The sequence below is a fragment of the Gastrolobium bilobum genome, unplaced genomic scaffold (assembly GCF_033153095.1).
Source record: "Gastrolobium bilobum isolate Gb01-03AN ecotype WA unplaced genomic scaffold, APGP_CSIRO_Gbil_v1 utg32472, whole genome shotgun sequence".
In the NCBI taxonomy this organism is placed as follows: Eukaryota; Viridiplantae; Streptophyta; class Magnoliopsida; order Fabales; family Fabaceae; genus Gastrolobium; species Gastrolobium bilobum.
The window spans coordinates 357,445-418,392 of record NW_026898916.1 but is presented as its reverse complement, the minus strand read 5'-3'; the positions used below and the strand labels follow the sequence as shown (position 1 = coordinate 418,392).

At 31.9% G+C, this 60,948-nt stretch overlaps 4 protein-coding genes and 1 pseudogene across 5 annotated transcripts; 2 read left to right on the top strand and 3 right to left on the bottom strand.

Moving 5' to 3' along the window:
* The first annotated feature begins 8,323 nt into the window (after positions 1-8,323).
* Positions 8,324-12,692, top strand: LOC133285490 (squamosa promoter-binding-like protein 12; annotated as a pseudogene).
* A 1,332-nt stretch (positions 12,693-14,024) lies between these two features.
* Positions 14,025-20,078, bottom strand: LOC133285487 (ranBP2-type zinc finger protein At1g67325). 2 transcript variants are annotated; one of them, XM_061482725.1, is made up of 10 exons: positions 19,858-20,078; positions 19,464-19,509; positions 19,060-19,175; positions 16,622-16,895; positions 16,300-16,370; positions 16,145-16,199; positions 15,947-16,056; positions 15,794-15,818; positions 15,542-15,693; positions 14,025-15,276 (listed from the first exon to the last, which is right to left on the bottom strand). In XM_061482725.1, the coding sequence occupies exons 1-10, from the start codon at positions 19,864-19,866 to the stop codon at positions 15,274-15,276; spliced, it is 861 nt and encodes a 286-aa protein (XP_061338709.1). In that variant the 5' UTR covers positions 19,867-20,078; the 3' UTR covers positions 14,025-15,273. The 2 variants fall into 2 exon arrangements, with proteins under 2 accessions (XP_061338709.1, XP_061338710.1); XM_061482726.1 differs by having other exon boundaries at positions 14,027-15,276; positions 16,145-16,196; positions 19,858-20,075.
* Positions 20,079-21,860: 1,782 nt separating this feature from the next.
* Positions 21,861-25,786, bottom strand: LOC133285485 (non-specific lipid transfer protein GPI-anchored 1-like). The gene is made up of 2 exons (XM_061482723.1): positions 25,305-25,786; positions 21,861-22,301 (listed from the first exon to the last, which is right to left on the bottom strand). Exons 1-2 carry the CDS (start codon positions 25,663-25,665, stop codon positions 22,081-22,083), a joined length of 582 nt encoding a protein of 193 aa, XP_061338707.1. The 5' UTR covers positions 25,666-25,786; the 3' UTR covers positions 21,861-22,080.
* A 20,008-nt stretch (positions 25,787-45,794) lies between these two features.
* Positions 45,795-47,001, top strand: LOC133285513 (arabinogalactan O-methyltransferase 1-like). The gene has a single exon (XM_061482756.1). It carries the CDS (start codon positions 45,898-45,900, stop codon positions 46,756-46,758), a length of 861 nt encoding a protein of 286 aa, XP_061338740.1. The 5' UTR covers positions 45,795-45,897; the 3' UTR covers positions 46,759-47,001.
* A 4,042-nt stretch (positions 47,002-51,043) lies between these two features.
* LOC133285504 (uncharacterized) lies at positions 51,044-54,260 on the bottom strand. The gene is made up of 5 exons (XM_061482745.1): positions 53,984-54,260; positions 53,769-53,872; positions 53,463-53,576; positions 51,498-51,581; positions 51,044-51,315 (listed from the first exon to the last, which is right to left on the bottom strand). Exons 1-5 carry the CDS (start codon positions 54,213-54,215, stop codon positions 51,259-51,261), a joined length of 591 nt encoding a protein of 196 aa, XP_061338729.1. The 5' UTR covers positions 54,216-54,260; the 3' UTR covers positions 51,044-51,258.
* Positions 54,261-60,948: the final 6,688 nt, after the last annotated feature.

The following is a 60,948-nucleotide window of genomic DNA, read 5'->3' as shown; positions in this document are numbered from 1 at the left end:
TAACAAATATTAATCTCTTAATTTAAGTGGCCCCATTTCACCATGAACCTAAAGACGAAACCAAGCAAAATTAGTCTCAAAGCTAATAAGCAATGGCTGATTGCTTTATCTTCTTGAGCGATTATCTAAGGCCTATACAGGGACATATATACTTGGATGATTAAGTCTCTTGGGGAACATCCAATAAATCTGTATGATTAAGCTTGATCAATAATTATTTGACACGTGAAGTATGTTACTAGGTTATTAATTATATGATATATAAACTTAATGAAAGTTGATCCCTCGGCTGCAGAGGGGGCAATTGAGACTTGAGACATCGCCAAACGTGCTCACGTGAAGCTCTTGCTTTAAACGTGCACATGAGAGATTTTACAATTTGTATATATTTGTATATATTTCTATAATAACTTGAGTAGATGAGCTGACTAGACCACTCAATGCCAACCTCTGTTTGCACACTCCCATTAAAAGTTGGTTTCAAGCTTCCAATAATTGTTATATATATCCCACCATTAAAGTCATATATCTACTATATATATATATATATATATATATATATATATATATATATAAATGTTAATAAAATCAGACCATCCAGTCGAGTTGATTCGAAAATCGATAAATCGATCATATAATCAGTTCGGTTGACGCAACAGACCGGTCATGCATTAGAACCAGTGTGACCCGACCCAGTCCAAAAAAAAAAAAATTCCAAAATTGTTTTTTTTATCATAATGGAGATATTTAAATATTTCTTTGCTTATTGACTTACATAAGTTATGTACCTACAACACTAATATTATCTCAATTATACACTATGCAGAAAATTTTGATTTGATTTATAGTTAGAGATTTCATTTTTTGAACCTAAAGTCTCGTATCACGATCATTATATTTTTATTTGATCATTTATTGAATAATAATATGTGATTTATTATTTTTTATATTAAAATATTTGAAATTTTTATATTTTTTTTAGATATTTGAGTATGTTTATAATTTTTTAATATAAATTATAAAATTACATATAATTACTGAGTTATGCGATTGAACCAGTGATCCAGTACCTCGACCGAATCAATCACCGAGCCGGTTTTGATAATATCCATATGAAATAACCCACCACTCATTAATAGGATTTGAGATCATATAAACAAGCTTGTTCTTTATAAAGCCCCACCCCTCCCATCAATTCAGTGAGTAATAATTCATATAATCCAAAGCACATAACTAACCTAAGACCTCCTTTCAATTTTCGTCATTATCATATCAATAATTAGTGTCAAGCGTTCTAAATCACCTGAAATGAGCAAATTTCTACATTATAAGAAATTTCTTATTTTAATATTTCTAGATTCATTATCTCTTTCCACCAAGTTGAGTTTTATTCGTGTGATACTATTATTCTATACATTAATATATAGTCAAAGTGAATGGGTGGTGGCGCCGAATCTTAACACCAATATCAATTCAGACTAGACTAGAATACTTCTCTTCAACCTAAGCGCATAGGGCTCACAACTTCATCCCACACGCGTGTAACTCTTTCAATTTGTCATATTATATCTTCGATTTCGTTTTACTTTTAGGTAATATTGTTTAAAGAAAGCCGAAACATCTTGACACATATTGTTATCATTATTGGTCTCTCTCTTTTTTGGTTTCATATATATTCAAGCATGTTAATTTGACAACTTTTTTTTAATATAAAAGTTACTTTTAAGCTAAAGTTAAAAAAAAAAACATAAAAAATTAATTTAAAAATTATTTTATGATTATATAAAATTATTATGATAGTTTTGAAGGAAAGAAAATAAAATATTTTAGGATAAATTATTAGGAAAAATGACAAAATTTATAAATATAAATTTAAGATAAAGGTAAAACTGTAAAATAAATAAGAGGATTCTAAAAAGCTGACATACATAAGAACCTTGAGATACACCACCTCAAAAACTAGCTCAAAGGGTGAGAGTGCCCAAAGTCTTATAAACTCCACTTTAGTTGCTCATACAATCAATGTGAGACTACATATCTCAACACGCCCCCTCACACGAGAGCCCATTGCGCTTGAAGAGTGGAAGATGCAACAGGCCCAGTCTACCTGTGCTAAGAAAGTCCACAAGAGAAAGTGGGGGGCGACGAGGCTCTTATACCATGTAAAGAATCTTGAGATACACATGTAAAGAACTTTGGGATACACCACCCCAAAAGCTAGCTCAAAAGGTGCGAGTGTCAAAGGCCTTATAAACTCCACATTAGTTGCACATACAACCAATGTAGGACTATATATCTCAACACGCCCTCTCACACGAGAGCACTTTGGGCTTGAAGCGTGGACAAAGCAACAGGCCCAGCCTACCTGTGCTAAGAAACGCCACAAGAGAAAGTGGGGGGCGGCGAGACTCTGATATCATGTTAAAAACCTTGGGATACACCACCCCAAAAGCTAGCTCAAAGGGTGGGAGTGCCTAAGGTCTTATACAGGCCACATTAGTTGCACATACAACCAATGTGAGACTATATATCTCAACACGCCCCCTCACACGAGAGCCCTTTGGGCTTGAAGCGTGGACAATGCAACAGGCCCAGCCTACCTGTGCTAAAAAACTCCACAAGAGAAAGTGAGAGACGGCGAGGCTCTGATACCATGTAAAGAACCTTGGGATACACCACTCCAAAAGCTAGCTCAAAGGGTGGGAGTGCCCAAGATCTTATAAACTCCACATTAGTTGCACATACAACCAATGTGAGACTATATATCTCAACACGCCCCCTCACACGAGAGCTCTTTGGGCTTGAAGCGTGGACAATGCAACAGGCCCAGCCTACCTGTGCTAAAAAACTCCACAAGAGAAAGTGAGAGACGGCGAGACTCTGATACCATGTAAAGAACCTTGGGATACACCATCCCAAAAGCTAGCTCAAAGGGTGGGAGTGCCCAAGATCTTATAAACTCCACATTAGTTGCACATATAACTAATGTGGAACTATATATCTCAACAATTATTATGATGGTTTTGAAGGAAAGAAAAGAAAATAATTTATTTTAGGATATATTATTAGGACAAATGATAAAATTTATAAATATAAATTTAGGATAAAGGTAAAACAATAAAATAAATATGAGGATTCTAAAAAGCTGACGTACATCTTAAAAAAAGCTCATCTCGAAAGTTTTTAGCTTTAAACTTCTTCTTTTTCATTATATAAAAAATTATTTTTGATAATAAATTTTTTTATAAAAATATACTTGACTAAACTTCTATTTTTAAGTAAAAAATAAGCTAAAAACAAATCATGTGGCAGTTAGTTGTTTCGCTTATTATCCAACAAGGAAAAAATAAAATAAAATTCAGAGTGCCACTTACTGCGAGACAGACACAAATCCTTCCTTTGCTTTACACAGAAAAAAAGAGAAGTAATTGTTAGAAATCGACAATTAGACAAGAATCGATAAAACAGAAAAAAGAGATAAGAGTAAAGAGATTAGACACATCGATTTACCTTGGTTCACCCAATATAGGCTACGTCGAGCTTGTCTATACTATATTCACCTCACCGCCACTCGTTGCAAGTCTCTCGGTTTACAAAGCAAATATAAATAGGATTACAAAACCCTAACAGCAGCTATTTATGGGCCCAAGCCCAAACTGCTAAGAAAATTACAATAAAACAAAGGCCCAAAACAGTACATAGCCTCTACGGGCCTTGGGGTGCTGCCCCCGGACCCCCGCCCGCTCACCTGGGAGCGGAACCCCAGTTGTCTTTCTGCTGACCCCGATAATTAAGGCCCTCATCAATATGCGAAGTATGAACCATACCCAACAGTAATTTCTAGAGAAAATAAAAATAATAATAAATGAAAAGACTAATACACATAAATCAAATTAGCCAGTTGAATTTAGTTAGTTATAGTCAATTAGTTTTCAGATAATTTAAATTCTATTATATCAGTTGTAATAAATCTGTGTATATATATATATATATATATATACTCCTCACAGCTAATCAATGAATCAAGCAGTTATATACATTGTCTCTAATACCACTTATTATGAGTGGACAAAACATTTGAAAATTCTTGTTAGAGCAACAGTGAATGCTGCAGTTCTCAATCTTGTTTCGTTATCTGTCGTCTAAGATGGATATTTATAACATTTTCCTCCCAGGGAGAGTATTACACATAATTAATTAGTTATGGCCAGTTAATTTAGTTAATTTTCAGATAGTTAAAATTATGTTATATCAGTTCGATTGAATGTGTGTATATATACTCCTCACAAAGAATCAATGAATCATGTTAGTAATACAAGTACAGAAAATAGAAATCAAGGGAAATCTCTGATTCAAAAGTTAATGCAATAGTTATAGAGCAATTAATAATGAAATTGATGAATAAAAAATAAAATAATGAAATTCAATTCCAGAGTTAGGTTATGTATCTTTAAGACAATTTAGTCGTGCCCAAGAGTTAATGATAATTGTTTCCCATGATATAATAAATTATTTTTATTTATTGACGCCACTCTTGAACAAACAAAGACACAACTTTTGTAACTACCAAAAAAAAAAAAAAAATACAACTTTTGCCTAAACTATATATAATAAATGCCAAATGAATAAAGAGTTTTAAGAAAATATTTTTGTAGCGTTTCGATGAAAGAGAGAAATTATAAAAGTGGCCGGTTTATTTTTGTTTCCTTTTATATTTATAAATCATAGTTGACTATAATAAATATTATCTATTCGACGGCGAAAATTTATATCCATTCAATGATGAATAATTATGTCTATCGAGCGATGACTAGTTATGTTTATTTGACTTTTAATAAAATATATTTAAGTCCCTGGTGAGAAATTTATATAAATTATATTATGTTATGTATTTAATTTTTATTTATATTAAAAAAATTTTTCTTCAGCTTAACTTTTTCTCTAGGGGACGTTTGGTACGCGGAATTTTGAGAGATTCTCGAGAAACTGAATTTTTTTAAATTTTAAATTTTCAGATATTATCGTAAACTGAATGTAAAAATCATATTTTTGAAAATTGAGATTTCCGGACAAATAAAAATTTCTCCTGTACCAAATGTTCCCTTATAGTATCCAATTTTTTTATTCATAACGGTTACATCTTATATAAAATTATAACGAATCATTTATTTCACTCTCTCATTATTAGATTCATTAAAGACCAAGGAGAGAATTGGGTGCGATTTTTGTAATTTATATTATGCATTAAGGATAATACATAATATAAATTATGTTATCATTTTTTTTTCTTTCTCCGGTACAAAGATAGCTAACATGGCACGCTTATATTGGTCGGTTACACTTACACCTTTTGTATTCTAAATTTTTCAAATAGCAAGAGGAAAAAAGTAAATAAATTCAACTAATTATGTTTGACCTGATCTGGCGACTATAGTAAGAAATAAATGGACCAAATTGATTTGATCCATCCAATTATAATATTGACAACGTGGCTATTTAATTCAAAAGTTTATTAATTTCCTTGATACAATAACGTCTCACACTCAAACTTAGTAGTAGAAGTGAATTAAACTTTTGTTTAATAGATTTTATTAATCTCATGTTAAAGGAGATAAATTATCTCATGTCATAAAGATAAATTTGTGGGTTCCACCACCTGAAAAAGAAAAAAAAAATAATAATACAATTATCGAAGAGTGTGTAGGAGAGAAATTTATCACATATAACATAAGAGTAATTTTTTCCTGATTTAATCCAACTGATTGTTATGAATCTGAAGAAACATCCAGCTTATTTGATTGGATTTGTTTTATATTATTTTATTTTATATTATTTTATTATTATTTTCTGTCAACTCTTATGGTGTGGCTGAGCTGTCCCCTGCTGTAGAGTATAAAGAGTTTTTTTACTTTGTTTTTCACAGATAAAAGGAAACCACAAAAGGTGTGTGAGTGTGAGAGACAGGAAGAGAGGTTCATGGGTGGTACTAGGTGTACGTTCAGGTTCAGCATTCTGTGTTACTGTTAGTGGAAAATCTGACCCTTTTAATGAATGAAAATGAAATGCTCAAAATTATAGTTCGAATCCACCTTTTGCTTCATGCTCTCTCTGTTGTAAGTATTTTCCAATTTCTCTAACCATATCACTTTTTTTTTTCCTTTTGTCTTTAGTCTCTTAAATTTGATTTATTAAACCAAAACATCCTATGAATCAGAAAAGGAAAACAAAAATTACTGGCTTTCGGTCTGTTACTTCCTGCTTTTCCTGATTTAGCTTAGAAAAACCTCGAGCTCTGTGTTGATCGGTAAGACAATTTTTTATTTTTATTTTTAAATTATTCCCACCCCATTTATGGTTCATCTGCTTCTGTTTCTGAGATGGATGAGAGAAGAATCACTACACAAATGGGTACACCACTATTCACTACAGCTTTTCCATTTCCCATTTTTGTAGTATAAAGATGAGAACTTGAAACAAAAATGACAAGGATATGGTGGTTTTGATTTTTGGGTTTTTTTTTTTTTTTTTTAAAGTGATGGATATTAATTACTGCTATTAATATTATGATGATGATGATGATTACGAGTACTACTATTCCTGTTATGGTGTTATTGCTTTTAACTGTTATTTCCTTTTGGGATAGAGTCAGATTGTAACATCCTCTTTCTGAAAGCCTTCATAATGTGAGGCTGGACTTTTGGCTTAGCCGATATAGAAAAGATGCTTTTTTTTTTTTTTATAAATAATAATAATAATAAAAAAAAAGTATCGGTGGCTTCGTTGTCTTCTTCTTTTCTTCCTCTCTCATCATTTTTTTTTTTTTTTTTTGGGAGAGTGGAAGTTTGGGAAAAATGCCTCTTGTTTTCTCTTATGCAAAAGCTTGTGCTTTTTGAGAGTAAAGGGGACCAAAGCTTTTCAATGTACTAGCAAAGTCCCAAGAAGAAGACCCTCCTCGTATATAGCCCAATGGTTTGACATTGGCTTCCATGAGGGCTTAAACTTCTCTGAAATGTTGAAAATTGGATCAGAGATTCAGAATAGATTCCATCTTCTCCTTCCTTCCTTCCGTAGATTTAGAACATAAAAAATTATGCTTTGTGGGGTATAGGATATAGATTGATTGGTCTCTGGCATTTATGATTTCAAGGGTAGGTTGTTGGCCTTTATTTTTGTTAACAAAAACTAAGTCCGAAACTGTGGTGGAGTGTTGGAAGTTCTGATATGTCAAGAAGTAATCATTTGTTGGGTTGTTGTTGTTGTGGGGTCTCATTGAATGACCGACTCTTGTCATTGCTGTGATCAATGTGAATTACTGGAATCTGAAGGTTTCCTATATTAAAAGGGAAGTTTTGGTGGTAAGTACACGCTTGTTGGAAGAGTTAAAAGAGTTAAACATATCACATCCATAGGGGAAATCCCTTACATGCATAGATGATATAATTGGTAAACATATCACATCAATAGGGATTGGTACCAATTTTTTTATTATTGCTATGAATGAATAAATTATGAAGTGCCTTTGCAAATGTTTATGGAGTTTAGATTGGGAGGATAATAGTAGAGCTAACCCTGGGCAGGAACTTAACTATAGTGACACAGATTGATTGGGTGGGAAGTTAGTGCACACTTAAAATTTACCAGGGTAATAGATAAATGAGTCACTGCATGATTAATGGTGGGGACAGCCTGAGAAATCTTACAAAACTAAATGCAGCCACCAATCTGACTGTGAAGTCATGGATGAGATTTGCAGAACACTGAGGGAGTACATGGATTTGTTGGATTCGTGTAATTAGCTTCTTTGTTTGGGTAACTGTAAACGAGATAAGAATTCTACTAGGAGCATCTTAGGTTGGGAATCTGCCTGTGGTAAATAATATGGTAAAACTAATTTGTACTTGCAATGTACTAACTAGTTGCTATTTGCTAAGTTTTTGTTCTGCTGTCAGGGTATTTTCCTTGGCTGTTTCAGTTTTCGGTTCGCTTTTGCATTGGCGTTAGCAGGACATACAACCAATCTAAGGCCAGAAACAATTGATTTAATGTTGTCTTTGAAAGATTAATCAATATTTGCCCTTAGAAATTAGCAGTTCATAGATTCTTTATAATTTGAGGCTGTTTCTCAATTTTTAGATTCTCAATATGCAATTTTTTTATGATTGCTGTACTGCATTTATACAGGTATTCCAGTTTCTGTTATTTCTTTGACTTGTTTAATCTTTCTAAAAGGATTTTGTATGATTTTTCTTTACTTTTCGAGAAACTAAAGCAGTAGCAATTTCATTTGAATTTGTAGTTTGCAGATCACAGTGACCATTTGTATATGAATTTCTGAGGTCTTGTCATGGAGTGGAATGCAAAATCTCCCGGGCAATGGGACTGGGATCACTTACACTTCTTCAATACAAAAGCAACAGAAAATTCCAGGATAAGTCCAACTGATTGGATTGGTGAAGCTGATCGAGAAATCAATGTTGGGCTGTTCTATCCATCAGCTGGTAGTGGTTGTTCTGGGTCTGAACTAATACATGCTTCTTCATCAAGGAGCTCAAAATCAGCTTCCAACAATTCATCATCAAATGGAGATAGCAAGACATCTATGTTAACTCTGGAAGGTTCTCAAGATGATTCTACTGGTAAGAAAGAATTGTCCAAAGGGGAGCCAGTTGAAACTTCTCCAGCACCAGAGCCCTCTTCTGTCTCTGGTGAGCCATTGCTCACTCTAAAGCTTGGTAAACGATTGTACTTTGAGGATGCTACTGCAGGAAATGATTCCAAGAAACCATCTTCTGGAAAGAAATGTAAATCCAGTAGTCAGAACTTATGCCAGGTGGAAGGCTGTGGCATTGACCTCTCATCTGCTAAAGATTATCATCGGAAACACAGAGTTTGTGAAAGTCATTCCAAATTCCCTAAAGTGGTTATAGCTGGTTTGGAACGTCGATTTTGCCAGCAATGTAGCAGGTAAATCTTAAGAAACATCTGATTGTTCGGATGGAATTCAGTAACAATGATATTTTTCAGGCACATTAGTTCTCAAGCACATTATTATGAATAAAGATTAGTCAATCAGATTGAGGTTGCTGTCTTTCTGGCTCATGTTGAATAAATTGATTAAAATTTTTCACTTGAATTATGAAATTGAAGGTTCCATGCTCTGTCAGAGTTTGATGATAAAAAAAGAAGCTGCAGACGACGTCTTTCAGATCACAATGCAAGGCGCCGCAAACCTCAGCCTGAAGCAGTCCAGTTAAATCCATCAATCTTGTCTTCGTCACCCTATGGTATAACTCTTAAAAAATCCATTAGCTTTATCCTGCTTATTGACATAATTTTGCAGTTTTCTTCAATTTTGTGTTGCATAGTAGATATTTTGAAAGAATTATAAGAATGAAACTCCTGATAAAAATATAGACAAATTGAAGAACAAAAAGTGGTGATTCTGAGTAAAATAATGTGTTGATTTTGTGCAATAATCTGGCCCAATTTTCCTTCATGGTAATTATTTTATAAGAAATTCCTTTTAAATAGTTTTCCCATTTTTTCAGAATCATAAATGGTCCTAACTGGCAACAGTTACTTGTTTTGCTGTTCACATGTGCCGAGGGTTTGCAGTTTATTTCAATTTCTGCTTGAAAACTTGTGACATATGAATAAAGGAAATTTTGGTGTCCTCTTGGATGCAAAAAATAGCCTTTTAATTACTGTATTAATGACTTGCTTGATCGATTTAATATTGATGATCTATGCGGAGATATATATTTCTTATAACCTGTTTCTTGGTAAAAGGCATAGACACAATAAAGTGCCTTAGTCTTAGGAAGCTGGATAGCACACACTTAGTTGAAGCAAGGCATGTGCTATGTTAATATGTCGACATGAAATACAGTTAATAAAACACAACTTTGAATAAAACAATAACAAAGTTTGAATATTTTAGAGTTGAGTGTTGTGGTCTCTTCAGACTAAGTATTGTGGTCTTTTTAGAGTTGAGTGTTGACAGTTCAAGAGCATGACTTACTACATGTATGAGTAAGAGATTCCTAAATAAACCAGGTTTAATAAAACACAACTTTGAATATTTTTTCCCATGTCAAAATTCAAACGAAACAATAACAAAGTTTAGTTGTTCACTAATTTACTATGTAGGTCGTAGTTTATTGAAATTCATTTTTAAATTTTTTTTAGACAGATCATTCTTCTACTCTAGAAATACATTATTACTTACAAAACCAAGCAGGAACATCCAACCAGTCAATCAAGCGACATTATTTGTATGCTTTTTTTATGAACTGACACTGAAGTATTGAATGTTCTGATATGTGATACCATGATGGAACTAAAAACTCATGCCATGATGATAGAGTATTACTATAATCATCTATCTAATTTGTGTTTATTCTGCAGATGGGAGACAAATAATGAGCCCATTCTCATTTTCAAGGACTGCTACAAATTTAACCTGGCAAGACACACACCGCAGCGAGCTCCCCCAGACAAAAGATTTCCTCATGAAGCCTGCAAAAGCCTTCAATAAGATACCAAGTACTATCACTATGCTTTCTGATGATTCCAGTGGTCTTCTTACATCCAAAAGCTTTCCAACCAAGAGTATTTTTCCAGGTTGTTCACCACTTTCTTAATAATTGAGCCTTATGATATCTCATTAAATTTAGATAGTTCATTGATCACTTGAACATTTGTTTTGACCATATTAATTCCTAACACCCAGCGTTTTACATATATATTGTACGAGATGTAAGTAAAATTGTCTCTGAGAACTGGAAATTCATAGCAGTTACACATTGGCTACTGTTTTGTTTTTTGTGTGTTTTTTTTTGAAATTATCTTAACTACAATCAATATTATCGAACTTTTTCTTTCTGAACATTCTCTCTAATTTTCATTTTCTGTCTCTCTCTGTACCTTGTCTTGAAAACTCGATTAGTCTCTAAGAACCGGAACTTCATCTAACGTGCATAAAAATTTAGAATATAATATAAAATAAAACTAGTAAAGAAAGTGTAAATTATATATACATATATGAAATTTTCATGTGATTTTTATGCACATTTTCATATGATCTTTGATAACACTATTTCATGTAATGTTAATGAAAGCTTATTTCATGTGATGTTAATGAAAGAGTCATGTGATGTTAATGAAAATTGATTTCATGTGGTCTTTGTGAATAAATTTTTTTATTTTTTATTTTTTAATTTGATGTGGGCCTACAAACATTAGTTTGCAACTTGGTAGGCCTTACAAGTCCGTATTCGGTTTTTTTAGTTTTTTATAATATGGTAGGCCATTAATCAAGTATTTAATAAGCTAATGGGCCAGTATAGATTCCAAATATTTTACATAGGCTTAGGCTATCAAAGCCAAAGTTTGACTTAAATTGGCTCATTTATATCCCTAGTCGTGACCTATGAATAACATTAACATAGAGGGACGATAGGGGTGTTCGCGGTCTGGATTGGATCAGTTTTGGAAGCAAAAATCATCTGATCCAATTCCTTCGGTTTGATCAAGTAATCATCCATTCGGTTCGGATTTTTTTTCAAATCCGATCCGATCCAATCCAATTTTTTCGGTTTGGATTGGATTGATTTTGGGTTTTTTGAAAAATTCTAAAATTTGTTTCATGATTATTGTGCAAATAACATTTTTTGTATATATTGACTTTGTAAATTTTTTTTTTTTGAAATATAAAAGCATCATTAAATGATAATATAGTATTTTTTAGGCAATGACACACGAGTAATCATTTTTGTGATTACTTTTAGAAGTGTTTTTTTTTTAAATAATAGGAGTAAGAATAAATAATATAACTATTAGAATAAAGCACAACAAAAAATATACAGGATAAAAAAAAAGATAAAACACAAAAATAACCATATTATACATGTTCCTTATTATTTGTTTGCATTTAGATGATTTTGTTATTACTTTGTATCGAGTATTTGATTTTCTATTTAGGTGGCGACAAATGGGTTGGATGTGGCTACGCCACTGTTTAACACTGATTTCACGATCAAGGCTTTAACCTATTGGTAGAAACAATCATTCTTCGCTTGATAAAATACATGTTGCAGGTATAGAAGATCCCATTACCTCGTCTGATCCAAGTGCTGCACAAGATGTTAACCGTGCTCTCTCTCTTCTGTCAACCAATTCATGGGGTGCATATGAGACTAAGTCCCTTCCCCTAGAACACTCCTTTCGGATCACTCAGTCAATGACACAGCGCTTAGCTTTTCCATCATCAGAATATTGGCACACTGATCAACAACCAGTCAATTCCAGCATGTCTATCTCATACTCTGATTGTGATAATACCAATCGCTTTCAAGACTTTCAGCTGTTTAGCACACCTTATGAATCAGGTTTTCCTTGCAACCAGCTAGATTAACGAGTGTGTGATGATTCAAATGGTTTCAACATGATGAAGTCACATACAAGTTTAAGTGTTTGTAGGGCTTAATCGTCTGTTTCAATGTCAGGGTGTGTTTACTTTCCGTTTTTCTATGTTTTTGTTTTTTGAAATGGAGTTCCAATCGGAAAACTTGTTTGCATGCTGATAGGATAACTCCATTTTCTCTGAACAGTGAAGCCTGTTTACTTTATAACTCCAATACTTATGTACCTTTTGTTGCGGTCATTTAATCTTTGACTAATTAACCTCGTATGTCTCCATATCTTAATGATATTATGTCCAGCATCTGTACGCGCCACTTACGATATTTTACGTTGTAGAAATCGAGGCTGTTGTTTAAGGTTTGTATCTCACCTTTCTATCTGGATTATGCCCCTAGCATATGTAAACTTCGGCACCACTTGACTTTATTGTTGGACACACAAGTACATTTAAAACATTGGAAAACAAGAGTGGCTTTTTTATTTTTTGGATTTATAACTGTAGACTAATTTATGTGGTAAATATATCCACAAATGAATTATAGTACCAAGACTCTTTCGCGCTATGTTACTTTAATTTTATTTTACGAGCTTCGGCACCTCTAGCATATGTTCATGCTTTTTTATTATTAATAGTATATTATATTATTTCACGAAAAATTTAAATTTATATGTAAATTTTAGGAACAAGCGGGATGGTGTTAAGTGTTAACAACATAAGTACATTCATAATTTTCATAACAAATTGGAGTTTAGGAAAAAACTTTTGCATAAGTAGATACATATTCTTTTAATAAGTTAAAATCAAATATAATTGAAAATGAATCAAAAATAAATTCAAGGAATACACCTGTAATTGTGTCATTAACAAAAATAATTTAATGAAAAGAACTACTCTACATGTGGTTTTGTGAAGTCTATTATTTAACTCCAGGAGAAAAAAGTAGAGCCCACATGAACTGCATTTTTGTAAGCATCGTTTTCTGGGTAATGAGATACCCTTCAATAATTGCAGGTTTCTAGTCAATTTGGTCATAAATACTAAGTCTACGAGTCCATTTGTTTGTCCTTTTAAAAAAAAAATCACCTTTTATATCTTGTTTATTTTAAAAATATTTTTTATAAAAATTGAAGCTATTTAAATTTTTTTAAAAAATATTAAGTTTTTGAAAAAAAAATATTTGAATTTTAATTTCTACTATTTTAAAAAGTTAAAATTTTGTTTAAAAAAAAAAAGATTTTTAACTTATTTTTTTTTTGAGTTCTACACTTTTTTAAAGCAAACATCAAAACAACTTACAGTGAAAAAATATTTTTTTTAACTGAAAAAAAATAACTTTTGAATATAAAAAAACTCATATAAACAGGTCTTTAATCACTCAATGATACTGAAATTTTAATTTTCTTATCACCGAATAACTCAGTTAATGTGTTAAAGGGCTTCAAGAATAGATTCTAGTATCAACTTTCATCAGTCGCTTCCTCCAAAGTAAAATCGAAAAATAATTAGACAAATAGGGCAATATTAATTGTAATTTAATCAGACATGCATTTCATAAGTTATCCCAATATACATTTTATTAGCAAAATTTTATCCTACCAAAAAAATCAAATTTAAACTTATTTTTCCATATAAAATGCTGATTACGTAACGAGACCAATCACGAGGAACCCTCTACAAGATTTCTACCATTTCGTTCATCAAGAAATTCTACCTTCTTCATCCGTTTCTTTCAAATGCGTCCTCCTAGAACAAAGTGCTTTATGCCATGGATGGCTTCTTTGGAATACAATTCCGATTTACTTCATTTCTACCCAACCGTCCTCTGCTTAGACTAGGTCCAAAATCGTATACAGAAGAACTCCAATGAATACTTAAAAAGAATAAACATGCAAATCCCTGAAACTATCTTTCAGTTTAGTCCTTGAATTTATTAAGGTATACGAGTTAATCGTTAAATTTACAAAACCTGTATCAAATTAGTCCTTAGGGACTAAATTGAAATACAAGAATGACTAACGTGATACGAGTTCCATAGGAGACCAATTTGTACACATCTTCAAAACCTATAATAGTTACTGAGTAGAGAATAATTCATACGACTACATTGCCTATTGACTTAATATGTGATTGACAGGACTAACAACCCACTTGACATCCTCATTTAAATTTCAAACTAAACGAAAATTTCTACCAAACTATCTTGATAGTGATTTGTCAAAGGCAGACATGCAGGAAAATAAAAAAATAAGTGCAAGACAGCAGAAACTTCATAAAGGGTAGCATTCCGAGTAAAGACCAGATGAAGGACTCCCAAAAACCTAATCCTCAGTGAGGGTGCTTAAATTAAATGACCCTAGAAAAAGCCTAGGATCAACTAAAAAATAATCTACTGTCCATCAATTCAATGCCACGAAAAAAATGGCCTCTGCAATGCTGATGCATACATCCTAAAAGTGGTAGGATAGCAAGAAGACACTTTTTCAACTACCCAAAACTATAATGTGACCCTTAAGAATCTAAAAACTTGGAATCTCCACATGCTTTTGAGGCATCTATTCATCTAAAGTTACACTTAAACACAGACAGTTAAGAACCAACAGAAAACTTAAAACTGGAACCTGCAATAACCTTTCTGCCAGGAAAGCTGGCTGACACATGCATCATAACAATCCAGAAAGACCAAAATACCATCTCAGTTAATACAACAACTTGACACAGATAAAGAGAAGGTGAGTGACTTGACAACTGCTGCGACATAGAGGACGACAAGACTGACTGTCAGACACCCAAATTGAGCAATGCTGGATGACAACTCTGGACCTTCTCAACCCTCAAACATGTCCTAGTACTCACTGGAACAGTAAATAATTGCAAATTAAAGATTGCAATGGATAGATGCAAAGGAAATTAAAAGGGTATATATGTCAGACGTAATAAAGGATCCCAAATGAAAAGAAGCAAAATTGAATCTTTTCCAAAGAATCCACTTAAACAACACTTTGCAACAGCTTGCCATTTAAAAATGTTCATTATGTTACAAAGCAGCTCTTGGAAAACCAATAACTGTTGAAACAAGGAATGAAGGTTAGCAAAATGAAAATATTTTACATAACAAACCTGATCATTTTGATCTGGAGCTGGTGAAGGAGATTTTTCTGACTCAGCTGGCTTGTCAGCACCACAATTCTGTCTGTTGCACTTGATTCTGAAAGGATAGTTTATGTTATTACATTTTTCGCACTTCCAGCTTCCCTCAGGCATCTTTTGCTCTGAAATACAATTACAAATAAACAAACATATTATCAACTATTGCTCTTGTATCAATTAATGGCACCATTAAAGTAGACACAGATGTGGGAAGCAACTTACTTGAGTTTTTGTCAGATTTTGAGGCCTGCAGCACAATATTCATATCAACAATGTTAAATATTAATCACAAATTTTAAGCAGTGATGATATTGTTTCAGGTAATAAACAAATCAGTGACGATCAATCTGCATATAATACATAAATGAAGCAGACCTGGGATCCAGGCTTGGGTGTGTTGCATTTTCTCATGTTGCACACAGTTCTGAATGAGAAGTTGACGTTGCCACATTTTGGACATGTCCAGTCATTGTCTCGAGTTGCATCTAGGTGGAGAAGTAGGGGACGGGAGAAAAAAATGCATCAAGAAACTTCTATTTGAACCAAGATAGACATAAGCTAAATATAACAAACCTGCGCCCTTTTTCTGAGACTTCTCATCACGAAAAAATCCTGGCCTAGCTCCCTGCTTAGGCAAATTAAAACTATTGAATCCACTTTGTAACAAAACCCAAGAAATTACACAATTTAATAAAATCTAGCTTCTTCAACTAATTAAGGCATCATACCATTGTTCCAGGTCCAATAGGCATACCCAGGCCATACCGATCCAACAGCTGGGGCATCGCATAAATCCCACCTGCACAAAAAGGTTAGTATTAACAACAACAGGAGCATAACAACAAAATATAATATTACAGAAGCAACAGTAACATAAAATCAACAATTATCAATTCAAGAATCAAATTCCAATTGCTTCTTCATTTTTCCCCCTTTAATCTTTTCCTTCATTATTTTAAATTATTTTTAAAAAAGATAAAGAAACATAATATTTCAGATTTAAGAAACTTCATTGACTTGAAAGATAGAAAAAAGGAAAACAAAACATACCATTTCCCATCATGGATCCACTTGGGTAGGGTGTTGGTCCAGGTAAATGCAATGGTCTATAAGGACTGCCAGCAGAAAGGCGACTTCCATAATTGTAGTGATATGCTGATCCTCCAGAAAATGGAACATCATATGGAGGAATTGATGCTCCATTGAATAGAGAAGACCCATAAGGTGGGACACCAAGATATATTGAAGAGGGTGTATTAGAACCTAAATAAGGAGCTGAGGATGAATAACCCTGTGGAGTTTGTAGAGGCTTGGCAGCAGATTTCTGGAAGGAGGTTAATGAATATGTTAGAATAGAAGATGTAGGAAGCGAAATTCTGAAGTAAATGTCTTACAATGATAATACTATTACATATTACATGAAATACATGAAAATACATGAAATACATAGTACTAAGCGATACATCAAAAGCATTTGAGAGGCTACTGACCTCCCCCACTTACACACTTAAAATCTGTCCAACTGACTACTTTCTGGTTACTCCTACCATTTAATATTCCTATATAACTGCAATGATTAACTGCACTGCTGTAACTGCATATAATTGCCTATAATTAACTGCCTATTTAGGAAATGGATCCTCTCATGTGACAAAATCTTAACCATCAATAAACAAATCAACGGTGATGATTTTGTAACTTCATATCCCAATATTCATATTCTCTCTCTCTTCCTGTATCAATATTGATTCACTCTTAGGATCCTCCCATATGACATGGTCATGTTAAATAAAATATGAGAGGATTCACACCCAACTATTTAATATTTGTATATAACTGCAATAATAACTGCATTGCAAGTGGAGGTGTTTAGTGTTGAATAACGATAAAAATGAGTTTTTAAGCCTTGTTGGTCTAAGGGGACTACTTAGCACACTATCTAAATAAAACTTACATTAGGTGTTCTACATATAGATTAAGTTATTATCACATTTATTGGAATTGTTTTAATTACGGAATTAATTTTAAGCAAAAGAATTTATCAATAAAAAGGAAAAAGTTTATCCGTACATTAATTCAATTGCTGTGATTGTAACTGCGTTTAATGTCATACGTAATGTTAACAAACCGTTTCTAGAACCGGGTGTTACATTACTGGTCTCTCGCATTTACACACACTTACAATCCGTTTAACTGACTACCTTCTAGTTACTCCTACTATTTAATATTCCTATGTAACTGCAATGATCAATATTATGCACTGTTATAACTGCATATAATTGCTGATTTAATTGCATCCCAGCAACGCATCAACATAAAAACTCTTACCAAAGGACGACTCCCATCAGAATACTTAGTGCCTATTTGGAAAGTCTTATTTTTAGCTTATCTTCTTATAAGTACAAATTTAGCCAAACACGTTTTTACAAAAGCTCTTATTATAAAAGAGCTTTTTGTTATAATGAACAAAGAAGCAAAAGCTAAAAGCTCCCAAAAGGAGCCTTTAAAGATATAGAGCCCGTTTGTTTCACCTTCTCCAAAAAGTAACTTTTATCTCTTCCTTAGTTTAGAAGTGATTTTTACAAAAGTTAAAGCTATTTATATTTTTATAAAAATATTTAGTTTTTGAAAAAAAAAAATTAATTTTTGACTTATGCTTATTTTAGAAGTTAAAATTTTTAGCTTCTAAAAAAAGTAGGTTTTTGACTTTTTTTGTGACTTATGTTTTTTTTAAAAGCAGACATCCAAACGGATTAAAAATGAGAAGTGTTTTTTTTCAAGAAAAAAAAGCAACTTTTGGAGAGAAAAAAAGCTCATCCAAACGGGCCCATATACTAGCTTTTTAGAGTTCTCACCCTTATTCTAAATTTGTATTTATCAATTTCACTCTTTACCTTAATAATCCATCCTAATAACAGATTATTTCATCTTCCCTCCTTCAAAACCCTCATAACAATTTTATATAATCACCAAACAGCTTTTAACATTATTTTTTAAGCTTTTTGTTTTAACTTTAGCTTAAAAGTAAGTTTTAGCTTAAAACAAAGATATGCCAAACAGGCTCTTTATAAAATTTATGATAAAAGCAGCTTTACAAGAAAGAACATGCTTACACCAATGCCCATGTCCAGCTAAATTGCATTACTCAAAACTCATAAGAGATACGACATTACCATAAGCTCATCAGGAAGTGCACACAGAGTATAAAAAATCTATTCATGCATAAACAATCAATTTCCATACCCTGTATTTCCACTATATACAGGAATAAAATTTTAAGGGACATAAGAATGAATAGAAAATAGGATATAAAAAAACCTAATAAGCAACATAGATTTAGAGAAGGAAAAAAAGAGGGGGGGAGGGGGGATGAATACAGACATGAATTGATAACAATTTTATAAAATAAATGAACCTTTTGTAAATCATTTGCTAGATGAAAATCATATTCTCAAAATAGTACTGTGACATTACAGATAACATCATACCGAATTATGATCAGCTGGCCTTGGTTGAGTGCAATTACGCATATTGCAAGTTGTCCTGAAAGAGAAATTGACATTGCCACAGCTGGGGCATGTCCAATCATCTTCCCTACGACTACCTACAAACAGAAAGCAATTAAAGTCCACCAGAGAATCAGATGGAAACCCCGTGCCATATAGGAGAGTTTTGCGTATCACCAGTGTGTTAGCGTAATAGTGTAATAATACATCTTCCACGAACTTCACAGTGGTGAGTGTGAAAGTTAACAAATGTGCCTACCAGTGTATAAATTGAATACAGTATGCAAAATTGCGCATGATAATTTCAAGTATCAACAGCAATATCGAACTACGCATAAACATCAGAGAGAGAAAACGAAAAAAAAAAAAAAAAAATCATGACGCACCATCAGTCCTAGCACGCTTAGCAGCTGAAGAATTTCTGTTATCAACCTACAAAACCAAACAGAAGGATAAGATTCCGATTTCATAGGGTGGATGCAAACAAGACAATGCATACAAAAAAAAAAAAAAAAAGCTTCAAAACGTCAATCAGATTAGTTTACGCATCACGATTTGAATAGATAAATCTCCATACGAAGCAAATTTCAAAAAAAATAAAAAAAATACAAAGCATAATTTATTCGAAAAGGAAAGGAATCAAAATTTCAACGGATAATTGACAAAACCCTAAATCCCCAAGATGAAGCGAGATCGATTGTGTTAGGGATCAAAATCGAAACTAAAGAAGACGATGGATCGAAGAAAATCGGAGAAGTGAAGGAATGCGAGGGGGTTTACCTGAGACATGGCGATGAGCAGTGCCAGCGAGGGAAAACCTACAGAGAGATCCTTCTTCTCCTTCGCTGTAAATGGTTCAAGGTTGTGATTCTCCAATGCACAAAAACTAAACCCAAAAAGCCGAAATAGTGAAGAGGGTTAATGTAAAAATATAAATTCCATATAATTTCATGTGAAGAGAAAAAAATGTATATAAATGTAATATATTTTTATATCAAGAGATAAATTTATCACAATAGTTAATCTAAATAATGTAAAAACATCCACTTCCCTTGAATACCAAAAAACAACATCACTTACCAACCATGTCATATATTAATGTGTAAATAATGTTGTCATTCATGGTAAATGTCAACATCACTTACCATGTCATATATTAATGTAAAACTCCACTTCCCTTGAATACCAAAAAAAAAAAAAAAACTCACTTCCCTTTGCATTCACAGGCCCATACTTAATGAAACTTTAGCCCGAGCTTCAGGTTAAGCCCAAATTTCAATTGTGCCTTCTTACCAAAAAAAAAAAAAACATTGACTCGTCTTTTTATGCTTTTCTATTTCTCATCACCAATAATAATAATTAAATCTACGACTTTGTATGAAAATTTAAATGAAAAAAGTTTCTAATGTTATATTAGATAATTTTATTTAATATTTATCGAAATAATATTATTTTGGGGTTAGTTAAAAAATTAGAATGATAAAAACTATTATAATCATGAAATAAATTAAAATTACAAATATATCGTTATTTTTATCTCAAAATGACATCGTTTCGGTAAATTTTAGACAAAATTGTCTAAAGTAATTTTAGAAAAAATGGACTCAATTATTAATTGAGTTAGTTCTTATTAACTTTCTTAATTCTGTTAATATAAGGCTCTTTATTCTGTTAACATATGGCTCTCCTTAACTACTGCAATCTAAAATGATCTTATTAATGTTTGAAATTGTGCTTCAATAAATGTCAATATTATCTGTTAAGCTATTTTCGACTATCGTAAATATTATTGGAATTATTTTCATCAACTTTCATTTTTTTAATATAAGATGATATATGCAAAAAATAGCTTGTATGATTTTTAAAAGTTGACTTAATTTGTAAAATCTTAATCTAACAGTGATTATTTCCAGCTTTTATTAAAAAAAACAAAGGAAAAGAACAGATTCGATATTTGTGAATTGTGATTGAACAGGTTTTTTAAAGGCTCTGAGGTGATTAAGACCTGTTTTAATATTATTAATTTTTTGGTTTTTAGAACAAAAAAAATTTGTTTAATAAGACCTATTTTGTTAAAAAAAGAATTAAAAATTATAACTTTTTTTATTTCTAGAATCAAGTTTAAAGAAATGTTTGACTTATTTTTCTTTTGCATTTTGACTTTTAATTTTCAAAACAAAAAAAAACACATAAAACATATATAACTATTTTACAAAACAATTTTAAGGAAAAAAAAAAACACAATAACCTTAAATTGCATCACGTCGTATTACTTTCAGACAACGTTTAGGGTGGTCTAGAGGGCCTGAATGCGATGTTTAAATTCCCAAATATACAAACAAAGCATAAAATTGGAAACTGTCAAAGTTTTGAAGAAATTATAATTTGATAATCGCAGTACATTGTCAACGTATTTTTCTTCTTTTTCCATTTCATCTTTAATGTTTTCTGAAATTCGTCCATATTACTTTGGGGCAGCGTCTTCCCATTGATCTCAATAAATAAATAAAAAATCTAACATTATTAATCCTTAAGGAGACGTTTGTTACAGAAATTTTTTTTATTTGTCCGGGAATTTCGATTTTCAAAAATATGATTTTTACATTCAGTTTACGATAATATCTGGAAATTTAAAATTTTAAAAATTTCAATTTCCCTGAAATCCGGAAAAAAATCCGTGTACCAAACGGCTCCTAAAGGATATATAATGTTCATATAAATCCAAGAAGGTCTAGATTGACCAAACGAAAAATTAAGAGTAAGCAAACAATTTAAATCTCCGAATTTTCACCAGTGATCTATTATATTAATTATAGGAAGCAGCAGAAAAGAAACAAGTCAACGATAAAGGGAAATTAAAGGCAATCAGGTCCCAAAATTCGAGAAACCAAAACAGGCCATAGATGCAAACCAATTTAATTCTAAGGTTGCAAAGTCCTAAAGAAAACAGATGCAACACACACCCAACTAGCTTAGTAATTAGGTGAAGCATTCAATCCCCCATCATGTGTATATGCTGACAAATGTGGTTGGAATTGCAACAACAACAATGGCCAAAGCCACCGCCATCACTTCGGCAATCATAGGAGGTCTAAGCATACTTCCATACGAACCATTTGGGCTCGGTGGGGTCGAAGTTTCTGGGACTGCGGTTGCAGGAGTTGCCTTTGAAGCATTTGTGAAGATAGCAGCATCGGGGGAATTTGGAGATAGTCCCAGAAGTTCTGTCCACAAGAATCATATTATATATATATATATATATTAGCATTTCTTTTTAAGAAAGACTCACATGTATAATTGGTCATTAATTACTTAAATTTTCCCTAATAATTCACACTTTAAGTACTTTGGATTTCTTTCTTTCAGGTGAGATATACAAAAGCGGGTATAAAATTGAAAACAATTGGCGAACAAAGGTGGGCACAGTTGGCTAAGGGTTTGGTCCATACTCTTCAAGGGCGTGAGTTCAAACTCCGCTGACCGATGTGAGGATTTTGTTGGTGGGTGATATGTAATCCTTCCCCTCAAAGAGGTTGGGAAGTCTTCCCTGACCCTAGTGGGATACCTAGCGAAATAGCAGTGTCTCACTCAACTTAAACTTTTTTGTATTAAAAAAAAAATGTAAACAATTATGACTTATGAACATACAGATACAGTACACTATTACTCTACTATACACAAGTGATGACTGTACACAAAGTTAGTGTTAATCAGCTCAAAACATAAAAGCTAATAATTAAATGAACAATACGACCCTAAGAATCTCCCTTTGGTCATATATAAAATTAATTAATGCCAAGAATCTGACAGCGTTAATTTTTGTTTTTTTTATCTTATTTGAAAGTAATGAATATTTATGGCACCATCCTCCTAACCAATCTAGATGAGAAGTCCGCAATTAATATGTATCCTCCTACCCAATCTAGATGAGAAGTCACATCATTTTTCATTACTATTCTTTTTACATATTTTAAAGAGTAAATACTCTTTTTCCTCAAGAACGAAAAAATAAGGAACCCAATTTAATTTACTTTTTTTAAATTAACACTTGATTTTTTTGAAATTCAAAATAAATTCATATTAGCCTTTTTGAGAAATTATCATAAGTTTTTTTGAATTTTTGAGGAACAACGATTCAACTAATTGAATCTAATTTGAATTTTTAATGGATGACAAATCAACTTTTTTTTAAAATAATTAAAATAAGACCCGTGTTTTTTTGAAAAAGAATATTTCCTCTATTTTAAATTAGAACTACGTGCTAAGTCGAATTTCCAATTCGAATTGTTGAAAAACTTAACAAAGTAGAGAGAGAAAATGTGAAAGAGAAGATACACTTTTTATTATCTCCCTTTAATATATTTTTTTAAATAATTATAAAATCGTCTCACTATTTTTGATTTATTATTTTCTCTATTTTTCTTATAAATTCATAAAAAAAGAAATAAAATATATTTTTATAATTATCAGTAAAAACATAAACTAAAAATAAAGACAGGAAATAAATCAAATTTCTAAAATTCACTGAATGGGTAAAAAAATATTTACAAAAAAATACGACTTATATAAAACAAAAGAAAGTAACCAACTACTTTGTTATTTTTCTTTCAAACTTTAAAATATTCATACATGAATTAAAAAAGTGAAAGAGAAATTAACAGTGATAATAAGTGAGTTTTAAAAGCTGTGAAATCTTTTTTGTTTTGTTTTTATTGATTATAATTAGAAACACAAATCAAACACACACACACACACAAGAATAAAGCTCGGACGTTCATTTGCATTGATTAAAAAAATAGATAATGTTTCATTAGTTTTCTAAAATGATGGATAAAAAGAAAAAGAAAAGAAAAAACTAAAGAGACGTAAAAAAAAAAGGTATGGTACTCATCAAACTAGCTCATAAAATTTTATAATTAATGCTAACCGAATTCAGATCATACTATATGCATGGTAAAGCAAATAAATAATTTCTAAACTCTGATCACCCTATCAACTGAACAATTGATCCGTCACTCAATAGGTTCCACAAATTCAATAGTTTGAAATTAAAATTCAAAAAAAAAAATGTAAGCAAACAAGAAATTGCATCAGTTGATAACTTCGCCTAATAAATGAAAGAGTTAGTGCTATAGTTGCATTAAAACTTGAATTAGATGAATAACTATTGTTTCAAGTGATAACTAATTTGTTTCATTTAATCATAGGGAAAAGAATTCTCAGTAGAATTCTTCCTTCCACAAGTGATAGATCGAAAGACTTGCAACAACTTTTTTTTATTTTTGTTTTTTAATAAAAAATGAGACTTATCACATCTTATGTCTATAAGAGTGTTATTAAACCCATGTCTATAAGAGTGTTATTAAACCCAACCCAATCGGAGTACTGGGTTACTGGGTCGGACCGACGGGTCATTGGTCGGACCGGTTGACCCGTATATATATAGATATATAAAAATATATATAAATATAAACATATAAATTCAATTATATTCTTCATATTTAAAATGAATTAAATAAAATTCATTAAATAAGCTAAAAAACATGAAGCATAAATAAAAAAAAATACATATTATTACTATATCAATTTAAATTGCAACTCATAATCCGCATAAACATACCTCTTAATGACATTGAACTCATATTTTTCAAATTCAACTACATTAAAAATGACATACGTCATAATCTCTTAATATATTATTCCGTAAATTTCTTCATTATTAGAAGCTAAAATTTGAGGTCATTGTTGAAGAGTATCCTAACAAATAAAATTAAAAAAAAATTAAAATGAGTTGTATTTTTTTTTTTGACAAAATGAAGCAATTTTTATTTTTTGATTTTTTTTTAAATGCATGACCTGACCGGGTCACTGGGTTTGATCAGGTTTTGACCGGGTCAATGCATGACCGGTCCAATGCTTGACCCAAACCGATCTAGTCACCTGGTTCTAGGTCGACCGGGCCGAGTCGGGCCGAATTTTACAACAATGGTCTATAATAAGAGAAAAAATTCTCCTATAACGTAATAAAAGAGGAACCATAAGTTTTGAATTCGCCCCATAATGGAGAGAAACTTTGGCGATGAAGACCAAAATTCGGTGCACCCCTTTCTCTTAAATAGAGGGAGAGCACCAAAGTTTCTCTCCCTAATCCGTGCTCGAATCAAATTATTTGAGAAATCGATTAAGATACGAAAAAAAAAAACTTTGAATTAGAAGAGGGAACTTACTGGGACAGTCACTGATGTTGGCGTTTTTGACCTTACAAACAGAAGGGAGTTGAAGGAGCTTATCCTCTTGAATACCCATGCTTTTGCTTTCTGGGCTACCCTTATGAGTCTGTTGAATGATGTAGCACAAGCACACAGGGGCAGTGTCCTTTATATTCGTAGCTGCATCGCAGCATTCTTTTGTTGGTTCTGGTGCCTTCCCTGTCGCGAAGTTCAAACATGGAATCACTTTCTGAATCACTTGCGCACACTTGGTAGCCAAATCATCTGCTCCATTGCCTTTTTCAATGGAACCAAACACAACCAGCACAAAGAAACATAGGCACAAGAATTGAGCTCTACTTTGTTGCTGCTTCTTCATCTTCTTTCTTAGGGTGGTGGATTTTGTGATCTCAGAGTTCAATGTTTTAAGGGTATATGTTTGTTTCAGATTAGCTCAAGTTTCAAGAACGAGAGTGAGATGAGAAACAGCTGTGGGAGAAGTAATATGGGTGGTCTTGTCTATTTAATGTTGAGAGATGGTGCTCTAATTAAGACTATGTCATATTGGAAGGTAGCGTAACGCCATTACTTTTTTTTCTTTTTTGTTTTATTATCATGACAATTTTCAACTATCATTAATTCTGTGTAATAAAATATTTATTTATGTTGTTACTTTTAAAAATCATTAAATGTGTTTCCAGGAATAGTGTTTATTTAATGGACTTTATATTCATTTATTTTAATCAAATTATTTATTTTTTATTTTTTCTTAAAATATTTAAAAACAATTTAAAACAAGCATGTATTTGGATAGTTTGAATTTTAAAAATTACTAACCTTCTCGTTTGTCGTTTGTATTTAAAAATATTATTTAAATTTAAAAACACTTTTGTTTAAAAAAAATTATTTAAATACTTTTATCAAAGGTGAAAATAATAGTTTTTTTAAAGAAAAACTTTTTTAAGAGCTTAATCAAATCGATCCTATTTTAATTACTTAAAAAACTAGAGAAAAAATTATTGATTTTCATAATCTTTCTTTAAAATAAGAAAATATTAAACAATACACTTACGTATTTTTATTTGGATTGTTACGCATATTTTTTTTTACTTAAATTATTTTCTTAAACATTTTGATTGTTTAAACTTTAAACAAAAAAATAACCAGTCAAAACACATATTTGCAATATATGATCAATAAACTAAATATTGAATAATTGGTTAAGAATGCCAGTTAAAAATGAATAATATACCAATTCTCTCTTAAACCAAAGAGATAGATTCTTCTTTTATACGAAATAGATCCTTATAAAATTTGTACTTTTTATTTTTTGTTAACATTTCTCACATACATAATTATGAGAAATTTTTTGAAGAAAATTATTATTTTTTAAATTTAATCCAAAAATACATATTTGGCTGATTTAGTTGAAATAATAAAGTTAACATTTTTTTTTAATTTAAATGTTACCGGAATAGGTTAATCATTCGGATCATGAGTAATAATTAAGTAAAACAGTTATAAAATTTGAATTCCATTCAAAATAACTGAGATATAAAATTGCTAGCTAGCAAAAGAGATTCAAGGAAAAAAAAAAAATGGAAGGTGAGATTTGTGAATTACACGATTATGTTATATGAGAGGTTGTTTATTATTTATATATAAATTAATAATACTAATAATTTTGTCACTCTTTATTTTAGATTTTTTTTATCTTTCATTATCATTATCATTAATTTATTTAAAAATGCTTAAAAAAAATTATGGGAAAAGTGTTTATTCTTTAAAATTACACAACTTATATCATTTCGCTCTTACAAAGAGGTGAGACCCACATCTTTATTTTTTTTGTCAACTCTCTCTCCTCCTTTATCTATCTCTTTCTCTCTTAAAATAACATAACTTTACAAAAAAAAAAAAAAATAACATAACTTTACATCCTTTAAAATGGCACATAGTTTTCCCTTCTTTTATATTAAATAGCATTGCAATGATTGAAATGAATCCTTTCATTTTAAAATTTCAGAAATAGTTATGTGAAATTTTGATATTTAATTGAATTCTATTTATTTAATACAAAAATTTTACACATAATTTATAATGTGAAATTTTACTAGAATCCCCTATGATATATAACAAGAATGATATGAAGATAGCTAGGAGGGTGCAAAATAACCAAAAAAGTGGGTCGAACCATGAACCGAACCGCCCCATAAAATAACCAGTTTTTAAAAACTAGTTCATGAACCGAACCGGTTTTTAAAGAACCGATTCATGAACCGAACCGATATTTAGAACCGGTTTAAGAATTAAACTGATTTTTAGAATCGGTTTTAGAATCGAACCGATTTTTAGAACCGGTTTAATAACCGAACTGGTTCCGAACCGAACCGAACCATTTTCAAATCAAACCAAATTAATTTTTACAACTTTATTTTTTAAATTTTAAATTTTTTTCTTTTCAAAAGATAGTCGACCCGAACCGGTTCCGAACCGGTTTTGAACCGAACCGAACCAGTTTTGAATCGAATCGAACCACTTCCGAACCGAACCATTTAAACCAATTCGTTCGATTTTTCAAAAAATTCGGTTCGATTCGATCCATGCACATCCCTAAAGATAGCTCCCGGGACATAAGCTTAGTGGAAAGGGTTGAAATCTAGGGTCTTGTGGCGGAAATACACCAAAGCACCAGGTTCGATTCATGCCTCGATGTGCACATCCCGCAATTTACATCCTCTCAAGATTTCTAAGGATGTGAGCTCGAGGGACGACAGTAATAGGCCGTAATTCAAAAAAATAAAAATGATATGAAGATAAGTTCAGAATAAATGAAGGGCTGAGATAGAGCTGTTAATATTTTCAAAAAGAAAAAGAAAAAAAGATAGAGCTGTTAAGTACATCGAAGCGAGGAATAACAGTGGAAACGGATATAAATGTGGCAGGTGTTGGTTGGAATGAGCATTAAGAGCTCCCTGTTGGCAGGCGGATATTAATTAACCTTTTGAACTTCTGCCTCAACCACTACGTGTCTCTGTCGGCGTCCGAACATATTTGCCACGTGGCTGACATGCTGTTCAAGGTTGTGAGATGTTCAACTTTATTTAAATCCAGTACAGTGTTCGACAGACAATATTGATGATATTCGAAGACCAAACGAACAATACATGGGCCATCATTTTATATAGCTTTACTAGTTTTTTGTTACTCCTAAACAATGGTACATTACTATAAATACTAGTTTGACTAAATATTCTTTCTGGTTCTTCAGTAAAAAATATGGGCCCAAATTAATTTTTGAGAAAAAAAATTTGACTTACAATTCTTCTAAAATTTTAATTTTTTAAAATTATGATTCTTTTAAAATTTAAATAAGATTCACGTTAGTCCTTAAAAATTATTTATATTAAATTTTTTTTTAAAGAATTAAAATATGTTCAGTAATTTTTGTCGAGGCTCCAAAATAAAATTTATTCTACTAGTTTTTTCGTTCGCATTTAAACTAACCACCTATTTTTATTTTTTTTTGAATAAAAGTTTAGGTAGGATTAAATACTGGTATTCAACTAGAGTTAAAATAGATCAGTGTTTTAAAACTCGGACCGATCATCGAACCTGTCGAGGTACTGGGTCACTGGTTCAACCGGGTTAAACCGGATTTACTGTTCACATATTAAAAATATAAAAATATTACTTATATTAATAAGAAATCACATAAGAAAATTATCAATGAGTTTCAAAAAATAAATTGATTTTCAATGATAGCAAATATTATATACTTCTAAGCTTCTAGCTCTAGACCATATCCTAATATTGGATTAAAATTGTAATATAAGTTAAATGCACCTTTTGTGCTTGACATGATACGGTTAATTAAATCATGATAACAAATAGTATGCATGAAATATACACTAAGAAAAAAGTGACACCGTTATCATGATAACAAATAGTATGCATGAAATATACACTAAAAAAAAGTGTCCACCGTTGAGATGAGATCATGAGACTATCAGTGTTTATCACCATTTAACTTCATGAGATCATTATAAGATGCAACTAAATTACATAAACGAACTACACTAATCTAAAATACCTTATTATTTTCACCTTACTTTTAATCAGATTCATCATAAAATATCAATATGATTTAATTCAAGAGTTCTTATCAACAAAAAAAAATTACCAAAAAAAAAAAAGGAATAACCGGTCTAACCCGAGACAACCAGGTCACCGGATCGCCGGGTTTCGGCCGGGTCAACTGGTCCAATCCAGGTTGATTGCAGAAGCAGTCAAACTACCCGCTCGGACTGGAAAACCCACCAGGTCACCGAGTCCCGGGTGGACCCGACCGGTCTGAGCCGGGTTTCAAAACACTGGAATAGACCCTTCAATTTATTTGAGAATTTCTAGGAGAGATTACATATTATTTAATTTTTTCTAATTTTTTTCTTTAAAAGCTTTTTCTAATCATTTACTGCCTAATTGATTTTAAACATTTTAGTTTTGTGAATACTTTTTTTTCCACATTTTTTAAGGAAAAGGAATACCCACACTATGAAAGGTGAAGGATGTGTGTTAAGAGATAAAATAAAATTTATTTATGTGTTTTATTTTACGGTTAGTTCTTTGGAGGATTAATTAGTGATATTATAATATCAGAGTTTACAATTAAATAGTGTATAGTATTCACCATGCGTATGCTTTGTTGGAATAGAAGATTCTATATGTTGTTACGGCTGTTACGGCTGTTACCAAACAGTCTGTTACCAAATAGTAAAACAACTTCCTAAAGATAAGTAACTACACCTAATTACAATAGGACTCAGTTATACATATCCTAACAAACTACAGGTTACAACATATCACAGCAAATCATAACAACATATAGAATCTTCTATTCCAACACTCCCCCTCAAGTTGGAGCATGAAGACATGAAATGCCTAACTTGGAAAGAACGGCAAGAAATGGAACACGACCAAGTGCTTTGGTGAAAATGTCTGCGAGTTGCAAATGAGAACGAACAAAAGTAGTTCGAATCGTCTTAGAAACCAACCTTTCCCAGACAAAATGGCAATCAATTTCAATGTGTTTAATTCGCTCATGGAACACAGGATTTGCCGCGATATGTATAGCGGCTTGATTATCACAACATAATTCCATAGGATCATCATGGATAACATCAAGTGAAGCAAGAAAAGACTTCAACCATATCAATTCTGCTGTCGCGGCAGCCATGGAGCGGTACTCAGCCTCTGCTGAGGAGCGTGAGACAGTGAGTTGCTTCTTTGTTTTCCAAGAAACAGGTGAGGTTCCAAGCATAATGAAGAACCCAGAAACTGACCGGCGAGTTAAAGGGCAGCTGGCCCAATCTGAATCACAGAAAGCATGAATTTTGAGATCACTTTTGGAAGAAAGGAGGATACCTTGGCCAGGATTCATTTTGATGTATCTTAGTACCCGAATGGCAGCCTCATAATGTGCTTCCTTTGGAGCTTGCATGAACTGTGAAAGAGTGTGCACTACATAACTCAAATCAGGACGAGTGATCGTAAGGTACACTAGCTTGCCGACAATTCTTCTATAGCGACATGGATCATCATAGTCAGGTCCATCTGCCAGAGCTAAGCGATGATTCTGTTCAATTGGAAACTGAACCGGTTTACAATCCAACAAACCTGTTTCTTTGAGGATATCTAATGCATATTTTCGTTGGCACAAGAAGATACCCTCATTGCTACGGGCAACCTCGATGCCCAAAAAATATTTCAAGTGACCCAAATCTTTAATTTTAAAACACTTGTTAAGATAAATCTTAACCTCTTGACATGCTTGGGAATCATTGCCTGCCAACACCAAATCATCAACATAGACTAGTATGGTCAAGAAGGTAGAACCACGCTTCAAAGTGAACAAAGTGTGATCTGCTTCGGATTGAACAAAACCGTATTTAATAAGTGAGGAACTCAACTTTGCAAACCAATTCCTGGGAGATTGTCGTAAGCCATATAACGACCTTTGCAAACGACACACTTTTCTTCCTTGTCCTTGATTAAAGCCTGCCGGTATGCGCATATACACTTCTTCGTCCAGTTCTCCATTAAGAAACGCATTATGAACATCCATTTGGTGCAAGTACCAACCTTTTGCAGCTGCAACCGAGAGTAGAGTTCTAACACTCACCATTTTCGCTACAGGAGCGTAAGTTTCATGAAAATCTTCTCCTGGAACTTGATGATTACCTGCAATTACCAACCTTGCTTTGTAGCGCTCGATGCTACCATTGGAATGATATTTAATTTTATATACCCATTTACATGGAAGGGCATGTTTGCCTGGAGGTAAATCAGTGATAGTCCACGTATTATTTTCTTCTAGTGCATGTATCTCATGAGCCATAGCTTTACGCCAAACATCATTGGTCATTGCTTCTTTAAATGACCGAGGTTCACTACCTGCATCAATAGCAGCAACAAAAACTCGATGTTTTGAAGAAAAATTATTAGTATTCACATAGTTGGCAATTGGATACCGTATACCTGAGGTGGAGCTAGAATTTTTATCTCTTAATTGATACCATTTATCAGTTTCATATTAATTTTTATCGTCTTCATTCTTTTAATAAAAAAAAGAGAAAAATGACGACAGGAATTTATAATGTGCAAGAGAAAACATGGTAGTTAAAAACTCATTTTAAAACTGTGCTTTTACACAAAAAAAAAATCATCAAAACATTCCAAATGCTTTTTTTTTTAATTTTTTTAATTACAATTTTACTTTTTACAAATTTTTATTTGCCTTTAAAAACTCGATTTTGGAAAATAAAATGATATCTGACTTAACCTTCTTTATACAGATCGGGAGTCATAATCCATATGTTTAGAAAATTAAAATGATATCTGACTTCTCTGCGATACTACTAAGACAAAATGCTTTGAATTCCTTTTGTCTAAAAGTCCGTGTACTGTTTAAAAAAAAATTATTTTAAGTATTTTAAAAAAAAAATGGTCCCTTTTATCGATGATTAAATGAGACTGCGGATTAATTATAAGAAATTCTTAACATGATAATATTTATATATATTTTTTTACAATTCTGAGATAATAAAATGACAGAAACACATGTTTTAATGCACTCGTTTTTTATTCTTTTTTTCTAAGTAAGACGATGCAAACAAAATATGAAAAAATAATAATAAGATACAATATTCATCTTCCAAATTCTTACATACTAGCGTCAAAAGGATATTCCCCTCCATTCTCAATTTTCACCCGAAACCCGTGACTCTCCTATTAAATTTAAGTTCATACTTCCTTGTTATAATTATGGGTTTTATTATTCTCCTTCAACATAAGATAAGTATCTTATGTTGTAGAGATAAAATAGGTGGGTCCCACCATTACAAGAAAAAAGAAAAAAAAGAAAAAAGTGAGGTGCGGAAATCGAAGTGAGAGAGTAGGAGAGAAGTAATCTTATGTAAAAGGAGAGTAATATTTCCCTATAATTATATATTATATCTTCTTTGTGAAAAATAAACCTAAATCCATACACAAAATAATATAACAACCATGAGACTCGGACATAAAGTAAGAAAGTTTACTCATACATATAGGGAAGGCAACTCTATCGCTGAGTGGCTTGCAACTCATTCAACTCATCAAGATTGGCAGCTGAATGTGCTCGACATTCCTCCAATTCCATATTTGGAGTTGTTACGAAACGATATGAAGGGAGTTAGTCTCTCAAGGATGTGTCCATCTATGTAGCACCGATATCGACACGTGACACGATACGACACGACACTCCGACACATAAATTCTAAAAAATATTAGATTTTGACATGTTAGGACACGTTTTGATATCAAATAATATTTTTAATTTATGTAGTGTATATTATATTTAATATTCAATAATTTAACAAAAAAATAAAATTAAACTTAAAATATTCATCAATTTTGTAAAGAAACATAAGATATCTTAAATATTTATATTAAATGGTAATTGTAATCTAACGAATCTAATAGTTGAAATTAAAAACTCAACGCAACGCAACCTTTGAACTTTGTTTGAATTTATATAATGCGTGTTGGAGTGTCGGAGAGTGTCGGGAAGTGTCGGACACGACACGTCAGAGTTTTTGAAGTGTCGGTGCTTCCTAGTGTCTATTATAGGTCTTTTAGTGTGTCTGTCTTAACTTTCCTTATTATTTACAAAAAAAAAAAAAAAAAAAAATAAAAGGTAAGAAAGTTCAGAACGCTTGGCTTTTTTACTTTATTGTTTCATTTTACTTTACTGTATTAATATATAAAATTTGTCAGTAATCTCTCGCATACCTCTCATCAAACCAATGATATCGAAGATAAACAGGGAAACAAAGAGAAATGAGAAAATAAACAGTGGTGATTAATGGTCTATTCGATATTTGAAAAATATTATGTGTGAATAACATTTCATTGTTATCCTCTTCCTACTCTGTCATTTTAATATCCTTTATTATGACATTACGAAGTTACCTCTTTGGTACTGAAAAAAACGCTCGCCCCGCAACAAGTGACATTGAATTATTATTCAGTGAGTTGAAACAAAAATTGAGATGTGATGAGTTTATCTGTTAAATAACATAACATGACAGAGTGGGTTTGCATCTGCTGGATTTTATAAAAAGTTTAATGTCTCTCGTATTATTTATAATAAATAAAATTATTTCTTACACACATATAAAAATATGTGAAATTTATTTTCTCTCTCATTTCTCTTCAATTACTCTACATTTATATCATATATTTTTATGTATATATAGAAGATAATTTTATCTACTATTACACGAGAAACATCAAATATTTTTATAAAAACTTCACAACCAAAATGACGTTTTCGGTTGAAAGAGCAAACCCAGTTTGGACTAAGAAGAACTAGAAAGATCCAACTAGGGGTGTAAATGGGTCAGGCTGGCCCAGCCCAGCTTCCGACCCGACCTACATTGAGCCCGGTTTAGACCCGGCCTTTCAGAAAAGTAGAGTAGACTTAGGCTTATAAAAAAGCTTATTTAACAAATAGGCCATAGGCCAATTTTGTTAAGCCCGGCCTACAGCCTTATAGACTGACCTATTTAATTTATTAAAATAAAATAATAAAATAATAAAATAATATATTTTATGTGGCAAAGACGCAAAGTACCAAATATCAATATCTCTTACTTTTTGTGCTATTTTATTTTATAAAAGGAAAACTTGTTTAATGTCTCCAAATTTTACATGTTGTTGCAGCTTAATACCATGGAACAATGGGTATCTTTGTATTTTTCTTATTTTTTCCATTTCTTTGACTCTATTCCTCTATATGATATACATTCTAGAGCTGAGGTATTATGTTGACTCTTTCTTGTTTGTCATTTTTTTTTTGTGAGAAGTACTAGTGCATGCATGAATGAAACTTTTTTTGCTCTATATAATTATTTTTTTGCTTAATATGTACAGTGGGAGGCCTCTAAGGCCTGTAGGTCATGTCTGGCTTTCTTATTTTTAAAAATAGGCTGGACTTGGCCTGCAAATAAAGCCTTTAATAAGCCAGTAGGCCAGATAGGCTAAATTTTTTTTGACGTAGACTTGAGCCAGGAAGGTCATAGCCCGACCCAGCCCAGCCCAGCCCATTTACACCCTAGATCCAACCCACTCAACTCTTGGCCCAATCTTTCGTATTTAAACCAATGCAAGATGGATCAATTATAGATGGTCATCTTTCATAGCACAACGCATTAACATTGATTCAAACAAAAGAGTGGGTTCACTGGGTTGTCATTTTAATTCTGCACGATTCCAGCCATCACCTCAACAAGGTCCCATTCATCGAAGGAGTTATTTTGGGTCAAGATCTCACTTTTATATGAAATCTAAGTTAATATGTCATCTTTATGGTCCAAACTTTATGCATTAGGATCAAGTTTATATTTTTCTATTCTATCTTTTGGATTTTTCTTTAAATGGTATGAGAGTCAATATAATTAAATCTCTATGAGTTTCATTCTCATCGACCTTATTTTATTAATAGAAATAATTAAATATTATGAATTTTTTTAACACTCTGCATCTAGGGCATGTTTGGTGCATAGTATAGGATAAGGCCTGATAGTATAAGATCTGATAGCATAAAGTCTGGTTGTATAAGACCTGATTGAATTTTAATACTATCCAGCGTTTGGCACGGTATTGTATAAAATAATATATTGTATAAGATAATATCATCTAATATTTGGTAATGCACTGTATAATACTATATATGATAAACATAAATTTTTTTAATAAAAATATCCTTTAATAAAGAATTTATATAATTCTTCAAAAAATATCATATGATATTAAATTTTATAAAAATTTATTGATCAGTGTGTCCAAAATATAAATTAATTTTTATAAAAATAAAAATATTCAATTTTTAAAAATTAATATATTAAAAAATTAATTTTTATTTTAATAGATTAATATTAAAATAATATATTAATTTTTGAGAATTACATTTGTCAACAATGTTAATACACCAATCTCTTACCAGGCCTTATCCCTCACCCTTAGGCCGGATTAAGTTATACATTGTTTTGATGTATTAAGAAATTATGTTGTATAAGCTTATACATACGATGGTCATACCAAACAACTAAAAATATCATAACGTATAGTATAAGCTTATACTATCATACTTTATACGTCATACCAAACAGATCCCTAATACATCATGCATCCTTCGAATATAAAATATATTAAAGAAATATAAAATTATTTAAATAGTCTCACTCAACAGCGTAATTTTTTAATTGAAATGATTGTTTACAACACTAGCTCATAGTAACTGACAAACCACATTTACAACTTGTTTTACGGATCTTACAAACCGAGTAGGTTTCATAACTAATTATGGTAAGTTTTTTTTTTATCATAAAACTTCAATTATTTCCAACGGTACTGCTGTTATATAAAAGGATGCATGCTATACCATTTTGTTGAGTTAATTTGTACAAAGATATATATAGTCAAATACTCAGCCACTTTTCTTCATTGAAGTTTTCAAAGATTGTAATAAAAGTATCCGAAACTCGTTTTTTTTTTCTTCTTCTTTTTCTTTTCACATAATTTCACATTTGCTCTATATATTTTTATGTGTATACAAGAAATAATTTTATCTCGTACAAAAACATGAATTTTTATTTCAATGTGACTTTTTTTAACCGACACCCACTAATACATATATTAAATACACATTTCTTGATTTAATAAAGAAATTATTGAAAATGAGATTAATTTTTAAGTAAATAGATAGGGTATATTTACTTTTAAATCTTAGAGCGTTAAGATGATAATAAAATTTAAATTACACAAAAATGCTAGAACTTACGTATAAAAAAAAGATATTTAAAAGAAAAATTCGTAAATCAAGTCGTATCACTGACAATTTATGTTGGCACGAAGAATTGCAAGTAAGAGTTTTATAAAAAAAATAAAAGTACATGTTACCGAACCTTGCTAAAATTTACACTTATGAAATATTTGGTACGGGAGAAATTTTTTATTACCAGTAACAAAAAGTTATTCGGAATGTGATGGAAATAATTTTTGCTTAGGTTAGTTACAAAAAGGTGTTTGGTAGGCACCAATTTTACTGAAAAAGTTGGGTTCTTTTTAGTAATACCACGTTTGGTAGATGTTAAAATATTGACGGGAATGTGCAGTGAAATTACGTTTTTACCTATTATGTTAAAATTATCAATGACAGAAACGTACGTTAAAACATTTCAGTCAAGTTTCAAATTTGCTTTTTCAGAAGTTGTACTCGAAAGTTACTTTTTCATGGCATTTTCATCTTAAAAATTGCAAAACAGGTATCTCAATTCGTGGATTAAATTAATACCACGGTTCACATTGCATTTATTTATGCCATCGTCTAGTACAAAAATATTTTCTTGGTCAATTTTTTATATTGGTTATTTTGGTCTTCACAACTTACCAAACATGATAAACATTCTTTAGGGGGCGTTTGGTTGAGGAGAAATTTTTATGAATAATAGGGAAATGTGATTACTAGGAAAATAGTTGGAATGTGAGTTTGGTAGAAAAATATGAAAAACGTTGTTTGATTGGATAAAATTTTGATGGGGAAATTAGGTAACTTTTATAAAGTCTATGTTTGGGTGTAGGTAAAATATAGATGGGAAAATAAGTTGCAATTACGAAAATATCCCTCTCTTTAAAAAAATTTGGTTGACCTACCCTTTACCTTTACCTGTGAACAGCCTTATGAATGTGCCTTGGATATTTGCCAATGCCCATATCAAACCACACCAACGTATAAATTTTATAAATTTTTGATTTTTGCATTTTAGTTATGTGCATACATGATTTTAATGCAGTAAACTTATCAATGTTGCTGTGCCTGGCACTATAGATGAGCGAGCCATCAATACAAGATTTTCTTACTCTTCAGAAAATACTTTGGCTTAGCAGCGTTACATATGTTTAGTTCTGGATCTGATTCTTTTCAAGTGCTCTAGTTATTAAGGAAATCTAATTAGCTTAATTCTCTTGGTCATGCAACTTAACCATTTTGAAGGTATTATTCCATGTGCTCATCATGAACTCATTTTCCCCATTTTTTTAATCCCTTTCACAGGATGTTCGCATCAGTTATTAGGAGTTTATAGACATGATGAAAACTGGAATTTATAGGAGAAAAGCATGTAGGCAGTACGAAAGATCTCCTTCAACTATATTGTGTTTGATTCATGTCCCATGTATCATGTACAAAGTTATTCGTATATGGATTCATCATAATGCAGCATCGTATACAAAAGGGGTCATATTTTATAATCCTATTTTTTTAGACCCTTTGCAATACATAGACCCAACATCTTAATTCCACCATTTCATTGGTGTCCCTTACAAGTGCATGACATGTGAGATACATATGCTAAGCTCAACATTATCATAAATTTCAGAAACAAGTTAATAAAGATCAGTCTATTAATCTGTGAACATCAGTCTTCACAAGTTCTTGGATAATGTAATCTGTGAGGATGATGGGAGTTTAATAGCCCAGGAGTTCACACTAAGAACACACAGCAATTTAAAGGATGATAAGAGTAGAAGACAGTCAGCATGTACGGGTAGTATTGTACTTGATCAATCTACTATTGTATGTAGGAAACACCAATTGACTGTTGGGGCATTTGTAATAAGGATTCATATAATCACTCAAGACATGTTCAGTCAACTCTTAACAATGATGCTACTGTAAATGTTCGAATTCGTGATAGCATCAATATTGCCTTAAACATAAAAAACACGATGAACACTTGACATAAAAAAAGACCATCTCAGAAGCTGATAGATATATAGTCCATAACTTGTCGTATGGTTAGTGATAAGTATCACTACATATTTCACTTCTATGCAGAAATAATATATAGAAAATATGTCTGTACAGAGTTTTTCAATGACATTTAACATTACAGTAATGATAAACCTTGTCTCAAGACCAAATTCATTGGTATAAAAATACACTTTACAGAATAAATAACACGATGAATGTGGTGGTGTATTACGAGGGACTAATCACCGATATTGTCTGACATCCAATAAGTTCCTGTGACAGAGTAATCGTACGAATCATGACCATAGTAGCAAAAAAATTACTGCATTACAATTATCTTACAAATATAACAGCACATATAGAACCATAAAATTGTTTATGTTGATCTCAACCAAAACATATATTCATAATGGATCAAGAATTTTCATAGATCAGAAAAAATACCCAATGCTAGTAAACATAAGTTACACATGGAAAGAACATAGAACTTACAATGAAACCATGAGTGTCCCATTCATCCACATTCATGTGTTCAACATATTTTCTGACTTTCAAAGGGTGTACAACATTCAAGGAAAGATAATATACACTAAGCCATCAACAGTGTATGGAATATGCATCATTCACAGACATAACAGATTACCACACCAAAAAAATCATTATAAACAGGATCTTGACATACAAAAAATCATTTATCAGATTCAATACTTTTATTTGAGTCTACTACAGCCATGTGTGTACTATTCACATCATGGTATATCCCGAAAAGGAAAAACGCACGCGTATACGCAAGAATTAACATTTTATGATCAATTCAAAATTGTGGTAATCACTATTATTATATTGTGTTGTTTGATATGTAGCAGCACAGTGTCCTCTAAGAAATCAAGAGTACACAACAAACTCAAGGGGATTCACTTTCAAAACTTATCCGTCAGCGTTGCTTCTCTCCACGACAATCTGCTCCAACGATGATACGAAATAGAGGCTCAGATCCGAAGGTCAAATCTCAAGGTCAGGTTTGAAGAAACTTTTTTTACCTACATGCAATTTCTGAAATTAAAATCTAACACCATGGGTAAAGGAAAAACGAAATCTTTGTGTGAAAAAAACCCTCAACACAGACGAAATAAAAAGATTTTCCTTACCTCACCTTTCAGAGTAACCAACCTTCATGCTCAGTGATGGTTTCGTTTGGGTTTCAAAGCAGACACAGGAACATTGTGTTATTTGGCACATCCGATTCCACTTGCCTTGCATGTTCGTGTGTGCAACTATGGACAATGGAAACTGAGCTGTATTAAGTCTGCAAAAAAGATTTCGCAGTAGATTTTCACTTTCGCGCAAAAGTTGAGGGTATGTTCGTCATGTAATTATTCATCCATTTCTCCATTTAGGTAGACAACGCTGAATACCACATCTGAATTGGGAATCTCTGGCCGTCTATTTGGATTCAATTACTATGCAAAGTGGAACGTTGGGGTACTGATTTCGATAGACAAATTTTTAAAACTCTTCAACCAAACAAGGTCAATGAAGAATCACAGTTATCAGATGGCTCTTTCACCGATTGAGGTTTTTTGTGATTTTCATTTATCAATTTGGTATTTGGTTCAAGGTATTTACGAATTGGGGTCATTTAGTGACGCGAGGGGGACCCAGCGTCACTGAGTGCCGCTACCATCCCCTCACGTCACTCTCACTTTTTTTTTTTTTTTTACTTTTTCCTATTGAGTTCCGCCCCCCTCCCCTGGGGCACTCACAGAATTGTGCCAAGTGGCACAATCTGGTTACTTATATTACCGTAAAACTTCGGAAAGCCATAACTTTTGACTCGGGTATCCAAATTAGATGATTTTTTTTTTGATTTCACATAATTTTTCGAGATCTACGCAATGACATCTCAATTGACATATTTTATCTCTCACAAACATAATTCAAATCTGTAAAAAAGTGTAATTAGTGTTGCAAATTTGAACTATATTAATAGAAGATAAAATATGTCAAATGAGATGTCATTGCGTAGATCTCGAAAAGTCATATGAAATCAAAAAAAAAATCATCTAATTTGGATAGCCGAATCAAAAGTTATGGCTTTCCGAAGTTTTACGGTAATAGGAGTAACCAGATTGTGCCACTTGGCACAATTCTGTGAGTGCCCCAGGGGAGGGGGGGCGTCACTCAATAGAAAAAAGTAAAATAAAAATAAAAAAGTGAGAGTGACGCGAGGGGATGATAGCGGCACTCAGTGTCGTTGGGTCCCCCTCGCGTCACTAAATGACCCCCATTCGTAAATAGCTTTAACCCAATACCAAATTGATAAATTAAAGAAATAAACACCCCTAGTGGGTGAAAGAGCCGTTATCAGATGCCTATCTATCTCCTCAGAATACTCCTACCAAACGCCCCCTTACTTACATCACTTTCCCATGATTTCCAACAGAAGCTACATACCTAGGGGCTATTTGATAGGGTGGCAAAAAAAAATTGGCAAGGAAAATAGGGTAGGACAAATAATATGGCAATGTTTGGTAGGAGGATTAGGAAAAAAATGGATGGGAAAAAAACCTCACTATGTATCTCTTTTAAACATGAGATGCTTGGGAAATTTTGCCACCCATGGAGTGGTTACTTTTTTTTCCTTTTCCGTGGCAAATAAATGACGATTTGATGTGATGAAAATGCCCTAAAGTCGATTTATCAAACCTCACCTATTGAGCCTAGACGAACACAGTTGAAGCACAAGGGATAGACTAACACAGTTGAAGCACAAGGGATAGCAGAGAAAGATATCAACGTGAAGAGAGAGAGAGACACGCAAGATAACATTTTGTATGAGAATCAAATTCAATTTTCAAATTTGAGGGTTATTTTGTAATTTTGCTACACTTTTCCATCAAAATTTTACAATCGTCCAAACATAATATCAGTAAAATTCACTTAACTTTCCCGGTAAAAAAAATTTCTAACTTTTTTTTAGAAAAATATTTGTTCCTGGTAAAAAAAAAACTTCTTCTGTACCAAACACCCCCTTAAGCATTTAAATTTGTCCTTGCACATAATTTAACAAATAAAAATAATATTTATTATTTATTTTTAAAGTAGAATTTAAGATGTGTATCATCCTTTACCCAAAAAGAAAAAGACGTATATCAGTGGCGGACTTGTGTATGTTTTAGTACAAATTTTTTGAAGAAAAAAATAAAATAAAATATATTTTGGGTCATCAACAAAAATTACAGGATCTAATTTAATCTCTTAAAAAAAGTTGACTCGTGATCACTTTAAATTCCAAAATAGACCCATATTAGTCCTTTTGAGGAATTAATGTGAGCCTTTTTGAATTTCAGAGGACCATAATTTTGATTATCTGGGTCTATTTTTAAATTCTGAGGGATCACGAGTAGACTTTTTTCCCTAAGAGATTAGATTGAAGCCCGTAATATTGTTGAGGACCCAAAATGTTCAATTGTAACAGTTTAATTGACTATTGATTATTTTTTTTATATTAAGTTAAAGTTTTTTTTTTATATATTTTTTTGTATTTTAATATATTTAAAATTTTCTTTAAATTTTTTTCTTTATTATTTTATTCTAAGTGTGCAGACATTAAATTTTTTTTCTAAATCCGCTATTGCTCATATAGTAAAAAAGTAAAATTGTTTACCAAAAAAAAAAATATATCATCAAAACTTCAGCAACCTAAGCATAGGAACTCCACAGGAATCGTGTCCGGGAAAAGCACGGCCAGCTTGGACCTATTATGGCCCAAAATAAGATGGTAGCTTCTTTTGTGTGTGTGTTTTTTTTTTTCTTTCTAAAAAATGAAAAAAAATAATCTTTTATTTGAATGAAGAAAAGTGTAGAAGGTAAAAAAACAAAAAAAGAAAAGAAAAGAAAAAAAGTCAGAGCAAGATCTTGACTTCTCAAACCTCTTATGGTTACAAAATTTCAAAACCATTCTTTTTTAAGAAAAAAATAATGTTTCAACATCCAGTCTAAACATAACTTAAAATTCCAGGAGTATAAGAATGAAGCAAGAATAGGAAAAAAAAGAAAAAGAAAAAGAAAAAAGGAAAAGGGAAATATCAAGTTCTTTTTGCATTTGCCCTGCTGAAGGTATTTCAAAATGCAAAGACTGGAAAGCTCCCAAAAAGTAGATGCGGCTGAGATCTTTCATTTCCGAAGCTGAAATTTATTGCTCCATCAACGGAATTTAGGGAATAAGCTATACCTTCTTATAATGTATCAGGCATTTGCACCCAAAAACCAAAGCGTATTTTTAGATATCATATTAGCCTATTATTGCAATTGCATCCTGGCACAATATAGCTTTATCTCGACGCCATGGGTCCCAAGAAAAGAAAATAAAAGTCCTCTTGATTGAAGTTCCAATTCTTATGTGATAGTTTTCTTAATAAGTGTGTAGTCTAGGGTTATGTTTATCTCATTTTACATAAGATAAATAATTTTTCTTCACACACAAAAAAGGGTTGGTCCTACCATTTTTTTTTTCTCCTCTTACCTGTGAGTCTCACTTATAATTTTATTTTTATAATATGAGATAATTATTTTCCTACAACATAAATTTTTTTTTCCAAGTATGTATTGTGTATATAATATTGAAAAAAAAGTTCATTGCTTGAGCTGTTGAAAACATGCAATCCATTCTTCCAGTCTACAACTTCTCATGGGCCCATAAGAACATCTATTAATTTTGGATTTGAAAATTCGGGAGTATATATCGCACTAAAACATTGACCTTTGAATATTTAATTATGTAGATTCAGTACTCCAGTTGAACCCTATTTCTCGACCAAGTCACTATCCACCAAGTGTTTGGTTCGGGGAAAAAAAAAATTATTAGAGGAATATAATTAATAGGGATTTAGTTGCAAAGTGAGTTTGGTAGGAAAATGTAAAAAAAGTTGTTTGGTTGATCCAAATATTACCAGGGAAATTTATTTAAATATGCAAAATCTATGTTCGGGAGAAACTTTGCACCTGTTTTTTCACTTCTCCAATTATCTCAAAATACCACATCACAAGTGGTATACTGTAACAGTGAATTTCATCCAAAAATCAACACAAAAGTCATTTTTCCATCTATCTTATTTGCCTGGTATTTTTTGAAAAAACCTGAACCAAACGTGGTATTTTTCAATATCCACTTACACTTTCCCATCAATCTCAAAATAAACCTTCAACCAAACACTACCTAACTCAAAATGATTAATCTTCGATCTCAAAATATTTATTATTTATTCATTATATTAAAAGCTTATTTTGAAGAGATAGGATATTGTAACAATCAATTAGTGTTATTATCAATGTTACTACCAATCAATTTCACCGTTAGATCAATTATGTTGATCAAACGATTATATTTATTTCCATCTTTATATGCTTATGATTTTCTATATTTAATACTTTATATTCATAACCATATAAAGATGAAAATAAATATAATCGTTGGATCAACATAATGAAAATAAAAGCAACCATTGAATCAACATAATTAATCTAATAGTGAAATTTATTGATAATAATACTAATTGATTGTTACAATATCCTTGGCTTTTTGACCCTTATAACCCTTTACTAATAATTAATTACCAAATTGACCTTCATTATAAACTATTTCAAAAATTTAACCCCCTCAAAAAACAAAACACCAATCTGCTCTTGTTTGACCGTTGACCACCAAGCCTACCCGGGTACACCCCTCCCTACCCGGGTACAAACCCGGGTAGGGAGGGGTGTACCCGGGTATTGTTCTTGATTTTTTGAATTATTTACCCGGGTAAAGATGAGTGTACCCGGGTAAATCTTCTTCTTATTAACCCACAATGATTCAAACACGTATTGTGCCAATGCCTGCGGTTCCTCGAAAGCATTTCTAGATAAGTTAATTAGGTAGATGCTTAGTAAAAAAAAAAAAAGTAAAGAAATGAACACTAACGCTGTTCATGGAAACCATAAAGAACGAGAAACGAACAACGTGTGGCAAGTAATTAAGTAATGAATCACTAATCACTAAAATAAAGAACATTTACCCGGGTACACTCATCCCTACCCGGGTACATAATTCAAGCAATCAAGAACAATACCCGGGTACACTCCTCCCTACCCGGGTATACAAAAAATTTCAAAAAATACCCGGGTAGGGAGGGGTGTACCCGGGTAGGCTTAGTGGTCAACGGTCAAACATGGACAGATTGGTGTTATGTTTTTGAGGGGGGTTAAATTTTTGAAATAGTTTATAATAAAGGTCAATTTAGTAATTATTTATTAGTAAAGGGTTATAAGGGTCAAAAAGCCCAATATCCTTTCCTCATTCTGAATATGATTTCTTTACAAGGAAAATAGCATCTTCTGTGAAAAAAAGTTAATAGACTCATAAGTAATTAAATCAAAATTTGACATATATAATTACACAAATCATAATCAAAATACACTTATATTTAAAAATATATCTATGCATATCGTTATTAAAATATCCGCCGGCAAAAAACATTTTATCAAATATGACGACTTTGTATATCCGATTCCGATTCAAATACGATTTCCATTATCATTTGCAAACCCATTTTATTTTGTCTTAAGCCCATTTTATTTTTCAAATACCAACAGCTTTAAAGGATCTCGAGTAAATATCATTTTCAGTCCTCAGCAAATTTTATGATACTCACTTTAGTTCCTAGCAAATAAAAGGCTATTTGTGGTCCTTAAAAAATTTAAAGTGACCTCATTTTACTCCTTTTAAAGGACTAATGTAGATCTTTTTTAAATTTATGAAGGCCCATAATTTCAACTAAACGAGTCTATTTTGAATTTTTTACCTTTTTATTTGCTAGAAACTAAAACGAGCATCGTAAAATTTAATTGCCGAGCAAAATGGATATTTACTCAAATATCTCTCTATGTTCCCCTTCACTTCTTTTTTTGTCCTTCAAATCTCACTAAATATTTTTTTTTTGGATATTAAATCTCACTAAATATTGGTTGCGCTGCCAATTCTCACATTCTTATACATCATTTGACAAAATCAAACCACCTTCGACACCTTCCCTTAAAACCCAAGATTCCCTCTTGCTTATTAGAAATTTTTCAGTCTTGCATGTTACATGGTACATAACATTGCTATTGCCTATTACTATATATTATTATTAATCTATCTCTTTCCGTTACACAGAGACACACAAATCTTATTATATATTGATGCAACACATATAGGAAAGAGGTAAAAGTAGCAAAATGAAGAACCGGTATTCATTGCCGGAGAGACGGTGGTTCCTGGGGTTGGTCATAGTAGGGTTGATAGGAGCGGCGCTGATCATAGCCACCGTGACCCGAAACTCCGACAGCTCGTTGCCGTGTTCATTTTCGTTTGGGATCCGAACCCGAACCCGAATGGATGAGGATTATAACCCGACATCGATTCAGTTGAGGGCAATACTCCACTACGCCACGTCGCGCGTGGTCCCACAACAATCGGTGTCGGAGATCAAGATAAGCTTGGATGTGCTGAAATCACTGGGTCGTCCTTCCAAGTTTCTCGTCTTCGGACTCGGCCACGACTCGCTCATGTGGGCATCGTTCAACCCAGGTGGCACCACGCTATTCCTCGAGGAGGACCCTAAGTGGGTCCAAACCATTCTCAAGGACGCGCCTAGCCTACGCGCCCACACCGTACGGTACAGGACACAGCTTCGCGAGGCCAACGCGCTCCTCTCCTCGTACCGCTCCGAACCCGCGTGCTCGCCGTCGAAGGCTTACCTGCGAGGCAACGAAGCGTGCAAGCTGGCGCTACAGAATCTACCGGACGAGGTTTACGAGACGGAGTGGGACATGATAATGATCGACGCGCCCAAAGGGTATTTCGCGGAGGCTCCGGGGAGAATGGCCGCCGTGTTCTCCGCCGCCGTCATGGCGAGGAACAGGAAGGGATCGGGTGTGACGCACGTGTTCTTGCACGATGTGGATCGGAAGGTGGAGAAGGTTTACGCTGAGGAGTTTCTTTGTAAGAAGAACTTGGTTAAAGGTGTTGGAAGGCTTTGGCACTTCGAGATACCACCCTCCTCTAACAATGCCACCAACGGTGATCGTTTCTGCTAGATTCATTACAACACTCACAGTCACAATTACTATTCATCAATTTTGTATTTGCCTTTTTTTTTTTTTTTTTCCTTCTTCTTTTTTTATGATAGAACAACGGATTTATGATTTTTTATTACAACATTATGTTTTCTTATTGTACTTTTTTTTTTTTTTTGTTATTGAAAAATATGGGGACAGAAAGAATCACCGGCTCATGGGATTGCAGGTGCTGCCATGGCCACTGCATGCACCCTTTGCCGACAGGGAAATAAATATTTTCTTTTTATTGGGAAGCTACGAAGGTTCCTTCTTAGAGCTTACTCAAATGAATTGATGAGTGTGGTGTTATGGTGAGTGATAAATGAATTTTTTTTCTAAGTGGTAATTGTGATGGGAGTGCTATATGAAAAAATGTTGATGCGATTAAAAATGGTCATGTGATCATATTATTTGATTACAATCATTCATTCATGATGAAATAAGAAAAAAAAAATATATAATTTATAAATGAGTAACTATAATAAAATAACATGATCACTTTTTTTTTTTGATAACAACATGATCACTTTTTCACATACGAAAGAACTGGTACGGAGCACGCAAAAATTTCCGCACTCCCAATTGTTATTCATATTTAAATGATGAGTAGATCATGCAAGTTGCAACCGTTTCACAATACATTGCTATTCATATTTATTTATTTATTTTTAAATTTTGAAACAAAAGTAGATATTTTATATTTTCACCTCATTTGGAACGGGTTGTCTAACAAATTTCATGTTATTCTGTATAGTTTTAACTTATATTAATTAAAAATAATTGTTTATATTAATAACTATTTTAAAAGATAAATTTATTTTAATAATGTGAAAAAAATTACTCAAATAAATCCATACTGTAAACCATAAAGAAACTGAAACTATACCAAACAAAATATAAAACTTGACGAAGTTATGATTAAATAGAGATTTTTTTTTTGTCCTTTATTGGGTGAATAATATAGAATTGGTTATGGGAGCAATGCATAGGAAAATGATACTCTGTCACCTTACCCTCTGGTTGGTTTTGGTAATTGTCTTCTATCTTAGTGTTAGACAAGTGTCATCGGCAAATACACCCGACTGTTTAATTTGACCACGGGGTATGAGTGGCTATGTTAGAAAGGTCCAACCCTAAAACTCCACCAAGAAAATCATCGAATGTATTAAAAAAATAAAAAGAAAAAGAAAAAGAAAAAGAAAAAAAGAAAATCATCAAAGATATAACCATCCGTTGTTTTTAATTAGTTTTGGGATCAGGTACCAAATTTCGTTCAATTTTTTTTATAACTTCATTTTTTTGTGGTTATTCTATTATAATAAGTAGCTATTAGATAATCAAAATATGCACCACCAAAATAAAATATGATAAATACAATTACAGTTAATGATAATTCTCAATTTTTTTTATGTGTTTGGTGTTTGTCATCTTAAATGACATAAGTTATGTCATTTATGTCATTTTAAGAGAGATAGACACAAAGAATGAAAATCACAGGGAGAAAGTGGATGTTTTTTTTAATTTAAATTTTAAATAAAAAATATTATTTTATTTCTATCTCTCTCTTAAAATGACATAACTTCGTATCATTTAAAATGACAAACATTTTTCTCTATTTTTATATATATAAAATACGAAAAAAGTATTTGTCATTTTAAATGATATAACTTTGTGTCATTTTTAATGAAATTACATCATTTTTTTGTGTTTTTGCATTCTCTTTCCTCCACCTTCTTTTTTTTCTAATTTTATAAAAATAAAAATGTAAAAAATATCAAAATCACGTAGTTTCGTTAAAAATGACACAAAGTTATGTCATTTAAAACGACAAACACTTCATCCAAATAATAATTCTTCACATTATTCTATTAATATATAATGTAATCTTATAAGCATAAAATATTTTGTATTTCAATTTGGATATGCGTTTTGATTATCTAACATTTCCTCTTATTCTTACCAAAAATTAAAAATAACAACACATTTAATTTTCTGTTAGAAACTTAGAACTTTCACAGCAATAAAAAAAAAGAAAAAGAAAAAAAAGGTTGAATTTAGTAGCGAGGACGCAAGCCAAGAAGACCTTCGCACTCCACTTATAACAAAAGATATATCTACGACATCACTAAAAAGAAAAAAGAAAAAAAGGCCATAAATGGTACAGGGGATGACGATCCTTTGAACCGCAGAGACATCCCAACCCTCAAAACATTTTATTTTATGATAAAAGATAATAATTTTTTTTCTTCATAAATGTGGATTATTAAATGAAGAATTGAAATTCTTGCAATTGTTTTTAGAAAAGGTTCTATTTCTCTCATGTTATTGGAGATAAATATCACATATCATAGACACATGATATGATGTGAACCATCACCCATTAAAAAGAAAAAGAAAAAGAAAAAAAATTGTGCCACAACTTTTGATGTGAGAGTGGCATACTGGTATGAGATAATTATCTCATATAAAATGAGACAATAATTTTTCTTTTAAAAATATGGTAAATCCTCATCCTAGTACCTGTTGTACCGATATAATACGGGATATGGAATAACACGACATGATATTCTGACATATTAATTCTAAAAAATACTAAATTTTAATATATTAAGACATGCTTTGATATTAAATAATATTTTTAATTTATGTAATGTATATTATATTTAATATTTAATAATTTAACAAAAAAATAAAGCTAAATTTATAATACAATAAATTTTGCAAAGAAATATAACATATCCCAAATATTTATATTAAACTCAATAAAATAATAATCGTAATTCAATAAATTTAATAGTTGAAACAAAAAATGCAACATTTAAATTCATTTTTGAATCTCTGTAATACACGTTGAAGTGTCAGAAAGTTTAAAAATATGAAATATTATTAGACACGACATGTTAATTTTTTTGAAATACCAATGCATCGTATATAATAAATACTTCCCAAGTTTCAAAAGTGAATAAATAATTTTTAAACGGGTATTAATCAGTTAAAAGAAGTGCGGAGTACCTTTGATGGATGTGACTTGGAATGTTTGATAAAGACAATATGATTGGGAAAAAAGTGACAATTTTTAAAATTTTAGCTGAAACCAAAATTCATTACCGGTTTCATTTGCTTTCCTTCCATTTAAAAAATGATAACTCAAACCAAGATCAAACAGAAATTATACAGTTTGGGTGCTATTTGATTTCTCAACCTAGAATAGGACTTTTAAAAAAGAAAAGGAAATGGAAAAAAGAGACAAAATGTAAGAAGAGATATTTTGCTGGTTAAAGATGCCAATCGTGGCAGAAGAGTAAGGTATGGTTGAAAGTTGGAACACACCCGTCACGATTCTCCTCCTCTCATCCACTTCAACTTTATACTCGGAAATGATTTTTATTTTCGGGTCAGAAACAGAAAAGATAGCTTACCGAAAACTTGGAAAGAGAGATTGTTTTTCTCAAATAGCTACCCGTTCAAGGAAAAAAATTTCAGTAGTCATGTAATATATACTCTTCTGATATGTGAACTCATGTGCTATTATAAATAAAGTAAATAAATCCACTAGGATTAGCCTAGTGGTGGGGTGTGTGAGTTAGGTATATGTAGTGTAAGGGTGTGTGTTTAATTCCCATATAATGTAAAAAGATAAATAAAGTAAATAATATAAACATAATTAGGTGAGTCATGTGTTTCTAATCTTAATGACTGTAATGACAACTCCAGTAAGTCAAGAATGATGAAAGTTTAGTCCAGTTTAAGACATAACGGTTTACGTTCATTAAATAGTAAAGATTCTTGTCAACATATAAAAAAAATGAAATTAATATATGGCAGTCTGAGGAAATTGCTCCATCCTAACCGCTCTATTAGCTGATTATCATATTAAGAGATTAAGAGACAGGGTGGAGGCAGCGCACACCAGCACACACATGTATCTACGCTATGAAATATAAGAGATGTTTTTACGACTGTACTTCTCCAATTGTTTTAATACACTCAACGAGTGAAAGATTAAAAAACTAGACCATGGTAATTAAAATCTCAATTTAAATCTGTGCTTTTATGACTTTTTTTAATCAAAATGATTTCATCAAAATTCCAAACACTTTTACACTTTTACGATTTTTTTATATTAAGATTTTACGTTTTATGATTTTTTATCGACTTTCTGATTTTAGGTAAGATCCCAATTTTAGCTACCATGAACTAGACTAATCTGCAATCAAGGTACCAAACCGGACATCTACCACTAACCACATTCAAGTACTTTCCCTAGAAAATAATGTCTATATTATTTTTTATAACTAATGGTAACATATCATGCTTACATATTCATAAAATACAGAAGAGATCTAATTTAAACCATTATTACATCTGATGACAATGATATCAGGGACTAATCAAAGAACAAAATCAGCCTAACTACTCGAAAGCAGGCATGGTTATACATCCCTTGGAAACACTGCATTCTATACAAAATCTAACAGACTACAAAAAATATTTCATCCGGTCATCCCTCCTCATGGCATTATATACAGCTTGGACCTGAAAAATACAACAAAATTCCATATCAAGGAATATTAACCCAAGATCATTTGCATGGGGACACAATCTACTATCTAACAGATGGAATCTCAAGTTCTTTTATGAATAAATACATGTTTAACAATAACAAGGTAGAAAGATTTAACCTAATAGAGAAAAAGAAGGGAAGAAGACAGAAAAACCTGTTCACTGGAAACAACTTGGATAGGCCCAATGTTTACGGACACATATTTGCCCCGAGCTGATAACTTCTGCTTCACACGTCCCTGTAACAAATATGTTAAATTTTTTGAAAGATGAACATCAACCACCAAATAAAAGTGTAGATGTAAAATATTAATGAGTAAATCAGGCAATATTCTACACTCTTCCTGCAGCAAACTCTTGAAGGCAATCACAGCCTGAAGGAAAAAATAAATTATACTTCAAAAAACAAATTCAATTAAAGCTCACTACATACTTTATGAGAACAATAACTGGCTAGTAATGAACTCAGAGTCGGTCCGTTTTGCAAGTCCTTACTTATGATGGACTACTTCACTAGTCCTCATAGTGTTCATGTTCTTTTAAGGAGCGATCAAATTCATTGCAAGCGTTTGTCACCGACAAGGGCACTATCATCAATTTTAATTTTTAACTATCATCACTATATATTTTATGTGATCAATAACTGGTTGGTAATAAATTCAGAGTAGGTCTGTTTTGCAAGTCCTTTCTTATGATGGACTACTTCACTAGTTCTCATATCTGCACCGCATTACTATAGTAGGTATTTTGCATAAAGCAGTGGTAAAAAAGCATCCTACCGTTGGTCATCCAGTCCCAAATTCTCAATCATCTTGAGTGAAACAAAACTCAAATACAATTAAAGGCTAGCCTAAAGTTTGCTTATTTTGGGACAGTAATTCATCAATTACCATAAAAAGATTAGAGAATAAAAGTAATTTTTAGATCCAGTCACAAGAAAACAAGCAAATCTGTCCAACCTTTGGGCTGATGCTGACTTCTAGGTTTATGCTTCAGCTCAAGAAGTCTCTCTGAATGTGTGTGAATGTATGCGCATGTTGTGCGCGCATGTAAGAGATAGGAGCAAGATACTTTTCAGGAGTATACGCGGATGATAATTATTAAGTTTGAGCCACACCTATCCGATATAAGCATAACTGAACTCTCTGAAAAATGTATATACTTTCCTTCCCTTTGAGCAACTTGCAGAAGAGATTTTACGGACCATTCACAGCTCATATTGGCAACTAAGAGCACATGCTTAAAAGTCTTTTCAATATGTTAAACCTTGTGATCAAAGTCCATCATAATGCAGGGTCATGTGTAGTTCCTTTGTCCTAATTTAAGCATGACCCTTCATAAGGTCCTCTATTTACAGATAGATTTCAAGCTTCTTACTTCAATGACAAAATCTAAAATAAGTTGTTTAGCAGCACGATAATAGTTAAGAATTATTATAACTATTGTTAACAGCTCAGCAAACTCACAAGCCAGACCTATTTAGTTGATAGATGTTCACGGGCAATCTTAGAACCAAAGCAACAAAACTATGAAAATCAAAAGTTGCAACCGCCCACACTGGACTTATAAAGGTACTTGTAAAGATAGTGATCAGTTAGTTACCTAGGGTGTGATAGATGTATTATAGTGTTAATACAATGATACAGAGCTAATTCAGCAACAATTTTAAAGCACCGAGACCAACAAGAAAATGTAATTCCCCCCATCACAATCATCGCAATTAGTTGTTTTCTTTTTGGGTATTTGTTTTCTTTCATTTGACAATCAAACAGAAGGTATAGTTCCACTTCGAAATCCTATTTTTCAAGCTCAGAAAACAGTATGTTACCCACCAATGAGCATCACGTAAAGTTCAAGAAGCAGCCAAGTTACACAAGAAGTTAGATTGAAGCAACACTATACACAAAATTAACCTTACAATAATAACAACAAATAAACCATGATATATTAGATATGCACACGTTACAGGTTCAATTACCAATACCAATACAATCACCACTGGCCATATTTGTATAGTAACGAGTGTGTTGGGTAATTCTATAATCTATTGCATCAATCAGCAAATTTTTCCAATAAATAGGACCAATTTCTAAATTTGCAGTGTGTCAATATATATATACCTGAGGAATTGGCTGTTGTATTACAGATTCCACGGCAACAACCATGGCTTGCACGAAGTCCTCACCTCCTGTTCCTATTGCCGTAAACCCTCTCACTGTTGGGTATGAGTTCACCTGTGCAGCACATTATAACACACAAAACAAGTATTGTGATAAAAAGACATAAAAGTTGAAAAATATGATAAGGTGCATACATCATAAACATGATAATAAACACAAGAATTAGAAGAAGCCATTAAATGCAAACAGAAAAAAAAAAAAAAAAAACTTAAAAGGAATCAATGAGTTGAATAATGAATGAAATACCTTCTGGTCCAAAGTAAGCCATTCATTGGTAGAATCATCTGTAACAGTGCCTCCAATAACCATGTTCGTAGTTTGGCCAACCCTACCTTCTGTCTTAGACACCTCTGTAACCATTCATTAACAAATCAAAGACAGTTTTAATTTTTTTCATTTAAAGCTCGTTACATGAAAATTAAGCATAAATTTAAATTAAATTGTTGAGTAGAGAGAATAACCTGAAATGGCTTTCAACACTGCTTCTTGAGGGGGACCTTGATCGTCCTGAAACGACGTCGTTTCGTTGTAAGAACAACGTAGAGCTCCTCCTTTGGCACGGTGAAATGGGCGAGCCCTAACGGTTTTGCAGCGCGAGTTTCCTCTGTTTTTGGAATTAAAATTAAAACGAAGGGATTCGAATTGTAAAGGTTCAACAAGAATAGCGGAACGAAGCATGCTCCTGCACGCCATTTTTCTCTGACTATTCTGCTTTGCCCTGAAACAAATAAAGAAGCATGTTCATCAACCCCTGAGAACAGAGATTTTTCGATAAGGACCGAATTGAATTGTCACTAATGCCCTTGCTATAGGTGTTGTTCTAAGGATCTTTTTGACTTTTTAGCCCCAATTGAATAACTTTTTATTTCTTTTATAAAATTTCCTTTTAAAATTTTTTTTGGGTATGATATTGTTATAACAATTAGTATTACTATCGATGATACTGCCAAATAATTTTACCCTTAAATCGAATATGTTGATCTAACTATTATATTTATTTTTATTTTTGTATGGTTAAGATTTTTCATATTTAATATAAAATTATTAAATACGAAAAATCATAATCATACAAAGGTAAAAATAAATATAAAATATAAAAAATTATAACCATACAAAAATGAAAATAAATATAATTGTTGAATGAATATAATCGATCTGACGGTAAAATTGATTGACAGTAACATTAACAATAACATTAATCTTTTCAAAAAAAAAAATTAATATTAATTGATTATTATAATATTCTTCCCAAATTTTTAAAAATAGAATTTAAAATAAAAGTTAAAATATTTTTTTTAACTAAGGGTTGATTGCTTTTGAAAAAAAAAAGTAAAAATTAAAAAATAATATAATTTTTTAAAAATGTATCTTTATCGTGGTTCTATCATCGTCATTATCTCTCGTTATCCCACTATTATGGTTTTTTTTTAATAGCTAAAAGTCTCCCAACAACCAAGAGACAGAGCAGCATAGCAACTTAGCTTGGGCCAAAAAAATTTAGCCTGTATCAAACTTAAATATGGTTATTTAGCCACATTTAAAACATGATTAATTTTTGAAACAAACCTGCAAATAGCTACGTTGATTTAGCCACCTTTAAAACGTGGCTAATTTTTAAAATTAGTCCAGGCTAAGGCCCCACCCTGCCCTAATGTGGTTTTGCTGCTACTACAACAACCTATCACTTTAGAATCAAACATCTCTTGGTTTTCATCTCTTCTTCAAGGTACAATTTTGTTTAATCTCTCTGCTCATTCCACAATTGCTATTTTATAATCCTATGCTTCATGTTTGGTATTTGGTCTTCATTTTTTTTCAACCGCTTTCAAAAAAAGTTGGCCATGTTATAAAAAATAGTATTGTATGCGAATATTTAAATTTAAGGGGTCTAATCTGAATATTGTGAATAACCTACCACGAAGTGTGCAAAACAAGGTAGAGGATCTTATAAAATATGACCAACTTTGATCGACCATTAAACTCAATTTGCCATCATTTGGGTAAGCATTTCCTCTTCATAATTATATACGACGAAAGGATTCTTCTGACATAAATATGCTTGAAGTATTTGAGAATATCAACGAGTTTGAAGCAAATAACGATGATCCAAGAGAAGGTGTATTGGAATGGCTAAGTGCAGAATCAATTACATTAATGAAAGAAATAAGAGATGAAATTAGGAATGAATTATTGGAATATTTCCATGATTGCAATATTTTATTATGATTTTGAATCAATATTACTTTTCATTAGTGGTTTTGAATATTTATTATGTATCATTTAATTTTTAATTTTTTGAGTCATTATCTTTGTATATAATAATTAAATAAAAATTTGTAAAAAGTTTCTTTAATTAAATAATGTAAATGTTTGGATACCAAAAATAAATAAATAATGTAAATGTTTAAATAAATAAAAAATATTACGCCATTGTTATCATAATTACCCGCTAATGAAAACAATTAATCCCCAATAATAAAAACAACATAGGCTCCTGAGTTTGACTAATATGGTATGAAATATCATTCATGGAAAATCATACTGAATAAAACTTTTTTTTTTTTGGAAATACAATGAAAACTAAAAAAAAAAAAAAAAATCCTATACTGGACACAATCTTGGGAGACTAACTCCCCTCAAGTCATTACGAAGCAATTCCAAACAAGTTGTCCGAGGGACATCAAGCACAATCAACTGTCCATCTTGATGAGGGACATGAGTAGCAAGAAAATTGCCTTCTCTATAGGTATGACTAAGCTGAATAATCCAGTCTTTTTGAAGCATGCTACGAGCTCGGATGATTAAAGAAGAAAGAGGATGACTTACCTCACACCCTTTTCTTATAAACTCCAAAGCCACCTTGGAGTCACCCTCTACAAAGACTCTCCTAAATCCCTTATGCCAAGCCAGATCCATACCTGTCAAGAACTCCCAAATTTCCGCTGAAGTAGAAGTACCACTTCCAAGGAATTTTGTAAAGCCAGTTAACCAGTTCCCAGCAGCATCCCTTATGACTCCACCACACGCAGTCTTTTGCCCACCGTCTATGCTGGAACCATCCACATTAATTTTAACATAACCCTCAGAGGAAAAATTTCAGTGTATAAGACGTTCCTCTCTTATGAGCTCCCGATGACCAATCTTAATAAGAGTTTCATTAGCCAATTGAATGTTACCACAAGTGTAGGTAATGCGCCTTTATCCCAATTACCATAACAAGTTACAAATTGAGACGTAGACCAATGAAGCATAATAGCAGGAATAGATTGAACAGCCACAGAAACAAGTTGAGGACATCCTGGAACCCACGAGTCCATCCAAAAAGACGTATGAACCCCATCACCTAAAATGATACGAGAATTCTCTAGAGTTTGAGGCCAATACTTAACAATAGCTTTCCATAATCCAGAATCATTTGCTGAAGCCGAGATGCTTGGAATGAGCCTCTCCTCCACCTTATACTTGCTACGAAGGACCCGAACCCATAGCAAAATACGATCAGTCATGATACAGTGACCTAGCTTCGTGATAAAAGCCATATTATTCTCTTTAATTTTATGATAACCAAGCCCCCCTACATTCTTCGGCAAACAAACTGTCTCCCAAGAAACAGATGAGCTTTCCTTCGTTCAGAAGTTGATCCCCATATGAAATTCCAAGTTACACTCTCAATACGGTCACACGTACCACTAGGAATAATACAAGTTTGCATAGGATATTGAGGAATTGCAGTGAGAACTGACCTAGCCAAAGTTGATCTTCCCGCCAAAGAAAGAGTACGTTGATTCCAGGCATTCAAACGAGCTTGCATCCGATTTAAGATATAGCCAAATGTATTCTTTGTAACACGGTTATGACGAAGAGGAATACCCAAGTATATACCCAAGTCATTTGTAGGAGAGTATCCCATCAACTGGCTTAAATTCTGCACTCGGGTATGATTAACGTTTCTGGAGAAGAAGACTTTTGTTTTTTCCTTGCTAACCTTCTCACCAGAACACCTGCAAAAACAATCAAGAATCTTATTAATAATAACAGCTTGCCCTTCTGTGGCTTCTGTAAAGAGCAGAAGATCATCTGCAAAAAATAGATGAGAAAGCAGTGGTCCCCTTCTATTCAATCTGATAGGTCTCCAAATGTCCTCCTGAACTGCTACATAATCAAGTGAGCAAGTCTTTCCATGCAAAGAATGAATAGATAAGGAGACAAAGGATCTCCCTGACGAAGACCTTGATTGGGAGAAAATTATGTCGTAGTAGATCCATTCCATAATAAGTTCATTGTACACGACGAGACACAAGACATGATCAGAGAAATAATATTCTCAGGCAAACTAACATCCACAAGCGTGTCTTTCAGGAACTCCCAAGAAATCTTGTCATAAGCCTTTTATAAATCAACTTTGACAGTCATCCAATCCTTATCTCCTCTCTTTTTATTCATGGAATGGATGATTTCCTGAGCCACAATGATATCATCCGCTCCTTGTTTACCCTTAATAAAACCACATTTCCTTATCTTTTTATTCATTGAGAAAGTATATTGCATTAGGAAAAAAGAAAAAAAAAATCACACTTTACCATATTTCTTTGCAACGTGAACAGTAGACCTAAAGAAGCCTCATGGATAATTGTCGGGTAACACTAATTCAATGAATAATATTGCATACTTTTTCAACCATGGTGCATTTCATGTCTTTCTCCTTTTTTTTTCCTAGTTCATGTCAAAGACATGATCAACTTAAATAAAATATAGCAATACACAACACAAGGTGTGTCTTAGTTGACAAACTAAGCTCTATCAGAGTGAAGTTCTTTGAAAACCATGAAAAGCACCTTGTGGTAAAGGCTAAGCCTAAATGTTGGCTGATTTGCACGTTTTAAGCCACCGGCCACAAATGTGCAAATCAATTAGTAATCCATAAACGTGCAAATCAATGAATAAGAATAATGCACGAGTTAGCTCGTTACAATCAAATTGTAAGGAAAAAAGAAAAAAGAAAAAAGAGAAAGAAATGAGCATGGTTACCACACTATTGTTCGTCTTGCTATGTTCAATAGTGCCATAATTTTTCACATTGAAAACCTTTTTTCAAATTGTGCTTCTGCAATCCAAACAAATAAACACAAGAAAAACATATATTTTGCACCCATCTTTACTTTCTTCTCTCAGAGAAAAGAACACTGCAACTACCAACCCTTCCTCCCCTCAGAAGTTGTTTAAGAAATTGTCCAATCTCATTCTAATTTATTTTATTTATAGTGTGGTCTTTTGTTTCATATTAGTTGTTGTAATAACTCAGTAGTAAGAGTAACTGAAATGATATGAGAAGAATTTCAAAAAGGTTGTATCCAGATCTCACTTCCCCAATCTTCTTCCCAATCTCCCTCAATCTTTTTATTGACACATTTCTCTCTCCCTTAGTAAACTTCTTTCTTCCGTAACATTAAGCTGTAAGTTTCGTTTTAGAATATGCTCGAAGAAGAATGTTCTTTTGTTTGGGTATTTTTAAAATACAATGAGATTAATTTAATCTTTTAAATAATGGTCATAATCAGCAATGCCATTCTTTCTTCCCTGTGGAAGTTGTGCCGGAGACATTGTTATCCAAAAAAGATGTTAAAGTCATTTAGAGGGAATACTGTTAAAGAAATCACTTCCACAGTGTATACAGATTCATAAAGTACATATAAGAAATTGAAATATACAATAACTCAAATTAAAGTGTACCGTACGAAAATATGTGAATGTAACAAGGAAAAATCTGAGCCCAGTCAAAGTTGTCTCCTTAAGACAATATCTCCCTCTCTATGGTGCCCAAGATTTGCAGACAACTGTCTCCCAGAATAGAACGAATTACCTCTATTCTCGTGACAGCACTTTCACTAAAGTGGAAGAATGCAATTGCAAATGAAGTATTACAATATAATAATTTATTTTCATATTTCAAATTTATTTTACAATATAATAATTTTGTTATTTTACAATATATTTCTAATCATGCATAATAGTCATCAAAAAATGGTTCGTAAAGCGTATTATGGTTGATTATTATTATTACGATTGTGGAATACCAAGAGTTGCTTTGTTTCGTTTTACAACTAACAGTATTTCAAAATGGCAAACTCAAGCAATCTATCCATTCGTTTTTATAATAATATCCCCTAAAACTTTTAAGATATTGCATTGGAAAATTATTTAGATGGCTTAGTTAAAATTTTTACCTAATTAAAATGAAACATTATTTAGTAGAACTATTTTTTTTTAATAAATAAATATAGGAATGCAATAATATATAAAATCTTCATCCAAACTTTGATGACGTGTCCCTCTCTCCTTCATTCTTAGGTTTGTGTTCACACTTGAAAGAATTTGAAATGTTTCTTCTTTTGAAAATTTTTAAAATTCGAAATTTCAAATTGGTGGGTGGGAAGAATAGTTCAAAATATATAATGGAAGACACATGTATTAATGATCCACTACTTTCTGCATGAGTAGGTGGAAAAGTATTAATATCCCATTACTTTTTGCATTAGTAGGTGAAAAAGTATTCAAATTCAAAATTTAAACATAAAGGTGGGAAAAGAGGTCATAATTAATATTCCACTACTTTCTGCATAAGTAATTGTTAACCCTATTAATATCCCAATATTAATTAACATAATTTCCTATATCGTGAATGATTACCTAGAAGCTATTATTTGGAGAATGTGCACAGACTTCTATGCATGTTTCTCTTTATTTTTTGTATAGAAAATTGTTAAGCCTGTTACTTTATTATTGTCTATTGGACGGGAAAATATTTAACACTTAAAATTTAAACTTTCTAAGTTTGAATTTTGAACTTGGGAGTTGGAAAAAGATTCAGCATTTAATATTGCCCATTACTTTCTGCATGGGAAATTATTAAGCATATTAATGATAATTATTATTATTTCTATTGGGCTTAATTATTATACCTATTAGAATTAATTATAAAACTGGAAAAAATATATGTATAAAATAAATTTAATTTTAATAAAAAATTATTAATTAAACAAAAAACTATTTAAAATTATAAAAATATACTTTAAAATAAAGTAAATTAAAATCTTAACTTAAAATAATGATACAAAAATTAAAAAAAATTCGTATAAAAAACTTTTTAAAAAATACTTAAGATAATTATTTTAAATGTATATATATATATATATATATATATATATATATATATATGTATATAATATAAATTAAAATAAAAAAAATATTTTTTAAAAGTATGTATAATTAATTCTATTATCATGTTGAATTTTAAATTTTAAAATTAAATATATTAGAAAGAAATCAAACTTTCATTCTTTTGATGTAAGAGTGTAATTAACACAATTTCCTATGTCGTGAATGATTGATTACCTAGAAGCTATTACTTGGAGAATGTGCACAGACT

Bases quoted from the DNA above. Each gene is read 5' to 3' on its own strand.
- LOC133285487 (XM_061482725.1), bottom strand. The intron at 16,057-16,144 runs GTTTGTTATATT...TTCTCCACCTAG, and splicing joins GTCTCAGAAAAAGGGCGCAG to ATGCAACTCGAGACAATGAC. The intron at 15,694-15,793 runs GTAAGTTGCTTC...ATTGTATTTCAG, and splicing joins AAAATCTGACAAAAACTCAA to AGCAAAAGATGCCTGAGGGA.
- LOC133285485 (XM_061482723.1), bottom strand. From the start codon at position 25,665: ATGAAGAAGCAGCAACAAAGTAGAGCTCAATTCTTGTGCCTATGTTTC. The intron at 22,302-25,304 runs GTAAGTTCCCTC...TCTTGTGGACAG, and splicing joins CAACATCAGTGACTGTCCCA to AACTTCTGGGACTATCTCCA.
- LOC133285513 (XM_061482756.1), top strand. From the start codon at position 45,898: ATGAAGAACCGGTATTCATTGCCGGAGAGACGGTGGTTCCTGGGGTTG.
- LOC133285504 (XM_061482745.1), bottom strand. From the start codon at position 54,215: ATGGCGTGCAGGAGCATGCTTCGTTCCGCTATTCTTGTTGAACCTTTA. The intron at 53,873-53,983 runs GTTATTCTCTCT...GAATGGTTACAG, and splicing joins AGTGTTGAAAGCCATTTCAG to AGGTGTCTAAGACAGAAGGT. The intron at 53,577-53,768 runs GTATTTCATTCA...TGTGCTGCACAG, and splicing joins GGCTTACTTTGGACCAGAAG to GTGAACTCATACCCAACAGT.